The sequence below is a fragment of the Scyliorhinus torazame genome, unplaced genomic scaffold (genome assembly GCF_047496885.1).
Source record: "Scyliorhinus torazame isolate Kashiwa2021f unplaced genomic scaffold, sScyTor2.1 scaffold_39, whole genome shotgun sequence".
Taxonomy (NCBI): Eukaryota; Metazoa; Chordata; class Chondrichthyes; order Carcharhiniformes; family Scyliorhinidae; genus Scyliorhinus; species Scyliorhinus torazame.
Window position 1 is genome coordinate 1,371,727 of NW_027307766.1, and position 72,089 is coordinate 1,443,815.

Genomic DNA, 72,089 nt, shown 5'->3' on the forward strand with positions numbered 1-72,089 from the left:
CACTGTAGGTCACTGTTTCATTGCACCGTATTTAATGTCGGGCTCTGTTTAATTTTACCTTGTTCAGTGTAGGGCACTGTTTCATTGTGCTGTATTTAATGTTGGACTCTGTTTAATTTTACCTTGTTCACTGTCGGGCACTCTTTCGTTGTCCCGTATTTCATGTCGGGCTCTGTTTAATGTTACATTGTTCAGTGTAGGGCACTGTTTCATTGTCCTGTATTTAATGTCGGGCTCTGTTTAATTTTGCCTTGTTTACTGTAGGTCACTGTTTCATTGTACTGTATTTAATGTCGGGCTCTGTTTAATTTTACCTTATTCAGTGTAGGGCACTGTTTCATTGTACCATGTTTAATGTCGGGCTCTGTTTAATTTTACCTTGTTCAGTGTAGGGCACTGTTTCATTTTACCGTATTTAATGTCGGGCTGTGTTTAACTTTACCTTGTTCACTGTCGGGCACTTTTTCATTGTCCCGTATTTAATGTCGGGCTCTGTTTAATTTTACATTATTCAGTGTGGGGCACTGTTTCATTGTACTGCCTTTAATGTCGGGCTCTGTTTAATTTTGCCTTGTTTACTGTAGGTCACTGTTTCATTGTACTGTATTTAATGCCGGGCTGTGTTTAATTTTACATTGTTCAGTGTAGGGCACTGATTCATTGTACCGTATTTAATGTCGGGCTATGTTTAATTTTACATTGTTCACTGTAGGTCACTGTTTCAATGTACTGTATTTAATGTCGGGCTCTGTTTAATTTTACCTTGTTGCTTGTAGGGCACTGTTTCATTGTACCGTATTTAATGTCGGGCTCTGTTTAATTTTACATTGTTCAGTGTAGGGCACTGTTACATTGTACTGTATTTAATGTCGGGCTCTGTTTAATTTTACCTTGTTGCTTGTAGGGCACTGTTTCATTGTACTGTATTTAATGCCGGGCTCTGTATAATTTTACCTTGTTGCTTGTAGGGCACTGTTTCATTGTACCGTATTTAATGTCGGGCTGTGTTTAATTTTACATTGTTCAGTGTAGGGCACTGTTTCATTGTACTGTATTTAATGTCGGGCTCTGTTTAATTTTACATTGTTCAGTGTAGGGCACTGTTTCATTTTACTGTATTTAATGTCGGGCTGGGTGTAATTTTACATTGTTCAGTGTAGGGCACTGATTCATTGTACCGTATTTAATGTCGGGCTCTGATTAATTTTACATTGTTCACTGTAGGGCACTGTTACATTGTACTGTATTTAATGTCGGGCTCTGTTTAATTTTACGTTGTTCACTGTAGGGCACGGATTCATTGTACCGTATTTAATGTCGGGCTCTGTTTAATTTTACCTTGTTCAGTGTAGGGCACTGTTTCATTGTACCGTTTTTAATGTCGGGCTCTGTTTAATTTTACCTTGTTCAGTGTAGGGCACTGTTTCATTGTACCGTACTTACTGTCGGGCTGTGTTTAATTGTACATTGTTCACTGTAGGGCACTGTTTCATTGTACCGTATTTAATGTCGGGCTGTGTTTCATTGTACATTGTTCACTGTGGGGCACTGTTTCATTGTACCGTATTTAATGTCGGGCTGTGTTTAATTGTACATTGTTCACTGTAGGGCACTGTTTCATTGTACTGTATTTAATGTCGGGCTCTGTTTAATTTTACCTTGTTCAGTGTAGGGCACTGTTTCATTGTACCGTATTTAATGTCGGGCTCTGTTTAATTTTACCTTGTTCAGTGTAGGGCACTGTTTCATTGTACTGTATTTAATGTCGGGCTGTGTTTAATTTTACATTGTTCACTGTAGGGCATTGTTTCATTGTGCTGTATTTAATGTCGGGCTCTGTTTAATTTTACCTTGTTCAGTGTAGGGCACTGTTTCATTGTACCGTATTTAATGTCGGGCTCTGTTTAATTTTACCTTGTTCAGTGTAGGGCACTGTTTCATTGTACCGTACTTACTGTCGGGCTGTGTTTAATTGTACATTGTTCACTGTAGGGCACTGTTTCATTGTACTGTATTTAATGTAGGGCTCTGTTTAATTTTACTTTGTTCAGTGTAGGGCACTGTTTCATTGTACCGTATTTAATGTCGGGCTCTGTTTAATTTTACCTTGTTCAGTGTAGGGCACTATTTCACTGTACCGTATTTACTGTCGGGTTGTGTTTAAATGTACATTGTTCACTGTAGGGCACTGTTTCATTGTAACGTATTTAATGTCGGGCTGTGTTTAATTGTACATTGTTCACTGTAGGGCACTGTTTCATTGTACTGTATTTAATGTCGGGCTCTGTTTAATTTTACCTTGTTCAGTGTAGGGCACTGTTTCATTGTACCGTATTTAATGTCGGGGGTGTTTAATTTTACATTGTTCAGTGTAGGGCACTGTTTCATTTTACCGTATTTAATGTCGGGCTGTGTTTAACTTTACATTGTTCACTGCAGGGCATTGTTTCATTGTGCTGTATTTAATGTTGGGCTCTGTTTAATTTTACCTTGCTCACTGTTGGGCACTGTTTCATTGTCCCGTATTTAATGTCGGGCTCTGTTTAATTTTACATTATTCAGTGTAGGGCACTGTTTCATTGTACTGTCTTTAATATCGGGCTCTGTTTAATTTTGCCTTGTTTACTGTAGGTCACTGTTTCATTGTCCTGTATTTAATGCCGGGCTGTGTTTAATTTTACATTGTTCAGTGTAGGGCACTGATTCATTGTACCGTATTTAATGTCGGGCTCTGTTTAATTTTGCCTTGTTTACTGTAGGTCACTGTTTCATTGTACTGTATTTAATGTCGGACTCTGTTTAATTTTGCCTTGTTCACTGTTGGGCACTGTTTCATTGTCCCGTATTTAATGTCGGGCTCTGTTTAATTTTACATTATTCAGTGTAGGGCACTGTTTCATTGTACTGTCTTTAATATCGGGCTCTGTTTAATTTTGCCTTGTTTACTGTAGGTCACTGTTTCATTGTCCTGTATTTAATGCCGGGCTGTGTTTAAGTTTACATTGTTCAGTGTAGGGTACTGTTTCATTGTACTGTATTTAATGTCGGGCTCTGTTTAATTTTGCCTTGTTTACTGTAGGTCACTGTTTCATTGTACTGTATTTAATGTCGGACTCTGTTTAATTTTATCTTGTTCAGTGTAGGGCACTGTTTCATTGTACCGTATTTAATGTCGGGCTCTGTTTAATTTTACCTTGTTCAGTGTAGGGCACTGTTTCATTTTACCGTATTTAATGTCGGGCTGTGTTTAAGTTTACATTATTCACTGTAGGTCACTGTTTCATTGCACCGTATTTAATGTCGGGCTCTGTTTAATTTTACCTTGTTGCTTGTAGGGCACTGTTTCATTGTACCGTATTTAGTGTCGGGCTCTGTTTAATTTTACCTTGTTCACTGTAGGTCACTGTTTCATTGCACCGTATTTAATGTCGGGCTGTGTTTAATTTTACATTGTTCAGTGTAGTGCACTGTTTCATTGTACCGTATTTAATGTCGGGCTGTGTTTAATTTTACATTGTTCACTGTAGGGCACTGTTTCATTGTACCGTATTTAATGTCGGGCTCTGTTTAATTTTACCTTGTTCAGTGTAGGGCACTGTTTCATTGTACCGCATTTAATGTCGGCCTGTGTTTAATTTTACCTTTTTCAGTGTAGGGCACTGTTTCATATTACCATATTTAATGTCGGGCTCTGTTTAATTTTACATTGTTGCTGGTAGGGCACTGATTCATTTTACCGTATTTAATGTCGGGCTGTGTTTAATTTTAGCTTGTTCAATGTAGGGCATTGTTTCACTGTACCGTATTTAATGTTGGGCTGTGTTTAATTGTACATTGTTCACTGTAGGGCACTGTTTCATTGTACTGTATTTAATGTCGGGCTCTGTTTAATTTTAGCTTGTTCAGTGTAGGGCACTGTTTCATTGTACCGTATTTAATGTCGGGCTGTGTTTAATTTTACATTGTTCAGTGTAGGGCACTGTTTCATTGTAACGTATTTAATGTCGGGCTGTGTTTAATTTTACCTTGTTCAGTGTAGGGCACTGTTTCACTGTACCGTATTTAATGTTGGGCTGTGTTTAATTGTACATTGTTCACTGTAGGGCACTGTTTCATTGTACCGTATTTAATGTTGGGCTGTGTTTAATTGTACATTGTTCTCTGTAGGGCACTGTTTCATTGTACCGTATTTAATGTCGGGCTGTGTTTAATTTTACCTTGCTCAGTGGAGGGCACTGTTACATTGTACTGTATTTAATGTCGTGCTCTGTTTAATTTTACATTGTTCACTGTAGGGCACTGTTTCATTGTACCGTATTTAATGTCGGGCTATGTTTAATTTTACATTGTTCACTGTAGGTCACTGTTTCATTGTACTGTATTTAATGTCGGGCTGTGTTTAATTTTACCTTGCTCAGTGTAGGGCACTGTTTCATTGTACGGTATTTAATGTCGGGCTCTGTTTTATTTTACATTGTTCACATTAGCGCCCTGTTTCATTGTACTGTATTTAATGTCGGGCTCTGTTTAATTTTACGTTGTTCATTGTAGGGCACTGTTTCATTGTACCGTATTTAATGTCGGGCTCTGTTTAATTTTACATTGTTGCTGGTAGGGCACTGATTCATTGTACCGTATTTAATGTCGGTCTGTGTTTAATTTTACACTGTTCACTGTAGGGCACTGTTTCATTGTACCGTATTTAATGTCGGGCTCTGTTTTATTTTACATTGTTCACATTAGGGCACTGTTTCATTGTACCGTATTTAATGTCGGGCTCTGTTTAATTTTACCTTGTTCAGTGTAGGGCACTGTTTCATTGTACCGTATTTACTGTCGGGCTGTGTTTAATTGTACATTGTTCACTGTAGGGCACTGTTTCATTGTACCGTATTTAATGTGGGCTGTGTTTAATTGTACATTGTTCACTGTAGGGCACTGTTTCATTGTACTGTATTTAATGTCGGGCTCTGTTTAATTTTACCTTGTTCAGTGTAGGACACTGTTTTATATTACCGTATTTAATGTTGGGCTGTGTTTAATTGTACATTGTTCACTGTAGGGCACTGTTTCATTGTACCGTATTTAATGTTGGGCTGTGTGTAATTGTACATTGTTCACTGTAGGGCACTGTTTCATTGTACCGTATTTAATGTTGTGCTGTGTTTAAGTTTACATTGTTCAGTGTAGGGCACTGATTCATTGTACTGTATTTAATGTCGGGCTGTGTTTAATTTTACATTGTTCAGTGTAGGGCACTGTTTCACTGCACGGTATTTAATGTCGGGCTATGTTTAATTTTACATTGTTCACTGTAGGTCACTGTTTCATTGTACTGTATTTAATGTCGGGCGCTGTTTAATTTTACCTTGTTGCTTGTAGGGCACTGTTTCATTGTACCGTATTTAATGTCGGGCTCTGTTTAATTTTACATTGTTCACTGTAGGGCACTGTTTTATTGTGCTGTATTTAATGTCGGGCTCTGTTTAATTTTACCTCGTTGCTTGTAGGGCACTGTTTCATTGTACTGTGTTTAATGTCGGGCTCTGTTTAATTTTACCTTGTTCACTGTAGGGCACTGTTTCATTGTACTGTATTTAATGTCCGGCTCTGTTTAATTTTACCTTGTTCACTGTAGGGCACTGTTTCATTTTACTGTATTTAATTTCGGGCTGTGTTTAATTTTACATTGTTCAGTGTAGGGCACTGATTTATTGTACCGTATTTAATGTCGGGCTCTGTTTAATTTTACATTGTTCACTGTAGGGCACTGTTTCATTGTACTGTGTTTAATGTCGGGCTCTGTTTAATTTTACCTTGTTCACTGTAGGGCACTGTTTCATTGTACCGTATTTAATGTCGGGCTCTGTTTAATTTTACATTGTTGCTGGTAGGGCACTGATTCATTGTACCGTATTTACTGTCGGGCTGTGTTTAATTGTACATTGTTCACTGTAGGGCACTGTTTCATTGTACCGTATTTAATGTCGTGCTGTGTTTAATTGTACATTGTTCACTGTAGGGCACTGTTTCATTGTACTGTATTTAATGTCGGGCTCTGTTTAATTTTACCTTGTTCAGTGTAGGACACTGTTTTATATTACCGTATATAATTTTGGGCGTGTTTAATTGTACATTGTTCACTGTAGGGCACTGTTTCATTTTACCGTATTTAATGTCGGGCTGTGTTTAAGTTTACATTGTTCAGTGTAGGGCACTGATTCATTGTACTGTATTTAATGTCGGGCTGTGTTTAATTTTACATTGTTCAGTTTAGGGCACTGTTTCACTGCACGGTATTTAATGTCGGGCTATGTTTAACTTTACATTGTTCACTGTAGGGCACTGTTTCATTGTATCGTATTTAATGTCGGGCTCTGTTGAATTTTACCTTGTTCACTGTAGGTCACTGTCTCATTGCACCGTATTTAATGTCGGGCTGTGTTTAATTTTACATTGTTCAGTGTAGTGCACTGTTTCATTCTACTGTATTTAATGTCGGGCTCTGTTTAATTTTACCTTGTTCACTGTAGGTCACTGTTTCATTGTACTGTATTTAATGTCGGGCTGTGTTTAATTTTACATTGTTCACTGTAGGGCACTGTTTCATTGCACTGTATTTAATGTCGGGCTCTGTTTAATTTTACCTTGTTGCTTGTAGGGCACTGTTTCATTGTACCGTATTTAATGTCGGGCTCTGTTTAATTTTACATTGTTCACTGTAGGGCACTGTTCAATGTGCTGTATTTAATGTCGGGCTCTGTTTAATTTTACCCCATTGCTTGTAGGGCACTGTTTCATTGTACTGTATTTAATGTCGGGCTCTGTTTAATTTTACCTTGTTCACTGTAGGGCACTGTTTCATTGTACTGTATTTAATGTCCGGCTCTGTTTAATTTTACCTTGTTCACTGTAGGGCACTGTTTCATTTTACTGTATTTAATGTCGGGCTGTGTTTAATTTTACATTGTTCAGTGTAGGGCACTGATTCATTGTACCGTATTTAATGTCGGGCTCTATTTAATTTTACGTTGTTTACTGTAGGGCACTGTTTCATTGTACCGTATTTAATGTCGTGCTCTGTTTAATTTTACATTGTTGCTGGTAGGGCACTGATTCATTGTACCGTATTTAATGTCGGGCTGTGTATAATTTTACATTGTTCACTGTAGGGCACTGTTTCATTGTACCGTATTTAATGTCGGGCTCTGTTTTATTTTACATTGTTCACATTAGGGCCCTGTTTCATTGCACTGTATTAAATGCCGGGCTCTGTTTAATTTTACGTTGTTCACTGTAGGGCACTGTTTCATTGTACCGTATTTAATGTCGGGCTCTGTTTAATTTTACATTGTTGCTGGTTGGGCACTGATTCATTGTATCGTATTTCATGTCGGGCTGTGTTTAATTTTACATTGTTCACTGTAGGGCACTGTTTCGTTGTACCGTATTTAATGTCGGGCTCTGTTTAATTTTACCTTGTTCAGTGTAGGGCACTGTTTCATTGTGCTGTATTTAATGTTGGACTCTGTTTAATTTTACCTTGTTCACTGTCGGGCACTCTTTCGTTGTCCCGTATTTCATGTCGGGCTCTGTTTAATGTTACATTGTTCGGTGTAGGGCACTGTTTCATTGTACTGTATTTAATGTCGGGCTCTGTTTAATTTTGCCTTGTTTACTGTAGGTCACTGTTTCATTGTACTGTATTTAATGTCGGGCTCTGTTTAATTTTACCTTATTCAGTGTAGGGCACTGTTTCATTGTACCATATTTAATGTCGGGCTCTGTTTAATTTTACCTTGTTCAGTGTAGGGCACTGTTTCATTTTACCGTATTTAATGTCGGGCTGTGTTTAACTTTACCTTGTTCACTGTCGGGCACTTTTTCATTGTCCCGTATTTAATGTCGGGCTCTGTTTAATTTTACATTATTCAGTGTGGGGCACTGTTTCATTGTACTGTCTTTAATGTCGGGCTCTGTTTAATTTTGCCTTGTTTACTGTAGGTCACTGTTTCATTGTACTGTATTTAATGCCGGGCTGTGTTTAATTTTACATTGTTCAGTGTAGGGCACTGATTCATTGTACCGTATTTAATGTCGGGCTATGTTTAATTTTACATTGTTCACTGTAGGTCACTGTTTCATTGTACTGTATTTAATGTCGGGCTCTGTATAATTTTACCTTGTTGCTTGTAGGGCACTGTTTCATTGTACCGTATTTAATGTCGGGCTCTGTTTAATTTTACCTTGTTCACTGTAGGTCACTGTTTCATTGCACCGTATTTAATGTCGGGCTGTGTTTAATTTTACATTGTTCAGTGTAGGGCACTGTTACATTGTACTGTATTTAATGTCGGGCTCTGTTTAATTTTACCTTGTTGCTTGTAGGGCACTGTTTCATTGTACTGTATTTAATGTCGGGCTGTGTTTAATTTTACATTGTTCAGTGTAGGGCACTGTTACATTGTACTGTATTTAATGTCGGGCTCTGTTTAATTTTACCTTGTTGCTTGTAGGGCACTGTTTCATTGTACTGTATTTAATGTCGGGCTCTGTATAATTTTACCTTGTTGCTTGTAGGGCACTGTTTCATTGTACCGTATTTAATGTCGGGCTGTGTTTAATTTTACCTTGTTCACTGTAGGTCACTGTTTCATTGCACCGTATTTAATGTCGGGCTCTGTTTAATTTTACCTTGTTCAGTGTAGGGCACTGTTTCATTGTGCTGTATTTAATGTTGGACTCTGTTTAATTTTACCTTGTTCACTGTCGGGCACTCTTTCGTTGTCCCGTATTTCATGTCGGGCTCTGTTTAATGTTACATTGTTCAGTGTAGGGCACTGTTTCATTGTCCTGTATTTAATGTCGGGCTCTGTTTAATTTTGCCTTGTTTACTGTAGGTCACTGTTTCATTGTACTGTATTTAATGTCGGGCTCTGTTTAATTTTACCTTATTCAGTGTAGGGCACTGTTTCATTGTACCATGTTTAATGTCGGGCTCTGTTTAATTTTACCTTGTTCAGTGTAGGGCACTGTTTCATTTTACCGTATTTAATGTCGGGCTGTGTTTAACTTTACCTTGTTCACTGTCGGGCACTTTTTCATTGTCCCGTATTTAATGTCGGGCTCTGTTTAATTTTACATTATTCAGTGTGGGGCACTGTTTCATTGTACTGCCTTTAATGTCGGGCTCTGTTTAATTTTGCCTTGTTTACTGTAGGTCACTGTTTCATTGTACTGTATTTAATGCCGGGCTGTGTTTAATTTTACATTGTTCAGTGTAGGGCACTGATTCATTGTACCGTATTTAATGTCGGGCTATGTTTAATTTTACATTGTTCACTGTAGGTCACTGTTTCAATGTACTGTATTTAATGTCGGGCTCTGTTTAATTTTACCTTGTTGCTTGTAGGGCACTGTTTCATTGTACCGTATTTAATGTCGGGCTCTGTTTAATTTTACATTGTTCAGTGTAGGGCACTGTTACATTGTACTGTATTTAATGTCGGGCTCTGTTTAATTTTACCTTGTTGCTTGTAGGGCACTGTTTCATTGTACTGTATTTAATGCCGGGCTCTGTATAATTTTACCTTGTTGCTTGTAGGGCACTGTTTCATTGTACCGTATTTAATGTCGGGCTGTGTTTAATTTTACATTGTTCAGTGTAGGGCACTGTTTCATTGTACTGTATTTAATGTCGGGCTCTGTTTAATTTTACATTGTTCAGTGTAGGGCACTGTTTCATTTTACTGTATTTAATGTCGGGCTGGGTGTAATTTTACATTGTTCAGTGTAGGGCACTGATTCATTGTACCGTATTTAATGTCGGGCTCTGATTAATTTTACATTGTTCACTGTAGGGCACTGTTACATTGTACTGTATTTAATGTCGGGCTCTGTTTAATTTTACGTTGTTCACTGTAGGGCACGGATTCATTGTACCGTATTTAATGTCGGGCTCTGTTTAATTTTACCTTGTTCAGTGTAGGGCACTGTTTCATTGTACCGTTTTTAATGTCGGGCTCTGTTTAATTTTACCTTGTTCAGTGTAGGGCACTGTTTCATTGTACCGTACTTACTGTCGGGCTGTGTTTAATTGTACATTGTTCACTGTAGGGCACTGTTTCATTGTACCGTATTTAATGTCGGGCTGTGTTTCATTGTACATTGTTCACTGTGGGGCACTGTTTCATTGTACCGTATTTAATGTCGGGCTGTGTTTAATTGTACATTGTTCACTGTAGGGCACTGTTTCATTGTACTGTATTTAATGTCGGGCTCTGTTTAATTTTACCTTGTTCAGTGTAGGGCACTGTTTCATTGTACCGTATTTAATGTCGGGCTCTGTTTAATTTTACCTTGTTCAGTGTAGGGCACTGTTTCATTGTACTGTATTTAATGTCGGGCTGTGTTTAATTTTACATTGTTCACTGTAGGGCATTGTTTCATTGTGCTGTATTTAATGTCGGGCTCTGTTTAATTTTACCTTGTTCAGTGTAGGGCACTGTTTCATTGTACCGTATTTAATGTCGGGCTCTGTTTAATTTTACCTTGTTCAGTGTAGGGCACTGTTTCATTGTACCGTACTTACTGTCGGGCTGTGTTTAATTGTACATTGTTCACTGTAGGGCACTGTTTCATTGTACTGTATTTAATGTAGGGCTCTGTTTAATTTTACTTTGTTCAGTGTAGGGCACTGTTTCATTGTACCGTATTTAATGTCGGGCTCTGTTTAATTTTACCTTGTTCAGTGTAGGGCACTATTTCACTGTACCGTATTTACTGTCGGGTTGTGTTTAAATGTACATTGTTCACTGTAGGGCACTGTTTCATTGTAACGTATTTAATGTCGGGCTGTGTTTAATTGTACATTGTTCACTGTAGGGCACTGTTTCATTGTACTGTATTTAATGTCGGGCTCTGTTTAATTTTACCTTGTTCAGTGTAGGGCACTGTTTCATTGTACCGTATTTAATGTCGGGGGTGTTTAATTTTACATTGTTCAGTGTAGGGCACTGTTTCATTTTACCGTATTTAATGTCGGGCTGTGTTTAACTTTACATTGTTCACTGCAGGGCATTGTTTCATTGTGCTGTATTTAATGTTGGGCTCTGTTTAATTTTACCTTGCTCACTGTTGGGCACTGTTTCATTGTCCCGTATTTAATGTCGGGCTCTGTTTAATTTTACATTATTCAGTGTAGGGCACTGTTTCATTGTACTGTCTTTAATATCGGGCTCTGTTTAATTTTGCCTTGTTTACTGTAGGTCACTGTTTCATTGTCCTGTATTTAATGCCGGGCTGTGTTTAATTTTACATTGTTCAGTGTAGGGCACTGATTCATTGTACCGTATTTAATGTCGGGCTCTGTTTAATTTTGCCTTGTTTACTGTAGGTCACTGTTTCATTGTACTGTATTTAATGTCGGACTCTGTTTAATTTTGCCTTGTTCACTGTTGGGCACTGTTTCATTGTCCCGTATTTAATGTCGGGCTCTGTTTAATTTTACATTATTCAGTGTAGGGTACTGTTTCATTGTACTGTATTTAATGTCGGGCTCTGTTTAATTTTGCCTTGTTTACTGTAGGTCACTGTTTCATTGTACTGTATTTAATGTCGGACTCTGTTTAATTTTATCTTGTTCAGTGTAGGGCACTGTTTCATTGTACCGTATTTAATGTCGGGCTCTGTTTAATTTTACCTTGTTCAGTGTAGGGCACTGTTTCATTTTACCGTATTTAATGTCGGGCTGTGTTTAAGTTTACATTATTCACTGTAGGTCACTGTTTCATTGCACCGTATTTAATGTCGGGCTCTGTTTAATTTTACCTTGTTGCTTGTAGGGCACTGTTTCATTGTACCGTATTTAGTGTCGGGCTCTGTTTAATTTTAACTTGTTCACTGTAGGTCACTGTTTCATTGCACCGTATTTAATGTCGGGCTGTGTTTAATTTTACATTGTTCAGTGTAGTGCACTGTTTCATTGTACCGTATTTAATGTCGGGCTGTGTTTAATTTTACATTGTTCACTGTAGGGCACTGTTTCATTGTACCGTATTTAATGTCGGGCTCTGTTTAATTTTACCTTGTTCAGTGTAGGGCACTGTTTCATTGTACCGCATTTAATGTCGGCCTGTGTTTAATTTTACCTTTTTCAGTGTAGGGCACTGTTTCATATTACCATATTTAATGTCGGGCTCTGTTTAATTTTACATTGTTGCTGGTAGGGCACTGATTCATTTTACCGTATTTAATGTCGGGCTGTGTTTAACTTTACATTGTTCACTGCAGGGCATTGTTTCATTGTGCTGTATTTAATGTCGGGCTCTGTTTAATTTTACCTTGTTCACTGTTGGGCACTGTTTCATTGTCCCGTATTTAATGTCGGGCTCTGTTTAATTTTACCTTGTTCAGTGTAGGGCACTGTTTCATTGTACCGTATTTAATGTCGGGCTCTGTTTAATTTTACCTTGTTCAGTGTAGGGCACTGTTTCATTTTACCGTATTTAATGTCGGGCTGTGTTTAAGTTTACATTATTCACTGTAGGTCACTGTTTCATTGCACCGTATTTAATGTCGGGCTCTGTTTAATTTTACCTTGTTGCTTGTAGGGCACTGTTTCATTGTACCGTATTTAGTGTCGGGCTCTGTTTAATTTTACCTTGTTCACTGTAGGTCGCTGTTTCATTGCACCGTATTTAATGTCGGGCTGTGTTTAATTTTACATTGTTCAGTGTAGTGCACTGTTTCATTGTACCGTATTTAATGTCGGGCTGTGTTTAATTTTACATTGTTCACTGTAGGGCACTGTTTCATTGTACCGTATTTAATGTCGGGCTCTGTTTAATTTTACCTTGTTCAGTGTAGGGCACTGTTTCATTGTACCGCATTTAATGTCGGCCTGTGTTTAATTTTACCTTGTTCAGTGTAGGGCACTGTTTCATATTACCATATTTAATGTCGGGCTCTGTTTAATTTTACATTGTTGCTGGTAGGGCACTGATTCATTTTACCGTATTTAATGTCGGGCTGTGTTTAACTTTACATTGTTCACTGCAGGGCATTGTTTCATTGTGCTGTATTTAATGTCGGGCTCTGTTTAATTTTACCTTGTTCACTGTTGGGCACTGTTTCATTGTCCCGTATTTAATGTCGGGCTCTGTTTAATTTTACATTATTCAGTGTAGGGCACTGTTTCATTGTACTGTCTTTAATGTCGGGCTCTGTTTAATTTTGCCTTGTTTACTGTAGGTCACTGTTTCATTGTCCTGTATTTAATGCCGGGCTGTGTTTAATTTTACATTGTTCAGTGTAGGGCACTGATTCATTGTACCGTATTTAATGTCGGGCTGCGTTTAAGTTTACATAGTTCAGTGTAGGGCACTGTTTCATTGTACTGTATTTAATGTCGGGCTCTGTTTAATTTTGCCTTGTTTACTGTAGGTCACTGTTTCATTGTACTGTATTTAATGTCGGGCTCTGTTTAATTTTACCTTGTTCAGTGGAGGGCACTGTTTCATTGTACGCTATTTAATGTCGGGATCTGTTTAATTTTACCTTGTTCAGTGTAGGGCACTGTTTCATTTTACCGTATTTAATGTCGGGCTGTGTTTAAGTTTACATTATTCACTGTTGGTCACTGTTTCATTGCACCGTATTTAATGTCGGGCTCTGTTTAATTTTACATTATTCAGTGTAGGGCACTGTTTCATTGTACTGTCTTTCATGTCGGGCACTGTTTAATTTTACCTTGTTGCTTGTAGGGCACTGTTTCATTGTACCGTATTTAGTGTCGGGCTCTGTTTAATTTTACCTTGTTCACTGTAGGTCACTGTTTCATTGCACCGTATTTAATGTCGGGCTGTGTTTAATTTTACATTGTTCAGTGTAGTGCACTGTTTCATTGTACCGTATTTAATGTCGTGCTGTGTTTAATTGTACATTGTTCACTGTAGGGCACTGTTTCATTGTACTGTATTTAATGTCGGGCTCTGTTTAATTTTACCTTGTTCAGTGTAGGGCACTGTTTCATTGTACCGTATTTAATGTCGGGCTCTGTTTAATTTTACCTTGTTCAGTGTAGGGCACTGTTTCATTGTACCGTATTTAATGTCGGGCTGTGTTTAATTTTACATTGTTCAGTGTAGGGCACTGTTTCATTGTAACGTATTTAATGTCGGGCTGTGTTTAATTGTACATTGTTCACTGTGGGGCACTGTTTCATTGTACCGTATTTAATGTCGGGCTGTGTTTAATTGTACATTGTTCACTGTAGGGCACTGTTTCATTGTACTGTATTTAATGTCGGGCTCTGTTTAATTTTACCTTGTTCAGTGTAGGGCACTGTTTCATTGTACCGTATTTAATGTCGGGCTCTGTTTAATTTTACCTTGTTCAGTGTAGGGCACTGTTTCATTGTACCGTATTTAATGTCGGGCTGTGTTTAATTTTACATTGTTCCGTGTAGGGCACTGTTTCATTGTAACGTATTTAATGTCGGGCTGTGTTTAATTTTACCTTGTTCACTGTAGGGCACTGTTTCATTGTACTGTATTTAATGTCGGGCTGTGTTTAATTTTACATTGTTCAGTGTAGGGCACTGTTTCATTGTAACGTATTTAATGTCGGGCTGTGTTTAATTTTACCTTGTTCAGTGTAGGGCACTGTTTCACTGTACCGTATTTAATGTTGGGCTGTGTTTAATTGTACATTGTTCACTGTAGGGCACTGTTTCATTGTACCGTATTTAATGTTGGGCTGTGTTTAATTGTACATTGTTCACTGTAGAGCACTGTTTCATTGTACCGTATTTAATGTCGGGCTGTGTTTAATTTTACCTTGCTCAGTGGAGGGCACTGTTACATTGTACTGTATTTAATGTCGTGCTCTGTTTAATTTTACATTGTTCACTGTAGGGCACTGTTTCATTGTACCGTATTTAATGTCGGGCTATGTTTAATTTTACATTGTTCACTGTAGGTCACTGTTTCATTGTACTGTATTTAATGTCGGGCTGTGTTTAATTTTACCTTGCTCAGTGTAGGGCACTGTTACAGTGTACTGTATTTAATGTCGTTCTCTGTTTAATTTTACATTGTTCACTGTAGGGCACTGCTTCATTGTACCGTATTTAATGTCGGGCTATGTTTAATTTTACATTGTTCAGTGTAGGGCACTGTTTCATTGTACAGTCTTTAATGTCGGGCTCTGTTTAATTTAAGGTTGTTCAGTGTAGGGCACTGTTTCATATTACCGTATTTAATGTCGGGCTCTGTTTAATTTTACCTTGTTCAGTGTAGGGCACTGTTTCATTTTACCGTATTTAATGTCGGGCTGTGTTTAAGTTTACCTTGTTTACTGTAGGGCACTGTTTCACTGTACCGTATTTAATGTCGGGCTGTGTTTAATTTTACATTATTCACTTTAGGTCACTGTTTCATTGCACCGTATTTAATGTCGGGCTCTGTTTAATTTTACCTTGTTGCTTGTAGGGCACTGTTTCATTGTACCGTATTTAGTGTTGGGCTCTGTTTAATTCTACCTTGTTCACTGTAGGTCACTGTTTCATTGCACCGTATTTAATGTCGGGCTGTGTTTAATTTTACATTGTTCAGTGTAGTGCACTGTTTCATTGTACCGTATTTAATGTCGGGCTGTGTTTAATTTTACATTGTTCACTGTAGGGCACTGTTTCATTGTACCGTATTTAATGTCGGGCTCTGTTTAATTTTACCTTGTTCAGTGTAGGGCACTGTTTCATTGTACCGCATTTAATGTCGGCCTGTGTTTAATTTTACCTTGTTCAGTGTAGGGCACTGTTTCATATTACCGTATTTAATGTCGGGCTCTGTTTAATTTTACATTGTTGCTGGTAGGGCACTGATTCATTGTACCGTATTTAATGTCGGGCTGTGTTTAATTTTACATTGTTCACTGCAGGGCATTGTTTCATTGTGCTGTATTTAATGTCGGGCTCTGTTTAATTTTACCTTGTTCACTGTTGGGCACTGTTTCATTGTCCCGTATTTAATGTCGGGCTCTGTTTAATTTTACATTATTCAGTGTAGGGCACTGTTTCATTGTACTGTCTTTAATGTCGGGCTCTGTTTAATTTTGCCTTGTTTACTGTAGGTCACTGTTTCATTGTCCTGTATTTAATGCCGGGCTGTGTTTAATTTTACATTGTTCAGTGTAGGGCACTGATTCATTGTACCGTATTTAATGTCGGGCTGCGTTTAAGTTTACATAGTTCAGTGTAGGGCACTGTTTCATTGTACTGTATTTAATGTCGGGCTCTGTTTAATTTTGCCTTGTTTACTGTAGGTCACTGTTTCATTGTCCTGTATTTAATGCCGGGCTGTGTTTAATTTTACATTGTTCAGTGTAGGGCACTGATTCATTGTACCGTATTTAATGTCGGGCTGCGTTTAAGTTTACATAGTTCAGTGTAGGGCACTGTTTCATTGTACTGTATTTAATGTCGGGCTCTGTTTAATTTTGCCTTGTTTACTGTAGGTCACTGTTTCATTGTACTGTATTTAATGTCGGGCTCTGTTTAATTTTACCTTGTTCAGTGGAGGGCACTGTTTCATTGTACGGTATTTAATGTCGGGATCTGTTTAATTTTACCTTGTTCAGTGTAGGGCACTGTTTCATTTTACCGTATTTAATGTCGGGCTGTGTTTAAGTTTACATTATTCACTGTTGGTCACTGTTTCATTGCACCGTATTTAATGTCGGGCTCTGTTTAATTTTACATTATTCAGTGTAGGGCACTGTTTCATTGTACTGTCTTTCATGTCGGGCTCTGTTTAATTTTACCTTGTTGCTTGTAGGGCACTGTTTCATTGTACCGTATTTAGTGTCGGGCTCTGTTTAATTTTACCTTGTTCACTGTAGTGCACTGTTTCATTGTACCGTATTTAATGTCGGGCTGTGTTTAATTTTACATTGTTCACTGTAGGGCACTGTTTCATTGTACCGTATTTAATGTCGGGCTCTGTTTAATTTCACCTTGTTCAGTGTAGGGCACTGTTTCATTGTACCGTATTTAATGTCGTGCTCCGTTTAATGTTACCTTGTTCAGTGTAGGGCACTGTTTCATTGTACCGTATTTACTGTCGGGCTGTGTTTAATTGTACCTTGTTCAGTGTAGGGCACTGTTTCATTGTACCGTATTTACTGTCGGGCTGTGTTTAATTGTACATTGTTCACTGTGGGGCACTGTTTCATTGTACCGTATTTAATGTCGGGCTGTGTTTAATTGTACATTGTTCACTGTAGGGCACTGTTTCATTGTACTGTATTTAATGTCGGGCTCTGTTTAATTTTACCTTGTTCCGTGTAGGGCACTGTTTCATTGTACCGTATTTAATGTCGGGCTCTGTTTAATTTTACCTTGTTCAGTGTAGGGCACTGTTTCATTGTACCGTATTTAATGTCGGGCTGTGTTTAATTTTACATTGTTCAGTGTAGGGCACTGTTTCATTGTAACGTATTTAATGTCGGGCTGTGTTTAATTGTACATTGTTCACTGTGGGGCACTGTTTCATTGTACCGTATTTAATGTCGGGCTGTGTTTAATTGTACATTGTTCACTGTAGGGCACTGTTTCATTGTACTGTATTTAATGTCGGGCTCTGTTTAATTTTACCTTGTTCAGTGTAGGGCACTGTTTCATTGTACCGTATTTAATGTCGGGCTGTGTTTAATTTTACATTGTTCAGGGTAGGGCACTGTTTCATTGTAACGTATTTAATGTCGAGCTGTGTTTAATTTTACCTTGTTCAGTGTAGGGCACTGTTTCACTGTACCGTATTTAATGTTGGGCTGTGTTTAATTGTACATTGTTCACTGTAGGGCACTGTTTCATTGTACCGTATTTAATGTTGGGCTGTGTTTAATTGTACATTGTTCACTGTAGGGCACTGTTTCATTGTACTGTATTTAATGTCGGGCTGTGTTTAATTTTACCTTGCTCAGTGTAGGGCACTGTTACATTGTACTGTATTTAATGTCGTTCTCTGTTTAATTTTACATTGTTCACTGTAGGGCACTGTTTCATTGTACCGTATTTAATGTCGGGCTATGTTTAATTTTACATTGTTCAGTGTAGGGCACTGTTTCATTGTACCGTATTTAATGTCGGGCTCTGTTTAATTTTACCTTGTTCAGTGTAGGGCACTGTTTCATATTACCGTATTTAATGTCGGGCTCTGTTTAATTTTACATTGTTGCTGGTAGGGCACTGATTCATTGTACCGTATTTAATGTCGGGCTGTGTTTAATTTTACATTGTTCACTGCAGGGCATTGTTTCATTGTGCTGTATTTAATGTCGGGCTCTGTTTAATTTTACCTTGTTCACTGTTGGGCACTGTTTCATTGTCCCGTATTTAATGTCGGGCTCTGTTTAATTTTACATTATTCAGTGTAGGGCACTGTTTCATTGTACTGTCTTTAATGTCGGGCTCTGTTTAATTTTGCCTTGTTTACTGTAGGTCACTGTTTCATTGTCCTGTATTTAATGCCGGGCTGTGTTTAATTTTACATTGTTCAGTGTAGGGCACTGATTCATTGTACCGTATTTAATGTCGGGCTGCGTTTAAGTTTCCATGTTCAGTGTAGGGCACTGTTTCATTGTACTGTATTTAATGTCGGGCTCTGTTTAATTTTGCCTTGTTTACTGTAGGTCACTGTTTCATTGTACTGTATTTAATGTCGGGCTCTGTTTAATTTTACCTTGTTCAGTGGAGGGCACTGTTTCATTGTACGCTATTTAATGTCGGGATCTGTTTAATTTTACCTTGTTCAGTGTAGGGCACTGTTTCATTTTACCGTATTTAATGTCGGGCTGTGTTTAAGTTTACATTATTCACTGTTGGTCACTGTTTCATTGCACCGTATTTAATGTCGGGCTCTGTTTAATTTTACATTATTCAGTGTAGGGCACTGTTTCATTGTACTGTCTTTCATGTCGGGCACTGTTTAATTTTACCTTGTTGCTTGTAGGGCACTGTTTCATTGTACCGTATTTAGTGTCGGGCTCTGTTTAATTTTACCTTGTTCACTGTAGGTCACTGTTTCATTGCACCGTATTTAATGTCGGGCTGTGTTTAAGTTTACATAGTTCAGTGTAGGGCACTGTTTCATTGTACTGTATTTAATGTCGGGCTCTGTTTAATTTTGCCTTGTTTACTGTAGGTCACTGTTTCATTGTCCTGTATTTAATGCCGGGCTGTGTTTAATTTTACATTGTTCAGTGTAGGGCACTGATTCATTGTACCGTATTTAATGTCGGGCTGCGTTTAAGTTTACATAGTTCAGTGTAGGGCACTGTTTCATTGTACTGTATTTAATGTCGGGCTCTGTTTAATTTTGCCTTGTTTACTGTAGGTCACTGTTTCATTGTACTGTATTTAATGTCGGGCTCTGTTTAATTTTACCTTGTTCAGTGGAGGGCACTGTTTCATTGTACGGTATTTAATGTCGGGATCTGTTTAATTTTACCTTGTTCAGTGTAGGGCACTGTTTCATTTTACCGTATTTAATGTCGGGCTGTGTTTAAGTTTACATTATTCACTGTTGGTCACTGTTTCATTGCACCGTATTTAATGTCGGGCTCTGTTTAATTTTACATTATTCAGTGTAGGGCACTGTTTCATTGTACTGTCTTTCATGTCGGGCTCTGTTTAATTTTACCTTGTTGCTTGTAGGGCACTGTTTCATTGTACCGTATTTAGTGTCGGGCTCTGTTTAATTTTACCTTGTTCACTGTAGTGCACTGTTTCATTGTACCGTATTTAATGTCGGGCTGTGTTTAATTTTACATTGTTCACTGTAGGGCACTGTTTCATTGTACCGTATTTAATGTCGGGCTCTGTTTAATTTCACCTTGTTCAGTGTAGGGCACTGTTTCATTGTACCGTATTTAATGTCGTGCTCCGTTTAATGTTACCTTGTTCAGTGTAGGGCACTGTTTCATTGTACCGTATTTACTGTCGGGCTGTGTTTAATTGTACCTTGTTCAGTGTAGGGCACTGTTTCATTGTACCGTATTTACTGTCGGGCTGTGTTTAATTGTACATTGTTCACTGTGGGGCACTGTTTCATTGTACCGTATTTAATGTCGGGCTGTGTTTAATTGTACATTGTTCACTGTAGGGCACTGTTTCATTGTACTGTATTTAATGTCGGGCTCTGTTTAATTTTACCTTGTTCCGTGTAGGGCACTGTTTCATTGTACCGTATTTAATGTCGGGCTCTGTTTAATTTTACCTTGTTCAGTGTAGGGCACTGTTTCATTGTACCGTATTTAATGTCGGGCTGTGTTTAATTTTACATTGTTCAGTGTAGGGCACTGTTTCATTGTAACGTATTTAATGTCGGGCTGTGTTTAATTGTACATTGTTCACTGTGGGGCACTGTTTCATTGTACCGTATTTAATGTCGGGCTGTGTTTAATTGTACATTGTTCACTGTAGGGCACTGTTTCATTGTACTGTATTTAATGTCGGGCTCTGTTTAATTTTACCTTGTTCAGTGTAGGGCACTGTTTCATTGTACCGTATTTAATGTCGGGCTGTGTTTAATTTTACATTGTTCAGGGTAGGGCACTGTTTCATTGTAACGTATTTAATGTCGAGCTGTGTTTAATTTTACCTTGTTCAGTGTAGGGCACTGTTTCACTGTACCGTATTTAATGTTGGGCTGTGTTTAATTGTACATTGTTCACTGTAGGGCACTGTTTCATTGTACCGTATTTAATGTTGGGCTGTGTTTAATTGTACATTGTTCACTGTAGGGCACTGTTTCATTGTACTGTATTTAATGTCGGGCTGTGTTTAATTTTACCTTGCTCAGTGTAGGGCACTGTTACATTGTACTGTATTTAATGTCGTTCTCTGTTTAATTTTACATTGTTCACTGTAGGGCACTGTTTCATTGTACCGTATTTAATGTCGGGCTATGTTTAATTTTACATTGTTCAGTGTAGGGCACTGTTTCATTGTACCGTATTTAATGTCGGGCTCTGTTTAATTTTACCTTGTTCAGTGTAGGGCACTGTTTCATATTACCGTATTTAATGTCGGGCTCTGTTTAATTTTACATTGTTGCTGGTAGGGCACTGATTCATTGTACCGTATTTAATGTCGGGCTGTGTTTAATTTTACATTGTTCACTGCAGGGCATTGTTTCATTGTGCTGTATTTAATGTCGGGCTCTGTTTAATTTTACCTTGTTCACTGTTGGGCACTGTTTCATTGTCCCGTATTTAATGTCGGGCTCTGTTTAATTTTACATTATTCAGTGTAGGGCACTGTTTCATTGTACTGTCTTTAATGTCGGGCTCTGTTTAATTTTGCCTTGTTTACTGTAGGTCACTGTTTCATTGTCCTGTATTTAATGCCGGGCTGTGTTTAATTTTACATTGTTCAGTGTAGGGCACTGATTCATTGTACCGTATTTAATGTCGGGCTGCGTTTAAGTTTCCATGTTCAGTGTAGGGCACTGTTTCATTGTACTGTATTTAATGTCGGGCTCTGTTTAATTTTGCCTTGTTTACTGTAGGTCACTGTTTCATTGTACTGTATTTAATGTCGGGCTCTGTTTAATTTTACCTTGTTCAGTGGAGGGCACTGTTTCATTGTACGCTATTTAATGTCGGGATCTGTTTAATTTTACCTTGTTCAGTGTAGGGCACTGTTTCATTTTACCGTATTTAATGTCGGGCTGTGTTTAAGTTTACATTATTCACTGTTGGTCACTGTTTCATTGCACCGTATTTAATGTCGGGCTCTGTTTAATTTTACATTATTCAGTGTAGGGCACTGTTTCATTGTACTGTCTTTCATGTCGGGCACTGTTTAATTTTACCTTGTTGCTTGTAGGGCACTGTTTCATTGTACCGTATTTAGTGTCGGGCTCTGTTTAATTTTACCTTGTTCACTGTAGGTCACTGTTTCATTGCACCGTATTTAATGTCGGGCTGTGTTTAATTTTACATTGTTCAGTGTAGTGCACTGTTTCATTGTACCGTATTTAATGTCGGGCTGTGTTTAATTTTACATTGTTCACTGTAGGGCACTGTTTCATTGTACCGTATTTAATGTCGGGCTCTGTTTAATTTCACCTTGTTCAGTGTAGGGCACTGTTTCATTGTACCGTATTTAATGTCGTGCTCCGTTTAATGTTACCTTGTTCAGTGTAGGGCACTGTTTCATTGTACCGTATTTACTGTCGGGCTGTGTTTAATTGTACCTTGTTCAGTGTAGGGCACTGTTTCATTGTACCGTATTTACTGTCGGGCTGTGTTTAATTGTACATTGTTCACTGTGGGGCACTGTTTCATTGTAACGTATTTAATGTCGGGCTGTGTTTAATTGTACATTGTTCACTGTAGGGCACTGTTTCATTGTACTGTATTTAATGTCGGGCTCTGTTTAATTTTACCTTGTTCAGTGTAGGGCACTGTTTCATTGTACCGTATTTAATGTCGGGCTCTGTTTAATTTTACCTTGTTCAGTCTAGGGCACTGTTTCATTGTACCGTATTTAATGTCGGGCTGTGTTTAATTTTACATTGTTCAGTGTAGGGCACTGTTTCATTGTAACGTATTTAATGTCGGGCTGTGTTTAATTGTACATTGTTCACTGTGGGGCACTGTTTCATTGTACCGTATTTAATGTCGGGCTGTGTTTAATTGTACATTGTTCACTGTAGGGCACTGTTTCATTGTACTGTATTTAATGTCGGGCTCTGTTTAATTTTACCTTGTTCAGTGTAGGGCACTGTTTCATTGTACCGTATTTAATGTCGGGCACTGTTTAATTTTACCTTGTTCAGTGTAGGGCACTGTTTCATTGTACCGTATTTAATGTCGGGCTGTGTTTAATTTTACATTGTTCCGTGTAGGGCACTGTTTCATTGTAACGTATTTAATGTCGGGCTGTGTTTAATTTTACCTTGTTCACTGTAGGGCACTGTTTCATTGTACTGTATTTAATGTCGGGCTGTGTTTAATTTTACATTGTTCAGTGTAGGGCACTGTTTCATTGTAACGTATTTAATGTCGGGCTGTGTTTAATTTTACCTTGTTCAGTGTAGGGCACTGTTTCACTGTACCGTATTTAATGTTGGGCTGTGTTTAATTGTACATTGTTCACTGTAGGGCACTGTTTCATTGTACCGTATTTAATGTTGGGCTGTGTTTAATTGTACATTGTTCACTGTAGAGCACTGTTTCATTGTACCGTATTTAATGTCGGGCTGTGTTTAATTTTACCTTGCTCAGTGGAGGGCACTGTTACATTGTACTGTATTTAATGTCGTGCTCTGTTTAATTTTACATTGTTCACTGTAGGGCACTGTTTCATTGTACCGTATTTAATGTCGGGCTATGTTTAATTTTACATTGTTCAGTGTAGGGCACTGTTACAGTGTACTGTATTTAATGTCGTTCTCTGTTTAATTTTACATTGTTCACTGTAGGGCACTGCTTCATTGTACCGTATTTAATGTCGGGCTATGTTTAATTTTACATTGTTCAGTGTAGGGCACTGTTTCATTGTACCGTATTTAATGTCGGGCTGTGTTTAAGTTTACCTTGTTTACTGTAGGGCACTGTTTCACTGTACCGTATTTAATGTCGGGCTCTGTTTAATTTTACCTTGTTGCTTGTAGGGCACTGTTTCATTGTACCGTATTTAGTGTTGGGCTCTGTTTAATTTTACCTTGTTCACTGTAGGTCACTGTTTCATTGCACCGTATTTAATGTCGGGCTGTGTTTAATTTTACATTGTTCAGTGTAGTGCACTGTTTCATTGTACCGTATTTAATGTCGGGCTGTGTTTAATTTTACATTGTTCACTGTAGGGCACTGTTTCATTGTACCGTATTTAATGTCGGGCTCTGTTTAATTTTACCTTGTTCAGTGTAGGGCACTGTTTCATTGTACCGCATTTAATGTCGGCCTGTGTTTAATTTTACCTTGTTCAGTGTAGGGCACTGTTTCATATTACCGTATTTAATGTCGGGCTCTGTTTAATTTTACATTGTTGCTGGTAGGGCACTGATTCATTGTACCGTATTTAATGTCGGGCTGTGTTTAATTTTACATTGTTCACTGCAGGGCATTGTTTCATTGTGCTGTATTTAATGTCGGGCTCTGTTTAATTTTACCTTGTTGCTTGTAGGGCACTGTTTCATTGTACCGTATTTAGTGTTGGGCTCTGTTTAATTTTACCTTGTTCACTGTAGGTCACTGTTTCATTGCACCGTATTTAATGTCGGGCTGTGTTTAATTTTACATTGTTCAGTGTAGTGCACTGTTACATTGTACCGTATTTAATGTCGGGCTGTGTTTAATTTTACATTGTTCACTGTAGGGCACTGTTTCATTGTACCGTATTTAATGTCGGGCTCTGTTTAATTTTACCTTGTTCACTGTTGGGCACTGTTTCATTGTCCCGTATTTAATGTCGGGCTCTGTTTAATTTTACATTATTCAGTGTAGGGCACTGTTTCATTGTACTGTCTTTAATGTCGGGCTCTGTTTAATTTTGCCTTGTTTACTGTAGGTCACTGTTTCATTGTCCTGTATTTAATGCCGGGCTGTGTTTAATTTTACATTGTTCAGTGTAGGGCACTGATTCATTGTACCGTATTTAATGTCGGGCTGCGTTTAAGTTTACATAGTTCAGTGTAGGGCACTGTTTCATTGTACTGTATTTAATGTCGGGCTCTGTTTAATTTTGCCTTGTTTACTGTAGGTCACTGTTTCATTGTACTGTATTTAATGTCGGGCTCTGTTTAATTTTACCTTGTTCAGTGGAGGGCACTGTTTCATTGTACGGTATTTAATGTCGGGATCTGTTTAATTTTACCTTGTTCAGTGTAGGGCACTGTTTCATTTTACCGTATTTAATGTCGGGCTGTGTTTAAGTTTACATTATTCACTGTTGGTCACTGTTTCATTGCACCGTATTTAATGTCGGGCTCTGTTTAATTTTACATTATTCAGTGTAGGGCACTGTTTCATTGTACTGTCTTTCATGTCGGGCTCTGTTTAATTTTACCTTGTTGCTTGTAGGGCACTGTTTCATTGTACCGTATTTAGTGTCGGGCTCTGTTTAATTTTACCTTGTTCACTGTAGTGCACTGTTTCATTGTACCGTATTTAATGTCGGGCTGTGTTTAATTTTACATTGTTCACTGTAGGGCACTGTTTCATTGTACCGTATTTAATGTCGGGCTCTGTTTAATTTCACCTTGTTCAGTGTAGGGCACTGTTTCATTGTACCGTATTTAATGTCGTGCTCCGTTTAATGTTACCTTGTTCAGTGTAGGGCAGTGTTTCATTGTACCGTATTTACTGTCGGGCTGTGTTTAATTGTACCTTGTTCAGTGTAGGGCACTGTTTCATTGTACCGTATTTACTGTCGGGCTGTGTTTAATTGTACATTGTTCACTGTGGGGCACTGTTTCATTGTACCGTATTTAATGTCGGGCTGTGTTTAATTGTACATTGTTCACTGTCGGGCACTGTTTCATTGTACTGTATTTAATGTCGGGCTCTGTTTAATTTTACCTTGTTCCGTGTAGGGCACTGTTTCATTGTACCGTATTTAATGTCGGGCACTGTTTAATTTTACCATGTTCAGTGTAGGGCACTGTTTCATTGTACCGTATTTAATGTCGGGCTGTGTTTAATTTTACATTGTTCAGTGTAGGGCACTGTTTCATTGTAACGTATTTAATGTCGGGCTGTGTTTAATTGTACATTGTTCACTGTGGGGCACTGTTTCATTGTACCGTATTTAATGTCGGGCTGTGTTTAATTGTACATTGTTCACTGTAGGGCACTGTTTCATTGTACTGTATTTAATGTCGGGCTCTGTTTAATTTTACCTTGTTCAGTGTAGGGCACTGTTTCATTGTACCGTATTTAATGTCGGGCTGTGTTTAATTTTACATTGTTCAGTGTAGGGCACTGTTTCATTGTAACGTATTTAATGTCGAGCTGTGTTTAATTTTACCTTGTTCAGTGTAGGGCACTGTTTCACTGTACCGTATTTAATGTTGGGCTGTGTTTAATTGTACATTGTTCACTGTAGGGCACTGTTTCATTGTACCGTATTTAATGTTGGGCTGTGTTTAATTGTACATTGTTCACTGTAGGGCACTGTTTCATTGTACTGTATTTAATGTCGGGCTGTGTTTAATTTTACCTTGCTCAGTGTAGGGCACTGTTACATTGTACTGTATTTAATGTCGTTCTCTGTTTAATTTTACATTGTTCACTGTAGGGCACTGTTTCATTGTACCGTATTTAATGTCGGGCTATGTTTAATTTTACATTGTTCAGTGTAGGGCACTGTTTCATTGTACCGTATTTAATGTCGGGCTCTGTTTAATTTTACCTTGTTCAGTCTAGGGCACTGTTTCATTGTACTGTATTTAATGTCGGGCTGTGTTTAATTTTACCTTGTTCAGTGTAGGGCACTGTTTCATTTTACCGTATTTAATGTCGGGCTGTGTTTAACTTTACATTGTTCACTGTAGGGCATTGTTTCATTGTGCTGTATTTAATGTTGGGCTCTGTTTAATTTTACCTTGTTCACTGTCGGGCAATGTTTCATTGTCCCGTATTTAATGTCGGGCTCTGTTTAATTTTACATTATTCAGTGTAGGGCCCTGTTTCATTGTACAGTCTTTAATGTCGGGCTCTTTTTAATTTTGCCTTGTTTACTGTAGGTCACTGTTTCATTGTACTGTATTTAATGCCGGGCTGTGTTTAATTTTACATTGTTCAGTGTAGGGCACTGATTCATTGTACCGTATTTAATGTCGGGCTCTGTTTAAGTTTACATTGTTCAGTGTAGGGCACTGATTCATTGTACTGTATTTAATGTCGGGCTGTGTTTAATTTTACCTTGTTCAATGTTGGGCACTGATTCATTGTACCGTGTTTAATGTCGGGCTGTGTTTAAATTTACATTTTTCAGTGGAGGGCACTGTTTCATTGTACTGTATTTAATGTCGGGCTCTGTTTAATTTTGCCTTGTTTACTGTAGGTCACTGTTTCATTGTACTGTATTTAATGTCGGGCTGTGTTTAATTTTACCTTGTTCAGTGTAGGGCACTGTTTCATTGTACCGTATTTAATGTCGGGCTCTGTTTAATTTTACATTGTTCAGTGTAGGGCACTGTTTCATTGTACCGTATTTAATGTCGGGCTCTGTTTAATTTTACATTCTTCACTGTAGGGCACTGTTTCATTGTACTGTATTTAATGTCGGGCTCTGTTTAATTTTACCTTGTTCAGTGTAGGGCACTGTTTCATTGTACCGTATTTAATGTCGGGCTCTGTTTAATTTTACCTTGTTCAGTGTAGGGCACTGTTTCATTGTACTTTATTTAATGTCGGGCTCTGTTTAATTTTACATTGTTCAGTGTAGGGCACTGTTTCATTTTACCGTATTTAATGTCGGGCTGTGTTTATGTTTACATTGTTCACTGTAGGTCACTGTTTCATTGCACCGTATTTAATGTCGGGCTGTGTTTAATTTTACATTGTTCAGTGTAGTGCACTGTTTCATTCTACCGTATTTAATGTCGGGCTCTGTTTAATTTTACCTTGTTGCTTGTAGGGCACTGTTTCATTTTACTGTATTTAATGTCGGGCTGTGTTTAATTTTACATTGTTCAGTGTAGGGCACTGATTCATTGTACCGTATTTAATGTCGGGCTCTGTTTAATTTTACATTGTTCACTGTAGGGCACTGTTTCATTGTACCGTATTTAATGTCGGGCTCTGTTTTATTTTACATTGTTCACATTAGGGCCCTGTTTCATTGTACTGTATTTAATGTCGGGCTCTGCTTAATTTTACGTTGTTCACTGTAGGGCACTGTTTCATTGTACCGTATTTAATGTCTAGCTCTGTTTAATTTTACATTGTTGCTGGTAGGGCACTGATTCATTGTACCGTATTTAATGTCGGGCTGTGTTTAATTTTACATTGTTCACTGTAGGGCACTGTTTCATTGTACCGTATTTAATGTCGGGCTGTGTTTAATTGTACATTATTCACTGTAGGGCACTGTTTCATTGTACCGTATTTAATGTTGGGCTGTGTTTAATTGTACATTGTTCACTGTCGGGCACTGTTTCATTGTACCGTATTTAATGTCGGGCTGTGTTTAATTTTACCTTGCTCAGTGGAGGACACTGTTACATTGTACTGTATTTAATGTCGGGCTATGTTTAATTTTACATTGTTCACTGTAGGTCACTGTTTCATTGTACTGTATTTAATGTCGTGCATGTGTTTAATTTTACCTTGCTCAGTGTAGGGCACTGTTACATTGTACTGTATTTAATGTCGTTCTCTGTTTAATTTTACATTGTTCACTGTAGGGCACTGTTCCATTGTACCGTATTTAATGTCGGACTATGTTTAATTTTACATTGCTCAGTGTAGGGCACTGTTTCTGTGTACCGTATTTAATGTCCTGCTCTGTTTAATTTTACCTTGCTCAGTGGAGGGCACTGTTACATTGTACTGTATTTAATGTCGTGCTCTGTTTAATTTTACCTTGTTCACTGTAGGGCACTCTTTCATTGTCCCGTATTTAATGTCGGGCTCTGTTTAATTTTACATTATTCAGTGTAGGGCACTGTTTCATTGTACAGTCTTTAATGTCGGGCTCTGTTTAATTTTACATTGTTCAGTGTAGGGCACTGATTAATTGTACCGTATTTTATGTCGGGCTGTGTTTAATTTTACCTTGTTCAGTGTAGGGCACTGTTTCATTGTACCGTATTTAATGTCGGGCTGTGTTTAATTGTACATTGTTCACTGTAGGGCACTGTTTCATTGTACTGTATTTAATGTCGTGCTCTGTTTAATTTTACATTGTTCACTGTAGGGCACTGTTTCATTGTACCGTATTTAATGTTGGGCTCTGTCTAATTTTACCTTGTTCACTGTCGGGCACTGTTTCGTTGTCCCGTATTTAATGTCGGGCTCTGTTTAATTTTACCTTGTTTAGTGTAGGGCAGTGTTTCATTTTACCGTATTTAATGTCGGGCTGTGTTTAACTTTACATTGTTCACTGTAGGGCATTGTTTCATTGTGCTGTATTTAATGTTGGGCTCTGTTTAATTTTACATTGTTCACTGTTGGGCACTGTTTCATTGTCCCGTATTTAATGTCGGGCTCTGTATAATTTTACATTATTCAGTGTAGGGCACTGTTTCATTGTACTGTCTTTAATGTCGGGCTCTGTTTAATTTTGCCTTGTTTACTGTAGGTCACTGTTTCATTGGACTGTATTTAATGCCGGGCTGTGTTTAATTTTGCATTGTTCAGTGTAGGGCACTGATTCATTGTACCGTATTTAATGTCGGGCTGTGTTTAAGTTTACATTGTTCAGTGTAGGGCACTATTTTATTGGACTGTATTTAATGTCGGGCTGTGTTTAATTGTACATTGTTCACTGTAGGGCACTGTTTCATTGTACTGTATTTAATGTCGGGCTCTGTTTAATTTTACCTTGTTCAGTGTAGGGCACTGTTTCACTGTACCGTATTTAATGTCGGGCTCTGTTTAATTTTACCTTGTTCAGTGTAGGGCACTGTTTCATTGTACCGTATTTAATGTCGGGCTGTGTTTAATTTTACATTGTTCCGTGTAGGGCACTGTTTCATTGTAACGTATTTAATGTCGGGCTGTGTTTAATTTTACCTTGTTCAGTGTAGGGCACTGTTTCACTGTACCGTATTTAATGTTGGGCTGTGTTTAATTGTACATTGTTCACTGTAGGGCAATGTTTCATTGTACAGTATTTAATGTCGGGCTCTGTTTAATTTTACCTTGTTCAGTGTAGGGCACTGTTTCATTGTACCGTATTTAATGTCGGGCTGTGTTTAATTTTACATTGTTCAGTGTAGGGCACTGTTTCATTGTAACGTATTTAATGTCGGGCTGTGTTTAATTTTACCTTGTTCAGTGTAGGGCACTGTTTCACTGTACCGTATTTAATGTTGGGCTGTGTTTAATTTTACCTTGTTCAGTGTAGGGCACTGTTTCATTGTACCGTATTTAATGTCGGGCTGTGTTTAATTGTACATTGTTCACTGTAGGGCACTGTTTCATTGTACCGCATTTAATGTTGGGCTGTGTTTAATTGTACATTGATCACTGTAGGGCACTGTTTCATTGTACCGTATTTAATGTCGGGCTGTGTTTAATTTTACCTTGCTCAGTGGAGGGCACTGTTACATTGTACTGTATTTAATGTCGTGCTCTGTTTAATTTTACATTGTTCACTGTAGGGCACTGTTTCATTGTACCGTATTTAATGTCGGGCTCTGTTTAATTTTACCTTGTTCAGTCTAGGGCACTGTTTCATTGTACTGTATTTAATGTCGGGCTGTGTTTAATTTTACCTTGTTCAGTGTAGGGCACTGTTTCATTTTACCGTATTTAATGTCGGGCTGTGTTTAACTTTACATTGTTCACTGTAGGGCATTGGTTCATTGTGCTGTATTTAATGTTGGGCTGTGTTTAATTTTACCTTGTTCACTGTCGGGCAATGTTTCATTGTCCCGTATTTAATGTCGGGCTCTGTTTAATTTTACATTATTCAGTGTAGGGCCCTGTTTCATTGTACAGTCTTTAATGTCGGGCTCTGTTTAATTTTGCCTTGTTTACTGTAGGTCACTGTTTCATTGTACTGTATTTAATGCCGGGCTGTGTTTAATTTTACATTGTTCAGTGTAGGGCACTGATTCATTGTACCGTATTTAATGTCGGGCTGTGTTTAATTTTACCTTGTTCAGTGTTGGGCACTGTTTCATTGTCCCGTATTTAATGTCGGGCTCTGTTTAATTTTACATTATTCAGTGTAGGGCACTGTTTCATTGTACTGTCTTTAATGTCGGGCTCTGTATAATTTTGCCTTGTTTACTGTAGGTCACTGGTTCATTGTACTGTATTTAATGCCGGGCTGTGTTTAATTTTACATTGTTCAGTGGAGGGCACTGTTTCATTGTACTGTATTTAATGTCGGGCTCTGTTTAATTTTGCCTTGTTTACTGTAGGTCACTGTTTCATTGTACTGTATTTAAAGCCGGGCTGTGTTTAATTTTACATTGTTCAGTGGAGGGCACTGTTTCATTGTACTGTATTTAATGTCGGGCTCTGTATAATTTTGCCTTGTTTACTGTAGGTCACTGTTTCATTGTACTGTATTTAATGCCGGGCTGTGTTTAATTTTACATTGTTCAGTGGAGGGCACTGTTTCATTGTACTGTATTTAATGTCGGGCTCTGTTTAATTTTACCTTGCTCAGTGTAGGGCACTGTTTCATTGTACCGTATTTAATGTCGGGCTGTGTTTATGTTTACATTGTTCACTGTAGGTCACTGTTTCATTGCACCTTATTTAATGTCGGGCTGTGTTTAATTTTACATTGTTCAGTGTAGTGCACTGTTTCATTCTACCGTATTTAATGTCGGGCTCTGTTTAATTTTACCTTGTTGCTTGTAGGGCACTGTTTCATTTTACTGTATTTAATGTCGGGCTCTGTTTAATTTTACATTGTTCAGTGTAGGGCACTGTTTCATTGTACCGTATTTAATGTCGGGCTCTGTTTAATTTTACCTTGTTCAGTATAGGGCACTGTTGCATTGTACCGTATTTAATGTCGGGCTGTGTTTAATTTTACATTGTTCCGTGTAGGGCACTGTTGCATTGTACCGTATTTAATGTCGGGCTGTGTTTAATTTTACATTGTTCCGTGTAGCGCACTGTTTCATTGTACTGTATTTAATGTCGGGCTGTGTTTAATTTTACCTTGCTCAGTGTAGGGCACTGTTACATTGTACTGTATTTAATGTCGTTCTCTGTTTAATTTTACATTGTTCAGTAGGGCACTGTTTCATTGTACCGTATTTAATGTCGGGCTCTGTTTAATTTTACCTTGTTCAGTCTAGGGCACTGTTTCATTGTACTGTATTTAATGTCGGGCTGTGTTTAATTTTACCTTGTTCAGTGTAGGGCACTGTTTCATTTTACCGTATTTAATGTCGGGCTGTGTTTAACTTTACATTGTTCACTGTAGGGCATTGTTTCATTGTGCTGTATTTAATGTTGGGCTGTGTTTAATTTTACCTTGTTCACTGTCGGGCAATGTTTCATTGTCCCGTATTTAATGTCGGGCTCTGTTTAATTTTACATTATTCAGTGTAGGGCCCTGTTTCATTGTACAGTCTTTAATGTCGGGCTCTGTTTAATTTTGCCTTGTTTACTGTAGGTCACTGTTTCATTGTACCGTATTTAATGTCGGGCTGTGTTTAATTTTACATTGTTCCGTGTAGGGCACTGTTTCATTGTACCGTATTTAATGTCGGGCTGTGTTTAATTTTACCTTGTTCAGTGTTGGGCACTGTTTCATTGTCCCGTATTTAATGTCGGGCTCTGTTTAATTTTACATTCTTCACTGTAGGGCACTGTTTCATTGTACTGTCTTTAATGTCGGGCTCTGTATAATTTTGCCTTGTTTACTGTAGGTCACTATTTCATTGTACCGTATTTAATGCCGGGCTGTGTTTAATTTTACATTGTTCAGTGTAGGGCACTGATTCATTGTACCGTATTTAATGTCGGGCTGTGTTTAAATTTACTTTGTTCAGTGGAGGGCACTGTTTCATTGTACTGTATTTAATGTCGGGCTCTGTTTAATTTTACCTTGCTCAGTGTAGGGCACTGTTTCATTGTACCGTATTTAATGTCGGGCTCTGTTTAATTTTACCTTGTTCAGTGTAGGGCACTGTTTCATTTTACCGTATTTAATGTCGGGCTGTGTTTATGTTTACATTGTTCACTGTAGGTCACTGTTTCATTGCACCTTATTTAATGTCGGGCTGTGTTTAATTTTACATTGTTCAGTGTAGTGCACTGTTTCATTCTACCGTATTTAATGTCGGGCTCTGTTTAATTTTACCTAGTTGCTTGTAGGGCACTGTTTCATTTTACTGTATTTAATGTCGGGCTCTGTTTAATTTTACATTGTTCAGTGTAGGGCACTGTTTCATTGTACCGTATTTAATGTCGGGCTCTGTTTAATTTTACCTTGTTCAGTGTAGGGCACTGTTGCATTGTACCGTATTTAATGTCGGGCTGTGTTTAATTTTACCTTGTTCAGTGTAGGGCACTGTTTCACTGTACCGTATTTAATGTTGGGCTGTGTTTAATTGTACATTGTTCACTGTAGGGCACTGTTTCATTGTACTGTATTTAATGTCGGGCTCTGTTTAATTTTACCTTGTTCAGTGTAGGGCACTGTTTCATTGTACCGTATTTAATGTCGGGCTGTGTTTAATTTTACATTGTTCAGTGTAGGGCAATGTTTCATTGTAACGTATTTAATGTCGGGCTGTGTTTAATTTTACATTGTTCAGTGTAGGGCACTGTTTCATTGTAACGTATTTAATGTCGGGCTGTGTTTAATTTTACCTTGTTCAGTGTCGGGCACTGTTTCACTGCACCGTATTTAATGTTGGGCTGTGTTTAATTGTACATAGTTCACTGTAGGGCACTGTTTCATTGTACCGTATTTAATGTTGGGCTGTGTTTAATTGTACATTGTTCACTGTAGGGCACTGTTTCATTGTACCGTATTTAATGTCGGGCTGTGTTTAATTTTACCTTGCTCAGTGGAGGGCACTGTTACATTGTACTGTATTTAATGTCGTGCTCTGTTTAATTTTACATTGTTCACTGTCGGGCACTGTTTCATTGTACCGTATTTAATGTCGGGCTATGTTTAATTTTACATTGTTCACTGTAGGTCACTGTTTCATTGTACTGTATTTAATGTCGGGCTGTGTTTAATTTTACCTTGCTCAGTGGAGGGCACTGTTTCATTGTACTGTATTTAATGTCGGGCTCTGTTTAATTTTACCTTGCTCAGTGTAGGGCACTGTTTCATTGTAACGTATTTAATGTCGGGCTCTGTTTAATTTTACCTTGTTCAGTGTAGGGCACTGTTTCATTTTACCGTATTTAATGTCGGGCTGTGTTTATGTTTACATTGTTCACTGTAGGTCACTGTTTCATTGCACCTTATTTAATGTCGGGCTGTGTTTAATTTTACATTGTTCAGTGTAGTGCACTGTTTCATTCTACCGTATTTAATGTCGGGCTCTGTTTAATTTTACCTTGTTGCTTGTAGGGCACTGTTTCATTGTACTGTATTTAATGTCGGGCTGTGTTTAATTTTACCTTGCTCAGTGTAGGGCACTGTTACATTGTACTGTATTTAATGTCGTTCTCTGTTTAATTTTACATTGTTCAGTAGGGCACTGTTTCATTGTACCGTATTTAATGTCGGGCTCTGTTTAATTTTACCTTGTTCAGTCTAGGGCACTGTTTCATTGTACTGTATTTAATGTCGGGCTGTGTTTAATTTTACCTTGTTCAGTGTAGGGCACTGTTTCATTTTACCGTATTTAATGTCGGGCTGTGTTTAACTTTACATTGTTCACTGTAGGGCATTGTTTCATTGTGCTGTATTTAATGTTGGGCTGTGTTTAATTTTACCTTGTTCACTGTCGGGCAATGTTTCATTGTCCCGTATTTAATGTCGGGCTCTGTTTAATTTTACATTATTCAGTGTAGGGCCCTGTTTCATTGTACAGTCTTTAATGTCGGGCTCTGTTTAATTTTGCCTTGTTTACTGTAGGTCACTGTTTCATTGTACCGTATTTAATGTCGGGCTGTGTTTAATTTTACATTGTTCCGTGTAGGGCACTGTTTCATTGTACCGTATTTAATGTCGGGCTGTGTTTAATTTTACCTTGTTCAGTGTTGGGCACTGTTTCATTGTCCCGTATTTAATGTCGGGCTCTGTTTAATTTTACATTCTTCACTGTAGGGCACTGTTTCATTGTACTGTCTTTAATGTCGGGCTCTGTATAATTTTGCCTTGTTTACTGTAGGTCACTATTTCATTGTACCGTATTTAATGCCGGGCTGTGTTTAATTTTACATTGTTCAGTGTAGGGCACTGATTCATTGTACCGTATTTAATGTCGGGCTGTGTTTAAATTTACTTTGTTCAGTGGAGGGCACTGTTTCATTGTACTGTATTTAATGTCGGGCTCTGTTTAATTTTACCTTGCTCAGTGTAGGGCACTGTTTCATTGTACCGTATTTAATGTCGGGCTCTGTTTAATTTTACCTTGTTCAGTGTAGGGCACTGTTTCATTTTACCGTATTTAATGTCGGGCTGTGTTTATGTTTACATTGTTCACTGTAGGTCACTGTTTCATTGCACCTTATTTAATGTCGGGCTGTGTTTAATTTTACATTGTTCAGTGTAGTGCACTGTTTCATTCTACCGTATTTAATGTCGGGCTCTGTTTAATTTTACCTTGTTGCTTGTAGGGCACTGTTTCATTTTACTGTATTTAATGTCGGGCTCTGTTTAATTTTACATTGTTCAGTGTAGGGCACTGTTTCATTGTACCGTATTTAATGTCGGGCTCTGTTTAATTTTACCTTGTTCAGTGTAGGGCACTGTTGCATTGTACCGTATTTAATGTCGGGCTGTGTTTAATTTTACCTTGTTCAGTGTAGGGCACTGTTTCACTGTACCGTATTTAATGTTGGGCTGTGTTTAATTGTACATTGTTCACTGTAGGGCACTGTTTCATTGTACTGTATTTAATGTCGGGCTCTGTTTAATTTTACCTTGTTCAGTGTAGGGCACTGTTTCATTGTACCGTATTTAATGTCGGGCTGTGTTTAATTTTACATTGTTCAGTGTAGGGCACTGTTTCATTGTAACGTATTTAATGTCGGGCTGTGTTTAATTTTACATTGTTCAGTGTAGGGCACTGTTTCATTGTAACGTATTTAATGTCGGGCTGTGTTTAATTTTACCTTGTTCAGTGTCGGGCACTGTTTCACTGTACCGTATTTAATGTTGGGCTGTGTTTAATTGTACATAGTTCACTGTAGGGCACTGTTTCATTGTACCGTATTTAATGTTGGGCTGTGTTTAATTGTACATTGTTCACTGTAGGGCACTGTTTCATTGTACCGTATTTAATGTCGGGCTGTGTTTAATTTTACCTTGCTCAGTGGAGGGCACTGTTACATTGTACTGTATTTAATGTCGTGCTCTGTTTAATTTTACATTGTTCACTGTCGGGCACTGTTTCATTGTACCGTATTTAATGTCGGGCTCTGTTTAATTTTACCTTGTTGCTTGTAGGGCACTGTTTCATTTTACTGTATTTAATGTCGGGCTGTGTTTAATTTTACATTGTTCAGTGTAGGGCACTGATTCATTGTACTGTATTTAATGTCGGGCTCTGTTTAATTTTACATTGTTCAGTGTAGGGCACTGTTTCATTGTACCGTATTTAATGTCGGGCTCTGTTTAATTTTACCTTGTTGCTTGTAGGGCACTGTTTCATTTTACTGTATTTAATGTCGGGCTGTGTTTAATTTTACATTGTTCAGTGTAGGGCACTGATTCATTGTACTGTATTTAATGTCGGGCTCTGTTTAATTTTACATTGTTCAGTGTAGGGCACTGTTTCATTGTACCGTATTTAATGTCGGGCTCTGTTTAATTTTACCTTGTTCAGTGTAGGGCACTGTTGCATTGTACCGTATTTAATGTCGGGCTGTGTTTAATTTTACATTGTTCCGTGTAGGGCACTGTTTCATTGTAACGTATTTAATGTCGGGCTGCGATTAATTTTACCTTGTTCAGTGTAGGGCACTGTTTCACTGTACCGTATTTAATGTTGGGCTGTGTTTAATTGTACATTGTTCACTGTAGGGCACTGTTTCATTGTACTGTATTTAATGTCGGGCTCTGTTTAATTTTACCTTGTTCAGTGTAGGGCACTGTTTCATTGTACCGTATTTAATGTCGGGCTGTGTTTAATTTTACATTGTTCAGTGTAGGGCACTGTTTCATTGTAACGTATTTAATGTCGGGCTGTGTTTAATTTTACCTTGTTCAGTGTTGGGCACTGTTCCACTGTACCGTATTTAATGTTGGGCTGTGTTTAATTGTACATTGTTCACTGTAGGGCACTGTTTCATTGTACCGTATTTAATGTTGGGCTGTGTTTAATTGTACATTGTTCACTGTAGGGCACTGTTTCATTGTACCGTATTTAATGTCGGGCTGTGTTTAATTTTACCTTGCTCAGTGGAGGGCACTGTTACATTGTACTGTATTTAATGTCGTGCTCTGTTTAATTTTACATTGTTCACTGTAGGGCACTGTTTCATTGTACCGTATTTAATGTTGGGCTGTGTTTAATTGTACATTGTTCACTGTAGGGCACTGTTTCATTGTAACGTATTTAATGTTGGGCTGTGTTTAATTGTACATTGTTCACTGTAGGGCACTGTATCATTGTACCGTATTTAATGTCGGGCTGTGTTTAATTTTACCTTGCTCAGTGGAGGGCACTGTTACATTGTACTGTATTTAATGTCGTGCTCTGTTTAATTTTACATTGTTCACTGTAGGGCACTGTTTCATTGTACCGTATTTAATGTCGGGCTATGTTTAATTTTACATTGTTCACTGTAGGTCACTGTTTCATTGTACTGTATTTAATGTCGGGCTGTGTTTAATTTTACCTTGCTCAGTGTAGGGCACTGTTACATTGTACTGTATTTAATGTCGTTCTCTGTTTAATTTTACATTGTTCACTGTAGGGCACTGTTTCATTGTACCGTATTTAATGTCGGGCTATGTTTAATTTTACATTGTTCAGTGTAGGGCACTGTTTCATTGTACCGTATTTAATGTCGGGCTCTGTTTAATTTTACCTTGTTCAGTCTAGGGCACTGTTTCATTGTACTGTATTTAATGTCGGGCTGTGTTTAATTTTACCTTGTTCAGTGTAGGGCACTGTTTCATTTTACCGTATTTAATGTCGGGCTATGTTTAATTTTACATTGTTCACTGTAGGTCACTGTTTCATTGTACTGTATTTAATGTCGGGCTGTGTTTAATTTTACCTTGCTCAGTGTAGGGCACTGTTACATTGTACTGTATTTAATGTCGTTCTCTGTTTAATTTTACATTGTTCACTGTAGGGCACTGTTTCATTGTACCGTATTTAATGTCGGGCTATGTTTAATTTTACATTGTTCAGTGTAGGGCACTGTTTCATTGTACCGTATTTAATGTCGGGCTCTGTTTAATTTTACCTTGTTTACTGTAGGTCACTGTTTCAGTGTACTGTATTTAATGTCGGGCTGTGTTTAATTTTACCTTGTTCAGTGGAGGGCACTGTTTCATTGTACCGTATTTAATGTCGGGCTCTGTTTAATTTTACCTTGTTCAGTGTAGGGCACTGTTTCATTTTACCGTATTTAATGTCGGGCTGTGTTTATGTTTACATTGTTCACTGTAGGTCACTGTTTCATTGCACCGTATTTAATGTCGGGCTGTGTTTAATTTTACATTGTTCAGTGTAGTGCACTGTTTCATTCTACCGTATTTAATGTCGGGCTCTGTTTAATTTTACCTTGTTGCTTGTAGGGCACTGTTTCATTTTACTGTATTTAATGTCGGGCTGTGTTTAATTTTACATTGTTCAGTGTAGGGCACGGATTCATTGTACCGTATTTAATGTCGGGCTCTGTTTAATTTTACATTGTTCACTGTAGGGCACTGTTTCATTGTACCGTATTTAATGTCGGGCTCTGTTTTATTTTACATTGTTCACATTAGGGCCCTGTTTCATTGTACTGTATTTAATGTCGGGCTCTGTTTAATTTTACGTTGTTCACTGTAGGGCACTGTTTCATTGTACCGTATTTAATGTCTAGCTCTGTTTAATTTTACATTGTTGCTGGTAGGGCACTGATTCATTGTACCGTATTTAATGTCGGGCTGTGTTTAATTTTACATTGTTCACTGTAGGGCACTGTTTCATTGTACCGTATTTAATGTCGGGCTCTGTTTAATTTTACCTTGTTCAGTGTAGGGCACTGTTTCATTGTACCGTATTTAATGTCGGGCTCTGTTTAATTTTACCTTGTTCAGTGTAGGGCACTGTTTCATTGTACCGTATTTACTGTCGGGCTGTGTTTAATTGTACACTGTTCACTGTAGGGCACTGTTTCATTGTACCGTATTTAATGTCGGGCTGTGTTTAATTGTACATTATTCACTGTAGGGCACTGTTTCATTGTACCGTATTTAATGTTGGGCTGTGTTTAATTGTACATTGTTCACTGTCGGGCACTGTTTCATTGTACCGTATTTAATGTTGGGCTGTGTTTAATTGTACATGGTTCACTGTAGGGCACTGTTTCATTGTACCGTATTTAATGTCGGGCTATGTTTAATTTTACATTGTTCACTGTAGGTCACTGTTTCATTGTACTGTATTTAATGTCGTGCTGTGTTTAATTTTACCTTGCTCAGTGTAGGGCACTGTTTCAGTGTACCGTATTTAATGTCGTGCTCTGTTTAATTTTACCTTGCTCAGTGGAGGGCACTGTTACATTGTACTGTATTTAATGTCGTGCTCTGTTTAATTTTACCTTGTTCACTGTAGGTCACTGTTTCATTGTACCGTATTTAATGTCGGGCTCTGTTTAATTTTACATTATTCAGTGTAGGGCACTGTTTCATTGTACAATCTTTAATGTCGGGCTCTGTTTAATTTTACGTTGTTCACTGTAGGGCACTGTTTCATTGTACCGTATTTAATGTCTAGCTCTGTTTAATTTTACATTGTTGCTGGTAGGGCACTGATTCATTGTACCGTATTTAATGTCGGGCTGTGTTTAATTTTACATTGTTCACTGTAGGGCACTGTTTCATTGTACCGTATTTAATGTCGGGCTCTGTTTAATTTTACCTTGTTCAGTGTAGGGCACTGTTTCATTGTACCGTATTTAATGTCGGGCTCTGTTTAATTTTACCTTGTTCAGTGTAGGGCACTGTTTCATTGTACCGTATTTACTGTCGGGCTGTGTTTAATTGTACACTGTTCACTGTAGGGCACTGTTTCATTGTACCGTATTTAATGTCGGGCTGTGTTTAATTGTACATTATTCACTGTAGGGCACTGTTTCATTGTACCGTATTTAATGTTGGGCTGTGTTTAATTGTACATTGTTCACTGTCGGGCACTGTTTCATTGTACCGTATTTAATGTTGGGCTGTGTTTAATTGTACATGGTTCACTGTAGGGCACTGTTTCATTGTACCGTATTTAATGTCGGGCTATGTTTAATTTTACATTGTTCACTGTAGGTCACTGTTTCATTGTACTGTATTTAATGTCGTGCTGTGTTTAATTTTACCTTGCTCAGTGTAGGGCACTGTTTCAGTGTACCGTATTTAATGTCGTGCTCTGTTTAATTTTACCTTGCTCAGTGGAGGGCACTGTTACATTGTACTGTATTTAATGTCGTGCTCTGTTTAATTTTACCTTGTTCACTGTAGGTCACTGTTTCATTGTACCGTATTTAATGTCGGGCTCTGTTTAATTTTACATTATTCAGTGTAGGGCACTGTTTCATTGTACAATCTTTAATGTCGGGCTCTGTTTAATTTTACATTGTTCAGTGTAGGGCACTGATTCATTGTACAGTCTTTAATGTCGGGCTCTGTTTAATTTTACATTGTTCAGTGTAGGGCACTGATTCATTGTACCGTATTTAATGTCGGGCTGTGTTTAATTTTACCTTGTTCAGTGTAGGGCACTGTTTCATTGTACCGTATTTAATGTCGGGCTGTGTTTAATTGTACATTGTTTACTGTAGGGCACTGTTTCATTGTACTGTATTTAATGTCGTGCTCTGTTTAATTTTACATTGTTCACTGTAGGGCACTGTTTCATTGTACCGTATTTAATGTTGGGCTCTGTCTAATTTTACCTTGTTCACTGTCGGGCACTGTTTCGTTGTCCCGTATTTAATGTCGGGCTCTGTTTAATTTTACCTTGTTTAGTGTAGGGCAGTGTTTCATTTTACCGTATTTAATGTCGGGCTGTGTTTAACTTTACATTGTTCACTGTAGGGCATTGTTTCATTGTGCTGTATTTAATGTTGGGCTCTGTTTAATTTTACATTGTTCACTGTTGGGCACTGTTTCATTGTCCCGTATTTAATGTCGGGCTCTGTTTAATTTTACATTATTCAGTGTAGGGCACTGTTTCATTGTACTGTCTTTAATGTCGGGCTCTGTTTAATTTTGCCTTGTTTACTGTAGGTCACTGTTTCATTGGACTGTATTTAATGCCGGGCTGTGTTTAATTTTGCATTGTTCAGTGTAGGGCACTGATTCATTGTACCGTATTTAATGTCGGGCTGTGTTTAAGTTTACATTGTTCAGTGTAGGGCACTGTTTTATTGTACTGTATTTAATGTCGGGCTGTGTTTAATTGTACATTGTTCACTGTAGGGCACTGTTTCATTGTACTGTATTTAATGTCGGGCTCTGTTTAATTTTACCTTGTTCAGTGTAGGGCACTGTTTCATTGTACCGTATTTAATGTCGGGCTGTGTTTAATTTTACATTGTTCCGTGTAGGGCACTGTTTCATTGTAACGTATTTAATGTCGGGCTGTGTTTAATTTTACCTTGTTCAGTGTAGGGCACTGTTTCACTGTACCGTATTTAATGTTGGGCTGTGTTTAATTGTACATTGTTCACTGTAGGGCAATGTTTCATTGTACCGTATTTAATGTTGGGCTGTGTTTAATGTTACATTGTTCAGTGTAGGGCACTGTTTCATTGTACTGTATTTAATGTCGGGCTCTGTTTAATTTTACCTTGTTCAGTGTAGGGCACTGTTTCATTGTACCGTATTTAATGTCGGGCTGTTTAATTTTACATTGTTCAGTGTAGGGCACTGTTTCATTGTAACGTATTTAATGTCGGGCTGTGTTTAATTTTACCTTGTTCAGTGTAGGGCACTGTTTCACTGTACCGTATTTAATGTTGGGCTGTGTTTAATTGTACATTGTTCACTGTAGGGCACTGTTTCATTGTACCGTATTTAATGTCGCGCTGTGTTTAATTTTACATTGTTCACTGTAGGTCACTGTTTCATTGTACTGTATTTAATGTCGGGCTGTGTTTAATTTTACCTTGCTCAGTGTAGGGCACTGTTTCATTGTACCGTATTTAATGTCGGGCTGTGTTTAATTTTACCTTGTTCAGTCTAGGGCACTGTTTCATTGTACTGTATTTAATGTCGGGCTGTGTTTAATTTTACCTTGTTCAGTGTAGGGCACTGTTTCATTTTACCGTATTTAATGTCGGGCTGTGTTTAACTTTACATTGTTCACTGTAGGGCATTGTTTCATTGTGCTGTATTTAATGTTGGGCTGTGTTTAATTTTACCTTGTTCACTGTCGGGCAATGTTTCATTGTCCCGTATTTAACATCGGGCTCTGTTTAATTTTACATTATTCAGTGTAGGGCCCTGTTTCATTGTACAGTCTTTAATGTCGGGCTCTGTTTAATTTTGCCTTGTTTACTGTAGGTCACTGTTTCATTGTACTGTATTTAATGCCGAGCTGTGTTTAATTTTACATTGTTCAGTGTAGGGCACTGATTCATTGTACCGTATTTAATGTCGGGCTGTGTTTAATTTTACCTTGTTCAGTGTAGGGCACTGTTTCATTTTACCGTATTTAATGTCGGGCTGTGTTTATGTTTACATTGTTCACTGTAGGTCACTGTTTCATTGCACCTTTAATAATGTCGGGCTGTGTTTAATTTTACATTGTTCAGTGTAGTGCACTGTTTCATTCTACCGTATTTAATGTCGGGCTCTGTTTAATTTTACATTGTTCAGTGTAGTGCACTGTTTCATTCTACCGTATTTAATGTCGGGCTCTGTTTAATTTTACCTTGTTGCTTGTAGGGCACTGTTTCATTTTACTGTATTTAATGTCGGGCTGTGTTTAATTTTACATTGTTCAGTGTAGGGCACTGATTCATTGTACCGTATTTAATGTCGGGCTCTGTTTAATTTTATATTGTTCACTGTAGGGCAATGTTTCATTGTACCGTATTTAATGTCGGGCTCTGTTTTATTTTACATTGTTCACATTAGGGCCCTGTTTCATTGTACTGTATTTAATGTCGGGCTCTGTTTAATTTTACGTTGTTCACTGTAGGGCACTGTTTCATTGTACCGTATTTAATGTCTAGCTCTGTTTAATTTTACATTGTTGCTGGTAGGGCACTGATTCATTGTACCGTATTTAATGTCGGGCTGTGTTTAATTTTACATTGTTCACTGTAGGGCACTGTTTCATTGTACCGTATTTAATGTCGGGCTCTGTTTAATTTTACCTTGTTCAGTGTAGGGCACTGTTTCATTGTACCGTATTTAATGTCGGGCTCTGTTTAATTTTACCTTGTTCAGTGTAGGGCACTGTTTCATTGTACCGTATTTACTGTCGGGCTGTGTTTAATTGTACACTGTTCACTGTAGGGCACTGTTTCATTGTACCGTATTTAATGTCGTGCTCTGTTTAATTTTACCTTGTTCAGTGTAGGGCACTGTTTCATTGTACCGTATTTAATGTCGGGCTGTGTTTAATTTTACATTGTTCAGTGTAGGGCACTGTTGCATTGTAACGTATTTAATGTCGGGCTGTGTTTAATTTTACCTTGTTCAGTGTAGGGCACTGTTTCACTGTACCGTAATTAATGTTGAGCTGTGTTTAATTGTACATTGTTCACTGTAGGGCACTGTTTCATTGTACTGTATTTAATGTCCGGCTCTGTTTAATTTTACCTTGTTCAGTGTAGGGCACTGTTTCATTGTACCGTATTTAATGTCGGGCTGTGTTTAATTTTACATTGTTCAGTGTAGGGCACTGTTTCATTGTAACGTATTTAATGTCGGGCTGTGTTTAATTTTACCTTGTTCAGTGTCGGGCACTGTTTCACTGTTTAGTATTTAATGTTGGGCTGTGTTTAATTGTACATTATTCACTGTAGGGCACTGTTTCATTGTACCGTATTTAATGTTGGGCTGTGTTTAATTGTACATTGTTCACTGTAGGGCATTGTTTCATTGTACCGTATTTAATGTCGGGCTGTGTTTAATTTTACCTTGCTCAGTGGAGGACACTGTTACATTGTACTGTATTTAATGTCGTGCTCTGTTTAATTTTACATTGTTCACTGTAGGGCACTGTTTCATTGTACCGTATTTAATGTCGGGCTATGTTTAATTTTACATTGTTCACTGTAGGTCACTGTTTCATTGTACCGTATTTAATGTCGGGCTCTGTTTAATTTTACATTGTTCAGTGTAGGGCACTGATTCATTGTACCGTATTTAATGTCGGGCTGTGTTTAATTTTACCTTGTTCAGTGTAGGGCACTGTTTCATTGTACCGTATTTAATGTCGGGCTGTGTGTAATTGTACATTGTTCACTGTAGGGCACTGTTTCATTGTACAGTATTTAATGTCGTGCTCTGTTTAATTTTACATTGTTCACTGTAGGGCACTGTTTCATTGTACCGTATTTAATGTTGGGCTCTGTCTAATTTTACCTTGTTCAGTGTAGGGCACTGTTTCGTTGTCCCGTATTTAATGTCGGGCTCTGTTTAATTTTACCTTGTTTAGTGTAGGGCAGTGTTTCATTTTACCGTATTTAATGTCGGGCTGTGTTTAACTTTACATTGTTCACTGTAGGGCATTGTTTCATTGTGCTGTATTTAATGTTGGGCTCTGTTTAATTTTACATTGTTCACTGTTGGGCACTGTTTCATTGTCCCGTATTTAATGTCGGGCTCTGTTTAATTTTACATTGTTCAGTGTAGGTCACTGTTTCATTGGACTGTATTTAATGCCGGGCTGTGTTTAATTTTGCATTGTTCAGTGTAGGGCACTGATTCATTGTACCGTATTTAATGTCGGGCTGTGTTTAAGTTTACATTGTTCAGTGTAGGGCACTGTTTTATTGTACTCTATTTAATGTCGGGCTCTGTTTAATTTTGCCTTGTTTACTGTAGCGCACTGTTTCATTGTACTGTATTTAATGTCGGGCTCTGTTTAATTTTACCTTGTTCAGTGTAGGGCACTGTTACATTGTACCGTATTTAAAGTCGGGCTCTGTTTAATTTTACCTTGTTCAGTGTCGGGCACTGATTCATTGTACCGTATTTAATGTCGGGCTGTGTTTAATTTTACATTGTTCAGTGTAGGGCACTGTTTCATTGTACCGTATTTAATGTCGGGCTGTGTTTAAGTTTACATTGTTCAGTGTAGGGCACTGTTTCATTGTACTGTATTTAATGTCGGGCTGTGTTTAATTTTACATAGTTCTGTGCAGGGCACTGTTTCACTGTACCGTATTTAATGTCGGGCTCTGTTTAATTGTACATTGTTCAGTGTACGGCACTGTTTCATTTTACCGTATTTAATGTCGGGCTGTGTTTAATTTTACCTTGATCAGTGTAGGGCACTGTTTCATTGTACCGTATTTAATGTCGGGCTGTGTTTAATTGTACATTGTTCACTGTAGGGCACTGTTTCATTGTACCGTATTTAATGTCGGGCTGTCTTTAATTTTACCTTGTTCACTGTAGGGCACTGTTTCATTGTACCGTATTTAATGTCGGGCTGTGTTTAATTTTACAATGTTCACTGCAGGGCACTGTTTCATTGTACCGTATTTAATGTCGGGCTCTGTTTAATTTTACCTTGTTCACTGTCGGGCACTGTTTCATTGACCCGTATTTAATGTCGGGCTCTGATTAATTTTACATTGTTTACTGTAGGGCACTGTTTCATTGTACTGTATTTAATGTCGGGCTCTGTTTAATTTTACCTTGTTTACTGTAGGGCACTGTTTCATTGTACTGTATTTAATGTCGGGCTGTGTTTAATTTTACCTTGTTCAGTGTAGGGCACTGTTTCAGTGTACTGTATTTAATGTCGGGCTCTGTTTAATGTTACATTGTTCAGTGTAGGGCACTGTTTCATTGCACCTTATTTAATGTCGGGCTGTGTTTAATTTTACATTGTTCAGTGTAGCGCACTGTTTCATTCTACCGTATTTAATGTCGGGCTCTGTTTAATTTTACCTTGTTGCTTGTAGGGCACTGTTTCATTTTACTGTATTTAATGTCGGGCTGTGTTTAATTTTACATTGTTCACTGTAGGGCAATGTTTCATTGTACCGTATTTAATGTCGGGCTCTGTTTTATTTTACATTGTTCACATTAGGGCCCTGTTTCATTGTACTGTATTTAATGTCGGGCTCTGTTTAATTTTACGTTGTTCACTGTAGGGCACTGTTTCATTGTACCGTATTTAATGTCTAGCTCTGTTTAATTTTACATTGTTGCTGGTAGGGCACTGATTCATTGTAACGCATTTAATGTCGGGCTGTGTTTAATTTTACATTGTTCACTGTAGGGCACTGTTTCATTGTACCGTATTTAATGTCGGGCTCTGTTTAATTTTACCTTGTTCAGTGTAGGGCACTGTTTCATTGTACCGTATTTAATGTCGGGCTCTGTTTAATTTTAGCTTGTTCAGTGTAGGGCACTGTTTCATTGTACCGTATTTAATGTCGGGCTCTGTTTAATTTTACCTTGTTCAGTGTAGGGCACTGTTTCATTGTACCGTATTTAATGTCGGGCTGTGTTTAATTTTACATTGTTCAGTGTAGGGCACTGTTTCATTGTAACGTAATTAATGTCGGGCTGTGTTTAATTTTACCTTGTTCAGTGTAGGGCACTGTTTCACTGTACCGTATTTAATGTTGAGCTGTGTTTAATTGTACATTGTTCACTGTAGGGCACTGTTTCATTGTACTGTATTTAATGTCGGGCTCTGTTTAATTTTACCTTGTTCAGTGTAGGGCACTGTTTCATTGTACCGTATTTAATGTCGGGCTGTGTTTAATTTTACATTGTTCAGTGTAGGGCACTGTTTCACTGTTTAGTATTTAATGTTGGGCTGTGTTTAATTGTACATTATTCACTGTAGGGCACTGTTTCATTGTACCGTATTTAATGTTGGGCTGTGTTTAATTGTACATTGTTCACTGTCGGGCATTGTTTCATTGTACCGTATTTAATGTCGGGCTGTGTTTAATTTTATCTTGCTCAGTGGAGGACACTGTTACATTGTACTGTATTTAATGTTGGGCTGTGTTTAATTGTACATTATTCACTGTAGGGCACTGTTTCATTGTACCGTATTTAATGTTGGGCTGTGTTTAATTGTACATTGTTCACTGTCGGGCATTGTTTCATTGTACCGTATTTAATGTCGGGCTGTGTTTAATTTTACCTTGCTCAGTGGAGGACACTGTTACATTGTACTGTATTTAATGTCGTGCTCTGTTTAATTTTACATTGTTCACTGTAGGGCACTGTTTCATTGTACCGTATTTAATGTCGGGCTATGTTTAATTTTACATTGTTCACTGTAGGTCACTGTTTCATTGTACTGTATTTAATGTCGTGCTGTGTTTAATTTTACCTTGCTCAGTGTAGGGCACTGTTACATTGTACTGTATTTAATGTCGTTCTCTGTTTAATTTTACATTGTTCACTGTAGGGCACTGTTTCATTGTACCGTATTTAATGTCGGGCTATGTTTAATTTTACATTGCTCAGTGTAGGGCACTGTTTCGGTGTACCGTATTTAATGTCGGGCTCTGTTTTATTTTACATTGTTCACATTAGGGCCCTGTTTCATTGTACTGTATTTAATGTCGGGCTCTGTTTAATTTTACGTTGTTCACTGTAGGGCACTGTTTCATTGTACCGTATTTAATGTCTAGCTCTGTTTAATTTTACATTGTTGCTGGTAGGGCACTGATTCATTGTAACGTATTTAATGTCGGGCTGTGTTTAATTTTACATTGTTCACTGTAGGGCACTGTTTCATTGTACCGTATTTAATGTCGGGCTCTGTTTAATTTTACCTTGTTCAGTGTAGGGCACTGTTTCATTGTACCGTATTTAATGTCGGGCTCTGTTTAATTTTACCTTGTTCAGTGTAGGGCACTGTTTCATTGTACCGTATTTACTGTCGGGCTGTGTTTAATTGTACACTGTTCACTGTAGGGCACTGTTTCATTGTACCGTATTTAATGTCGGGCTCTGTTTAATTTTACCTTGTTCAGTGTAGGGCACTGTTTCATTGTACCGTATTTAATGTCGGGCTGTGTTTAATTTTACATTGTTCAGTGTAGGGCACTGTTTCACTGTTTAGTATTTAATGTTGGGCTGTGTTTAATTGTACATTATTCACTGTAGGGCACTGTTTCATTGTACCGTATTTAATGTTGGGCTGTGTTTAATTGTACATTGTTCACTGTCGGGCATTGTTTCATTGTACCGTATTTAATGTCGGGCTGTGTTTAATTTTATCTTGCTCAGTGGAGGACACTGTTACATTGTACTGTATTTAATGTTGGGCTGTGTTTAATTGTACATTATTCACTGTAGGGCACTGTTTCATTGTACCGTATTTAATGTTGGGCTGTGTTTAATTGTACATTGTTCACTGTCGGGCATTGTTTCATTGTACCGTATTTAATGTCGGGCTGTGTTTAATTTTACCTTGCTCAGTGGAGGACACTGTTACATTGTACTGTATTTAATGTTGGGCTGTGTTTAATTGTACATTATTCACTGTAGGGCACTGTTTCATTGTACCGTATTTAATGTTGGGCTGTGTTTAATTGTACATTGTTCACTGTCGGGCATTGTTTCATTGTACCGTATTTAATGTCGGGCTGTGTTTAATTTTACCTTGCTCAGTGGAGGACACTGTTACATTGTACTGTATTTAATGTCGTGCTCTGTTTAATTTTACATTGTTCACTGTAGGGCACTGTTTCATTGTACCGTATTTAATGTCGGGCTATGTTTAATTTTACATTGTTCACTGTAGGTCACTGTTTCATTGTACTGTATTTAATGTCGTGCTGTGTTTAATTTTACCTTGCTCAGTGTAGGGCACTGTTACATTGTACTGTATTTAATGTCGTTCTCTGTTTAATTTTACATTGTTCACTGTAGGGCACTGTTTCATTGTACCGTATTTAATGTCGGGCTATGTTTAATTTTACATTGCTCAGTGTAGGGCACTGTTTCAGTGTACCGTATTTAATGTCGTGCTCTGTTTAATTTTACCTTGCTCATTGGAGGGCACTGTTACATTGTACTATATTTAATGTCGTGCTCTGTTTAATTTTACATTGTTCACTGTCGGGCACTGTTTCATTGTACTGTCTTTAATGTCGGGCTGTGTTTAATTTTACATTGTTCAGTGTAGGGCACTGATTCATTGTACCGTATTTAATGTCGGGCTCTGTTTAATTTTACCTTGTTCAGTGTAGGGCACTGTTTCACTGTACCGTATTTAATGTCGGGCTGTGTGTAATTGTACATTGTTCACTGTAGGGCACTGTTTCATTGTACTGTATTTAATGTCGTGCTCTGTTTAATTTTAAATTGTTCACTGTAGGGCACTGTTTCATTGTACCGTATTTAATGTTGGGCTCTGTCTAATTTTACCTTGTTCAGTGTAGGGCACTGTTTCGTTGTCCCGTATTTAATGTCGGGCTCTGTTTAATTTTACCTTGTTTAGTGTAGGGCAGTGTTTCATTTTACCGTATTTAATGTCGGGCTGTGTTTAATTTTGCATTGTTCAGTGTAGGGCACTGATTCATTGTACCGTATTTAATGTCGGGCTGTGTTTAAGTTTACATTGTTCAGTGTAGGGCACTGTTTTATTGTACTGTATTTAATGTCGGGCTCTGTTTAATTTTGCCTTGTTTACAGTAGCGCACTGTTTCATTGTACTGTATTTAATGTCGGGCTCTGTTTAATTTTACCTTGTTCAGTGTAGGGCACTGTTTCATTGTGCCGTATTTAAAGTCGGGCTCTGTTTAATTTTACCTTGTTCAGTGTAGGGCACTGTTTCATTTTACCGTATTTAATGTCGGGCTGTGTTTAATTTTACATTGTTCAGTGTAGGGCACTGATTCATTGTACCGTATTTAATGTCGGGCTGTGTTTAAGATTACATTGTTCACTGTAGGGCACTGTTTCATTGTTTAGTATTTAATGTTGGGCTGTGTTTAATTGTACATTATTCACTGTAGGGCACTGTTTCATTGTACCGTATTTAATGTTGGGCTGTGTTTAATTGTACATTGTTCACTGTCGGGCATTGTTTCATTGTACCGTATTTAATGTCGGGCTGTGTTTAATTTTACCTTGCTCAGTGGAGGACACTGTTACATTGTACTGTATTTAATGTTGGGCTGTGTTTAATTGTACATTATTCACTGTAGGGCACTGTTTCATTGTACCGTATTTAATGTTGGGCTGTGTTTAATTGTACATTGTTCACTGTCGGGCATTGTTTCATTGTACCGTATTTAATGTCGGGCTGTGTTTAATTTTACCTTGCTCAGTGGAGGACACTGTTACATTGTACTGTATTTAATGTCGTGCTCTGTTTAATTTTACATTGTTCACTGTAGGGCACTGTTTCATTGTACCGTATTTAATGTCGGGCTATGTTTAATTTTACATTGTTCACTGTAGGTCACTGTTTCATTGTACTGTATTTAATGTCGTGCTGTGTTTAATTTTACCTTGCTCAGTGTAGGGCACTGTTACATTGTACTGTATTTAATGTCGTTCTCTGTTTAATTTTACATTGTTCACTGTAGGGCACTGTTTCATTGTACCGTATTTAATGTCGGGCTATGTTTAATTTTACATTGCTCAGTGTAGGGCACTGTTTCAGTGTACCGTATTTAATGTCGTGCTCTGTTTAATTTTACCTTGCTCATTGGAGGGCACTGTTACATTGTACTATATTTAATGTCGTGCTCTGTTTAATTTTACATTGTTCACTGTCGGGCACTGTTTCATTGTACTGTCTTTAATGTCGGGCTGTGTTTAATTTTACATTGTTCAGTGTAGGGCACTGATTCATTGTACCGTATTTAATGTCGGGCTCTGTTTAATTTTACCTTGTTCAGTGTAGGGCACTGTTTCACTGTACCGTATTTAATGTCGGGCTGTGTGTAATTGTACATTGTTCACTGTAGGGCACTGTTTCATTGTACTGTATTTAATGTCGTGCTCTGTTTAATTTTAAATTGTTCACTGTAGGGCACTGTTTCATTGTACCGTATTTAATGTTGGGCTCTGTCTAATTTTACCTTGTTCAGTGTAGGGCACTGTTTCGTTGTCCCGTATTTAATGTCGGGCTCTGTTTAATTTTACCTTGTTTAGTGTAGGGCAGTGTTTCATTTTACCGTATTTAATGTCGGGCTGTGTTTAATTTTGCATTGTTCAGTGTAGGGCACTGATTCATTGTACCGTATTTAATGTCGGGCTGTGTTTAAGTTTACATTGTTCAGTGTAGGGCACTGTTTTATTGTACTGTATTTAATGTCGGGCTCTGTTTAATTTTGCCTTGTTTACAGTAGCGCACTGTTTCATTGTACTGTATTTAATGTCGGGCTCTGTTTAATTTTACCTTGTTCAGTGTAGGGCACTGTTTCATTGTGCCGTATTTAAAGTCGGGCTCTGTTTAATTTTACCTTGTTCAGTGTAGGGCACTGTTTCATTTTACCGTATTTAATGTCGGGCTGTGTTTAATTTTACATTGTTCAGTGTAGGGCACTGATTCATTGTACCGTATTTAATGTCGGGCTGTGTTTAAGATTACATTGTTCAGTGTAGGTCACTGTTTCATTGTACTGTATTTAATGTCGGGCTCTGTTTAATTTTACCTTGTTCCGTGTACGGCACTGTTTCATTTTACCGTATTTAATGTCGGGCTGTGTTTAATTTTACCTTGATCAGTGTAGGGCACTGTTTCATTGTACTGTATTTAATGTCGGGCTGTGTTAAATTTTACATTGTTCAGTGTAGGGCACTGTTTCATTGTACTGTATTTAATGTCGGGCTGTGTTAAATTTTACATTGTTCAGTGTAGGGCACTGTTTCATTGTACCGTATTTAATGTCGTGCTCTGTTTAATTTTACATTGTTCAGTGCAGGGCACTGTTTCACTGTACCGTATTTAATGCCGGGCTCTGTTTAATTTTACCTTGTTCCGTGTACGGCACTGTTTCATTTTACCGTATTTAATGTCGGGCTGTGTTTAATTTTACCTTGATCAGTGTAGGGCACTGTTTCATTGTACTGTATTTAATGTCGGGCTCTGTTTAATTTTACATTGTTCACTGTAGGGCACTGTTTCATTGTAACGTATTTAATGTCGGGCTGTGTTTAATTTTACCTTGATCAGTGTAGGGCACTGTTTCATTGTACTGTATTTAATGTCGGGCTCTGTTTAATTTTACATTCTTCACTGTAGGGCACTGTTTCATTGTACCGTATTTACTGTCGGGCTGTGTTTAATTTTACATTGTTCAGTGTAGGGCACTGATTCATTGTACCGTATTTAATGTCGGGCTGTGTTGAAGATTACATTGTTCAGTGTAGGTCACTGTTTCATTGTACTGTATTTAATGTCGGGCTCTGTTTAATTTTACCTTGTTCCGTGTACGGCACTGTTTCATTTTACCGTATTTAATGTCGGGCTGTGTTTAATTTTACCTTGATCAGTGTAGGGCACTGTTTCATTGTACTGTATTTAATGTCGGGCTGTGTTAAATTTTACATTGTTCAGTGTAGGGCACTGTTTCATTGTACTGTATTTAATGTCGGGCTGTGTTAAATTTTACATTGTTCAGTGTAGGGCACTGTTTCATTGTACCGTATTTAATGTCGTGCTCTGTTTAATTTTACATTGTTCAGTGCAGGGCACTGTTTCACTGTACCGTATTTAATGCCGGGCTCTGTTTAATTTTACCTTGTTCCGTGTACGGCACTGTTTCATTTTACCGTATTTAATGTCGGGCTGTGTTTAATTTTACCTTGATCAGTGTAGGGCACTGTTTCATTGTACTGTATTTAATGTCGGGCTCTGTTTAATTTTACATTGTTCACTGTAGGGCACTGTTTCATTGTAACGTATTTAATGTCGGGCTGTGTTTAATTTTACCTTGATCAGTGTAGGGCACTGTTTCATTGTACTGTATTTAATGTCGGGCTCTGTTTAATTTTACATTCTTCACTGTAGGGCACTGTTTCATTGTACCGTATTTACTGTCGGGCTGTGTTTAAGTTTACATTGTTCAGTGTACGGCACTGTTTCATTGTACCGTATTTAATGTCGGGCTGTGTTTAATTGTACATTGTTCACTGTAGGGCACTGTTTCATTGTGCTGTATTTAATGTCGGGCTCTGTTTAATGTTACATTGTTCTCTGTAGGGCACTGTTTCATTGTACCGTATTTAATGTCGGGCTCTGTTTAATGTTACATTGTTCTCTGTAGGGCACTGTTTCGTTGTCCCGTATTTAATGTCGGGCTCTGTTTAATGTTACATTGTTCAGTGTAGGGCACTGTTTCATTGTACTGTATTTAATGTCGGGCTCTGTTTAATTTTACCTTGTTCAGTGTAGGGCACTGTTTCGTTGTCCCGTATTTAATGTCGGGCTCTGTTTAATGTTACATTGTTCAGTGTAGGGCACTGTTTCATTGTACTGTATTTAATGTCGGGCTCTGTTTAATGTTACATTGTTCAGTGTAGGGCACTGTTTCATTGTACGGTATTTAATGTCGGGCTCTGTTTAAATTTACCCTGTTCAGTGTAGGGCACTGTTTCATTTTACCGTATTTAATGTCGGGCTGTGTTTAACTTTACATTGTTCACTGTAGGGCATTGTTTCATTGTGCTGTATTTAATGTTGGGCTCTGTTTAATTTTACCTTGTTCACTGTTGTGCACTGTTTCATTGTCCCGTATTTAATGTCGGGTTCTGTTTAATTTTACATTGTTCACTGTAGGGCACTGTTTCATTGTACCGTATTTAATGTCGGGCTGTGTTTAATTGTACATTGTTCACTGTAGGGCACTGTTTCATTGTACTGTATTTAATGTCGGGCTCTGTTTAATTTTACCTTGTTCAGTGTAGGGCACTGTTTCATTGTATCGTATTTAATATCGGGCTGTGTTTAATTTTACCTTGTTCAGTGTAGGGCACTGTTTCATATTACCGTATTTAATGTCGGGCTGTGTTTGATTGTACACTGTTCACTGTAGGACACTGTTTCATTGTACCGTATTTAATGTTGGGCTGTGTTTAAATTTACCTTGCTCAGTGGAGGGCACTGTTACATTGTACTGTATTTAATGTCGGGCTCTGTTTAATTTTACCTCGTTGCTTGTAGGGCACTGTTTCATTGTACTGTATTTAATGTCGGGCTCTGTTTAATTTTACCTTGTTCACTGTAGGGCACTGTTTCATTGTACTGTATTTAATGTCGGGCTCTGTTTAATTTTACCTTGTTCACTGTAGGGCACTGTTTCATTGTACTGTATTTAATGTCGGGCTCTGTTTAATTTTACATTATTCAGTGTAGGGCACTGTTTCATTGTACAGTCTTTAATGTCGGGCTCTGTTTAATTTTGCCTTGTTTACTGTAGGTCACTGTTTCATTGTACTGTATTTAATGCCGGGCTGTGTTTAATTTAACATTGTTCAGTGTAGGGCACTGTTTCATTTTACCGTATTTAATGTCGGGCTGTGTTTAATTTTACCTTGTTCAGTGTAGGGCACTGTTTCATTGTACCGTATTTAATGTCGGGCTGTGTTTAATTGTACATTGTTCACTGTAGGGCACTGTTTCATTGTACCGTATTTAATGTCGGGCTGTGTTTAATTTTACCTTGCTCAGTGGAGGACACTGTTACATTGTACTGTATTTAATGTCGTGCTCTGTTTAATTTTACATTGTTCACTGTAGGGCACTGTTTCATTGTACCGTATTTAATGTCGGGCTATGTTTAATTTTACATTGTTCACTGTAGGTCACTGTTTCATTGTACTGTATTTAATGTCGTGCTGTGTTTAATTTTACCTTGCTCAGTGTAGGGCACTGTTACATTGTACTGTATTTAATGTCGTTCTCTGTTTAATTTTACATTGTTCACTGTAGGGCACTGTTTCATTGTACCGTATTTAATGTCGGGCTATGTTTAATTTTACATTGCTCAGTGTAGGGCACTGTTTCAGTGTACCGTATTTAATGTCGTGCTCTGTTTAATTTTACCTTGCTCATTGGAGGGCACTGTTACATTGTACTGTATTTAATGTCGTGCTCTGTTTAATTTTACATTGTTCACTGTCGGGCACTGTTTCATTGTACTGTCTTTAATGTCGGGCTCTGTTTAATTTTACATTGTTCAGTGTAGGGCACTGATTCATTGTACCGTATTTAATGTCGGGCTGTGTTTAATTTTACATTATTCAGTGTAGGGCACTGTTTCATTGTACAGTCTTTAATGTCGGGCTCTGTTTAATTTTACATTGTTCACTGTCGGGCACTGTTTCATTGTACTGTCTTTAATGTCGGGCTCTGTTTAATTTTAACTTGTTCAGTGTAGGGCACTGTTTCATTGTCCCGTATTTAATGTCGGGCTCTGTTTAATTTTACATTATTCAGTGTAGGGCACTGTTTCATTGTACAGTCTTTAATGTCGGGCTCTGTTTAATTTTACATTGTTCAGTGTAGGGCACTGATTCATTGTACCGTATTTAATGTCGGGCTGTGTTTAATTTTACATTGTTCAGTGTAGGGCACTGATTCATTGTACCGTATTTAATGTCGGGCTGTGTTTAATTTTACATTGTTCAGTGTAGGGCACTGATTCATTGTACCGTATTTAATGTCGGGCTCTGTTTAATTTTACCTTGTTCAGTGTAGGGCACTGTTTCACTGTACCGTATTTAATGTCGGGCTGTGTGTAATTGTACATTGTTCACTGTAGGGCACTGTTTCATTGTACTGTATTTAATGTCGTGCTCTGTTTAATTTTACATTGTTCACTGTAGGGCACTGTTTCATTGTACCGTATTTAATGTTGGGCTCTGTCTAATTTTACCTTGTTCAGTGTAGGGCACTGTTTCGTTGTCCCGTATTTAATGTCGGGCTCTGTTTAATTTTACCTTGTTTAGTGTAGGGCAGTGTTTCATTTTACCGTATTTAATGTCGGGCTGTGTTTAATTTTGCATTGTTCAGTGTAGGGCACTGATTCATTGTACCGTATTTAATGTCGGGCTGTGTTCAAGTTTACATTGTTCAGTGTAGGGCACTGTTTTATTGTACTGTATTTAATGTCGGGCTCTGTTTAATTTTGCCTTGTTTACTGTAGCGCACTGTTTCATTGTACTGTATTTAATGTCGGGCTCTGTTTAATTTTACCTTGTTCAGTGTAGGGCACTGTTTCATTGTGCCGTATTTAAAGTCGGGCTCTGTTTAATTTTACCTTGTTCAGTGTAGGGCACTGTTTCATTTTACCGTATTTAATGTCGGGCTGTGTTTAATTTTACATTGTTCAGTGTAGGGCACTGATTCATTGTACCGTATTTAATGTCGGGCTGTGTTTAAGATTACATTGTTCAGTGTAGGGCACTGATTCATTGTACCGTATTTAATGTCGGGCTCTGTTTAATTTTACCTTGTTCAGTGTAGGGCACTGTTTCATTGTACTGTATTTAATGTCGGGCTGTGTTAAATTTTACATTGTTCAGTGTAGGGCACTGTTTCATTGTACCGTATTTAATGTCGTGCTCTGTTTAATTTTACATTGTTCAGTGCAGGGCACTGTTTCACTGTACCGTATTTAATGTCGGGCTCTGTTTAATTTTACATTCTTCAGTGTACGGCACTGTTTCATTTTACCGTATTTAATGTCGGGCTGTGTTTAATTTTACCTTGATCAGTGTAGGGCACTGTTTCATTGTACTGTATTTAATGTCGGGCTCTGTTTAATTTTACATTGTTCACTGTAGGGCACTGTTTCATTGTAACGTATTTAATGTCGGGCTGTGTTTAATTTTACCTTGTTCAGTGTAGGGCACTGTTTCATTGTACCGTATTTAATGTCGGGCTCTGTTTAATTTTACATTCTTCACTGTAGGGCACTGTTTCATTGTACCGTATTTACTGTCGGGCTGTGTTTAAGTTTACATTGTTCAGTGTACGGCACTGTTTCATTGTACCGTATTTAATGTCTGGCTGTGTTTAATTGTACATTGTTCACTGTAGGGCACTGTTTCATTGTGCTGTATTTAATGTCGGGCTCTGTTTAATGTTACATTGTTCTCTGTAGGGCACTGTTTCATTGTACCGTATTTAATGTCGGGCTCTGTTTAATGTTACATTGTTCTCTGTAGGGCACTGTTTCGTTGTCCCGTATTTAATGTCGGGCTCTGTTTAATGTTACATTGTTCAGTGTAGGGCACTGTTTCATTGTACTGTATTTAATGTCGGGCTCTGTTTAATTTTACATTGTTCAGTGTAGGGCACTGTTTCATTGTACTGTATTTAATGTCGGGCTCTGTTTAATGTTACATTGTTCAGTGTAGGGCACTGTTTCATTGTACTGTATTTAATGTCGGGCTCTGTTTAAATTTACCCTGTTCAGTGTAGGGCACTGTTTCATTTTACCGTATTTAATGTCGGGCTGTGTTTAACTTTACATTGTTCACTGTAGGGCATTGTTTCATTGTGCTGTATTTAATGTTGGGCTCTGTTTAATTTTACCTTGTTCACTGTTGTGCACTGTTTCATTGTCCCGTATTTAATGTCGGGCTCTGTTTAATTTTACTTTATTCAGTGTAGGTCACTGTTTCATTGTACTGTATTTAATACCGGGCTGTGTTTAATTTTACATTGTTCAGTGTAGGGCACTGATTCATTGTACCGTATTTAATGTCGGGCTGTGTTTAATTTTACGTTGTTCACTGTAGGGCACTGTTTCATTGTACTGTATTTAATGTCGGGCTCTGTTTAATTTTGCGTTGTTCACTGTAGGGCACTGTTTCATTGTACCGTATTTAATGTCGGGTTCTGTTTAATTTTACATTGTTGCTGGTAGGGCACTGATTCATTGTACCGTATTTAATGTCGGGCTGTGTTTAATTTTACATTGTTCACTGTAGGGCACTGTTTCATTGTAACTTTTTTAATGTCGGGCTCTGTTTAATTTTACCTTGTTCAGTGTAGGGCACTGTTTCATTGTACCGTATTTACTGTCGGGCTGTGTTTAATTGTACATTGTTCACTGTAGGGCACTGTTTCATTGTACCGTATTTAATGTCGGGCTGTGTTTAATTGTACATTGTTCACTGTAGGGCACTGTTTCATTGTACTGTATTTAATGTCGGGCTCTGTTTAATTTTACCTTGTTCAGTGTAGGGCACTGTTTCATTGTATCGTATTTAATATCGGGCTGTGTTTAATTTTACCTTGTTCAGTGTAGGGCACTGTTTCATATTACCGTATTTAATGTCGGGCTGTGTTTGATTGTACACTGTTCACTGTAGGACACTGTTTCATTGTACCGTATTTAATGTTGGGCTGTGTTTAAATTTACCTTGCTCAGTGGAGGGCACTGTTACATTGTACTGTATTTAATGTCGGGCTCTGTTTAATCTAAAATTGTTCACTGTAGGGCACTGTTTCATTGTCCCGTATTTAATGTTGGACTCTGTTTAATTTTACCTTGTTCACTGTCGGGCACTGTTTCGTTGTCCCGTATTTAATGTCGCGCTCTGTTTAATGTTACATTGTTCAGTGTAGGGCACTTTTTCATTGTACTGAATTTAATGTCGGGCTCTGTTTAATTTTGCCTTGTTTACTGTAGGTCACTGTTTCATTGTACTGTATTTAATGTCGGGCTCTGTTTAATTTTACCTTGTTCAGTGTAGGGCACTGTTTCCTTGTACCGTATTTAATGTCGGGCTCTGTTTAAATATACCTTGTTCAGTGTAGGGCACTGTTTCATTTTACCGTATTTAATGTCGGGCTGTGTTTAACTTTACATTGTTCACTGTGGGGCATTGTTTCATTGTGCTGTATTTAATGTTGGGCTCTGTTTAATTTTACCTTGTTCACTGTTGGGCACTGTTTCATTTCCCGTACTTAATGTCGGGCTCTGTTTAATTTTACATTATTCAGTGTAGGGCACTGTTTCATTGTACTGTCTTTAATGTCGGGCTGTGTTTAATTTTACATTGTTCAGTGTAGGGCACTGATTCATTGTACTGTATTTAATGTCGGGCTCTGTTTAATTTTACATTGTTCAGTGTAGGGCCCTGTTTCATTGTACTGTATTTAATGTCGTGCTCTGTTTAATTTTACATTGTTCACTGTAGGGCACTGTTTCATTGTACTGTATTTAATGTCGGGCTATGTTTAATTTTACATTGTTCACTGTAGGTCACTGTTTCATTGTACTGTATTTAATGTAGGTCTGTGTTTAATTTTACATTCTTCACTGTAGGGCATTGTTTCATTGTGCTGTATTTAATGTTGGGCTCTGTTTAATTTTACCTTGTTCACTGTCGGGCACAGTTTCATTGTCCCTTATTTAATGTCGGGCTCTGTTTAATGTTACATTGTTCAGTGTAGGGCACTGTTTCATTGTACTGTCTTTAATGTCGGGCTGTGTTTAATTTTACATTGTTCACTGTGGGGCAGTGTTTCATTTTACTGTATTTAATGTCGGGCTCTGTTTAATTTTACCTTGTTCAGTGTCGGGCACTGTTTCATTGTACCGTATTTAATGTCGAGCTTTGTTTAATTTTACATTGTTCATTGTAGGGAACTGTTTCATTGTACCGTATTTAATGTCGGGCTCTGTTTAATTGTGCCTTGTTCAGTGTAGGACACTGTTTCATTTTGCCGTATTTAATGTCGGGCTGTGTTTAATTTTACAATGTTCACTGTAGGGCACTGTTTCATTGTGCCGTATTTAATGTTGGGCTCTGTTTAATTTTACATTGTTCAGTGTAGGGCACTGTTTCATTGTACCGTATTTAATGTCGGGCTGTGTTTAATTTTACCTTGCTCAGTGGACGGCACTGTTACAGTGTACTGTATTTAATGTCGTGCTCTGTTTAATTTTACATTGTTCACTGTCGGGCACTGTTTCATTGTCCCGTATTTAATGTCGGGCTCTGTTTAATGTTACATTGTTCAGTGTAGGGCACTGTTTCATTGTACTGTATTTAATGTCGGGCTCTGTTTAATTTTGCCTTGTTTACTGTAGGTCACTGTTTCATTGTACTGTATTTAATGTCGGGCTGTGTTTAATTTTACATTGTTCAGTGTAGGGCACTGTTTCATTGTACTGTATTTAATGTTGGGCTCTGTTTAATTTTACCTTGTTCAGTGTAGGGCACTGTTTCATTGTACTGTATTTAATGTCGGGCTCTGTTTAATTTTACCTTGTTCAGTGTAGGGCACTGTTTCATTGTACCGTATTTAATGTCGGGCTCTGTTTAATTTTACCTTGTTCAGTGTAGGGCACTGTTTCATTTTACCGTATTTAATGTCGGGCTGTGTTTAATTTTACATTGTTCACTGTAGGGCATTGTTTCATTGTGCTGTATTTAATGTTGGGCTCTGTTTAATTTTACCTTGTTCACTGTCGGGCACTGTTTCATTGTCCCGTATTTAATGTCGGGCTCTGTTTAATTTTACATTGTTCAGTGTAGGGCACTGTTTCATCTTACCGTATTAAATGTCGGGCTGTGTTTAATTTTACATTGTTCACTGTAGGGCACTGTTTCATTGTACTGTATTTAATGTCGGGCTCTGTTTAATTTTGCCTTTTTTACTGTAGGTCACTGTTTCATTGTACTGTATTTAATGTCGGGCTCTGTTTAATTTTACATTGTTCAGTGTAGGGCACTGTTTCATCTTACCGTATTAAATGTCGGGCTGTGTTTAATTTTACATTGTTCACTGTAGGGCATTGTTTCATTGTGCTGTATTTAATGTCGGGCTCTGTTTAATTTTACCTTGTTCAGTGTAGGGCACTGTTTCATTGTACCGTATTTAATGTCGGGCTCTGTTTAATTTTACCTTGTTCAGTGTAGGGCACTGTTTCATTGTACTGTATTTAATGTCGGGCTCTGTTTAATTTTACATTGTTCAGTGTAGGGCACTTTTTCATTGTACTGTATTTAATGTCGGGCTCTGTTTAATTTTACATTGTTCACTGTAGGGCACTGTTTCATTGTACCGTATTTAATGTCGGGCTGTGTTTTATTTTACATTGTTCAGTGTAGGGCACTGTTTCATTTTACCGTATTTAATGTCGAGCTCTGTTTAATTTTGCCTTGTTTACTGTAGGGCACTGTTTCATTGTACTGTATTTAATGTCGGGCTCTGTTTAATTTTACCTTGTTCAGTGTAGGGCACTGTTTCATTTTACCGTATTTAATGTCGGGCTGTGTTTAATTTTACATTGTTCACTGTAGGGCATTTTTTCATTGTGCTGTATTTAATGTTGGGCTCTGTTTAATTTTACCTTGTTCACTGTCGGGCACTGTTTCATTGTCCCGTATTTAATGTCGGGCTCTGTTTAATTTTACATTGTTCAGTGTAGGGCACTGTTTCATTTTACCGTATATAAAGTCGGGCTGTGTTTAATTTTACATTGTTTACTGTAGGTCACTGTTTCATTGTACTGTATTTAATGTCGGGCTCTGTTTAATTTTACCTTGTTCAGTGTAGGGCACTGTTTCATTTTACCGTATTTAATGTCGGGCTGTGTTTAATTTTACATTGTTCACTGTAGGGCATTGTTTCATTGTACCGTATTTAATGTCGGGCTGTGTTTTATTTTACCTTGTTCACTGTCGGGCACTGTTTCATTGTCCCGTATTTAATGTCGGGCTCTGTTTAATTTTACATTGTTCAGTGTAGGGCACTGTTTCATTGTACCGTATTTAATGTCGGGCTCTGTTTAATTTTACATTGTTCACTGTAGGGCACTGTTTCATTGTACCGTATTTAATGTCGGGCTCTGTTTAATTTTACCTTGTTCAGTGTAGGGCACTGTTTCATTTTTCAGTATTTAATGTCGGCCTGTTTTTAATTTTACATTGTTCACTGTAGGGCACTGTTTCATTGTACCGTATTTAATGTCGGGCTCTGTTTAATTTTACCTTGTTCAGTGTAGGGCACTGTTTCATTTTACAGTATTTAATGTCGGGCTGTTTTTAATTTTACATTGTTCACTGTAGGGCATTGTTTCATTGTACTGTATTTAATGTCGTGCTCTGTTTAATTTTACATTGTTCACTGTAGGGCACTGTTTCATTGTGCTGTATTAAATGTCGGGCTCTGTTTAATTTTGCCTTTTTTACTGTAGGTCACTGTTTCATTGTACTGTATTTAATGTAGGGCTCTGTTTATTTTTACATTGTTCACTGTAGGGCACTGTTTCACTGTACCGTATTTAATGTCGGGCTCTGTTTAATTTTACATTGTTCACTGTGGGGCACTATTTCATTGTACCGTATTTAATGTCGGGCTCTGTTTAATTTTACTTTGTACACTGTAGGGCACTGTTTCATTGTACCGTATTTAATGTCGGGCTCTGTTTAATTTTACATTGTTGATTGTAGGGCACTGTTTCATTGTACCGTATTTAATGTCGGGCTCCGTTTAATTTTACATTGTTCAGTGTAGGGCACTGTTTCATTGCACCGTATTTAATGTCTGGCTCTGTTTAATTTGACCTTGTTCACTGTAGGGCACTGTTTCATTGTACTATATTTAATGTCGGGCTCTGTTTAACTTTACTTTGTACACTGTAGGGCACTGTTTCATTGTTCTGTATTTAATAGAACATAGAACATAGAAAATACAGCACAGAACAGGCCCTTCGGCCCACGATGTTGTGCCGAACCTTTGTCCTAGATTAATCATAGATTATCATTGAATTTACAGTGCAGAAGGATGCCATTCGGACCTTTGAGTCTGCACCAGCTCTTGGAAAGTGCACCCTACCCAAACTCAACACCTCCACCCAACACCAAGGGCAATTTGGACATTAAGGGCAATTTGTCATTGGCCAATTCACCTTACCCGCACATCTTTGGACTGTGGGTGGAAACCGGAGCACCCGGAGGAAACCCACGCAGACACGGGGAGGACGTGCAGACTCCGCACAGACAATGACCCACGCTGGAATCGAACCTGGGACCATGGATCTGTGAAGCAATTGTGCTATCCACAATGCTACCGTGCTGCCCTTAAGAACAAATACATCTACACTATATCATTTTCCCGTAATCCATGTACCTATCCAACAGCTGCTTGAAGGTCCCTAATGTTTCCGACTCAACTACTTCCACAGGCAGTGCATTCCATGCCCCCACTACTCTCTGGGTAAAGAACCTACCTCTGATATCCCTCCTATATCTTCCACCTTTCACCTTAAATTTATGTCCCCTTGTAATGGTGTGTTCCACCTGGGGAAAAAGTCTCTGACTGTCTACTCTATCTATTCCCCTGATCATCTTATAAACCTCTATCAAGTCGCCCCTCATCCTTCTCCGCTCTAATGAGAAAAGGCCTAGCACCCTCAACCTTTCCTCGTAAGACCTACTCTGCATTCCAGGCAACACCCTGGTAAATCTTCTTTGCACCTTTTCCAGAACTTCCACATCCTTCCTAAAATGAGGCGACCAGAACTGTACACACTACTCCAAATGTGGCCTTACCAACGTTTTGTACAGCTGCATCATTACCTCATGGCTCTTAAATTCAATCCCTCTGTTAATGAACGCGAGCACACCATAGGCCTTCTTCACAGCTCTATCCACTTGAGTGGCAACTTTCAAAGATGTATGAACATAGACCCCAAGGTCTCTCTGCTCCTCCACAATGCCAAGAACTCTACCGTTAACCCTGTATTCCGCATTCATATTTGTCCTTCCAAAATGGACAACCTCACACTTTTCAGGGTTAAACTCCATCTGCCACTTCTCAGCCCAGCTCTGCATGCTATCTATGTCTCTTTGCAGCCGACAACAGCCCTCCTTACTATCCACAACTCCACCAATCTTCGTATCGTCTGCAAATTTACTGACCAACCCTTCAACTCCCTCATCCAAGTCATTAATGAAAATCACAAACAGCAGAGGACCCAGAACTGATCCCTGCGGTACACCACTGGTAACTGGGATCCAGGCTGAATATTTGCCATCCACCACCACTCTCTGACTTCTATCGGTTAGCCAGTTCGTTATCCAACTGGCCAAATTTCCCACTATCCCATGCCTCCTTATTTTGTGCAGAAGCCTACCATGGGGAACTTTATCAAATGCCTTACTAAAATCCATGTACACTACATCCACTGCTTTACCTTCATCCACATGCTTGGTCACCTCCTCAAAGAATTCAATAAGATTTGTAAGGCAAGACCTACCCCTCACAAATCCGTGCTGACTCTCCCTAATCAAGCAGTGTCTTTCCAGATGCTCAGAAATCCTATCCTTCAGTACCCTTTCCATTACTTTGCCTACCACCGAAGTAAGACTAACTGGCCTGTAATTCCCAGGGTTATCCCTAGTTCCTTTTTTGAACAGGGGCACGACATTCGCCACTCTCCAATCCCCTGGTACCACCCCTGTTGACAATGAGGACGAAAAGATAATTGCCAACGGCTCTGCAATTTCATCTCTTGCTTCCCATAGAATCCTTGGATATACCAGTCAGGCCCGGGGGACTTGTCTATCCTTAAGTTTTTCAAAATGCCCAACACATCTTCCTTCCTAACAAGTATTTCCTCGAGCTTACCAATCTGTTTCACACTGTCCTCTCCAACAATATCGCCCCTCTCATTTGTAAATACAGAAGGAAAGTACTCATTCAAGACCTCTCCTATCTCTTCAGACTCAATACACAATCTCCCGCTACTGTCCCTGATCGGACCTACCCTAGCTCTAGTCATTCTCATATTTCTCACATATGTATAAAAGGCCTTGGGGTTTTCCTTGATCCTACCCGCCAAAGATTGTTCATGCCCTCTCTTAGCTCTCCTAATCCCTTTCTTTAGTTCCCTCCTGGCTATCTTGTATCCCTCCAATGCCCTGTCTGAACCTTGTTTCCTCAGCCTTACATAAGTCACCTTTTTCCTCTTAAGAAGTCATTCAACCTCTCTTGTCAACCATGGTTCCCTCACTCGACCATCTCTTCCCTGCCTGACAGGGACATACATATCAAGGACACGTAGCACCTGTTCCTTGAACAAGTTCCACATTTCACTTGTGTCCTTCCCTGCCAGCCTATGTTCCCAACTTATGCACTTCAATTCTTGTCTGACAACATCGTATTTACCCTTCCCCCAATTGTGAACCTTGCCCTGTTGCACGTACCTATCCCTCTCCATTACTAAAGTGAAAGTCACAGAATTGTGGTCACTATCTCCAAAATGCTCCCCCACTAACAAATCTATCACTTGCCCTGGTTCATTACCCAGTACTAAATCCAATATTGCCCCTCCTCTGGTTGGACAATCTACATACTGTGTTAGAAAAGCTTCCTGGACACACTGCACAAACACCACCCCATCCAAACTATTTGATCTAAAGAGTTTCCATTCAATATTTGGGAAGTTAAAGTCGCCCATGACTACTACCCTATGACTTCTGCACCTTTCCAAAATCTGTTTCCCAATCTGTTCCTCCACATCTCTTCTACTATTGGGGGGCCTATAGAAAACTCCTAACAAGGTGACTGCTCCTTTCCTATTTCTGACTTCAACCCATACTACCTCAATAGGGTGATACTCCTCGAACTGCCTTTCTGCAGCTGTTATACTATCTCTAATTAATAATGCCACCCCCCACCTCTTTTACCACCCTCCCTAATCTTATTGAAACATCTATAACCAGGGACCTCCAACAACCATTTCTGCCCCTCTTCTATCCAAGTTTCCGTGATGGCCACCACATCGTAGTCCCAAGTACCGATCCATGCCTTAAGTTCACCCACCTTATTCCTGATGCTTCTTGCGTTGAAGTATACACACTTCAACCCATCTCCGTGCCTGCAAATACTCTCCTTTGTCAGTGTTCCCTTCCCCACTGCCTCATTACAAGCTTTGGCGTCCTGAATATCGGCTACCTTAGTTGCTGGACTACAAATCCGGTTCCCATTCCCCTGCCAAATTAGTTTAAACCCTCCCGAAGAGTACTAGCAAACCTCCCTCCCAGGATATTGGTGCCCCTCTGGTTCAGATGCAACCCGTCCTGCTTGTACAGGTCCCACCTCCCCCAGAATGCGCTCCAATTATCCAAATACCTGAAGCCCTCCCTCCTACACCATTCCTGCAGCCACGTGTTCAACTGCACTCTCTCCCTATTCCTAGCCTCGCTATCACGTGGCACCGGCAACAAACCAGAGATGACAACTCTGTCTGTCCTGGCTTTCAACTTCCAGCCGAACTCCCTAAACTTGTTTATTACCTCCACACCCCTTTTCCTACCTATGTCGTTGGTACCAATGTGCACCACGACTTCTGGCTGCTTCCCCTCCCCCTTAAGGATCCTGAAGACACGATCCGAGACATCCCTGGCCCTGGCACCCGGGAGGCAACATACCTTCCGGGAGTCTCGCTCGCGACCACAGAATCTCTTATCTATTCCCCTAACCATTGAATCTCCTACAACTATTGCTTTTCTATTCTCCCCCTTCCCTTCTGAGCCCCAGAGCCAGACTCAGTGCCAGAGACCTGGCCGCTAGGGCCTTCCCCCGGTAGGTCATCCCCCCCAACAGCATCCAAAACGGTATACTTGTTTTGAAGGGGAACGGCCACGAGGGATCCCTGCACTGTCTGCCTGTTTGTTTTTTTCCCCCTGTCTGTAACCCAGCTATTCTTGTCCTGTACCTTGGGTGTGGTTACCTCCCTGTAACTCTTCTCAATCACCCCCTCTGCCTCCCGGATGATCCGAAGTTCATCCAGCTTCAGCTCCAGTTCCCTAACACGGTCTTTGAGGAGCTGAAGTTGGGTGCACTTCCCGCAGGTATAGTCAGTGGGGACACCGGTGGTATCCCTCACCGCCCACATCCTACAGGAGGAGCATGTAACTGGCCTAGCCTCCATCCCCTCTTACCTTACAGAATATAGCTGCTGTGTGGACTAAGTAGATCTCCGCCCTCCGACCCTGCTCCCAGTCAGCTACACTTCCTGTAAACTCCTGGCTCTCTTCGCACTCTTTGCGGAAATGTCGGAAACAAAATGAAAGGAGCACCTTACTCCCTCCTCACCTAACTCCCTCGGTCACCAAACTCTCACTATCGCACTCAAAAAACACCAAATTCAGCACTCAGTGCAAACAAAGTCTGCACTGTAGGGGATCACTTTTATTCTGTGAATCGAGCCTCTGGAAAACTGGCCGAATCCAATTAACAAATTAACAAGCTCCAGCTGCAAGTGCCTAGAAGTAGAAGCCTGTTTAATGTCGGGCTCTGTTTAATTTTACTTTGTTCACTGTAGGGCACTGTTTCATTGTACTGTATTTAATGTCCGGCTCTGTTTAATTTTACATTGTTTACTGTAGGGCACTGTTTCATTGTACTGTATTTAATGTCGGGCTCTGTTTAACTTTACTTTGTACACTGTAGGGCACTGTTTCATTGTACCGTATTTAATGTCGGTCTCTGTTTAATTATACATTGTTTACTGTAGGGCACTGTTTCATTGTACTGTATTTAATGTCGGGCTCTGTTTAACTTTACTTTGTACACTGTAGGGCACTGTTTCATTGTACCGTATTTAATGTCGGGCTCTGTTTAATTTTACCTTGCTCAGTGGAGGGCACTGTTACATTGTACTGTATTTAATGTCGTGCTCTGTTTAATTTTACATTGTTCACTGTAGCGCACTGTTTCATTGTACCGTATTTAATGTCGGGCTCTGTTATATTTTACATTGTAGCTTGTAGGGCACTGTTTCATTGTACTGTATTTAATGTCGGGCTCTGTTTAATTTTACCTTGTTCACTGTAGGTCACTGTTTCATTGTACCGTATTTAATGTCGGGCTCTGTTTAATTTTACATTGTTCACTGTAGGGCACTGTTTCATTGTACTGTATTTAATGTCGGGCTCTGTTTAATTTTGCATTGTTCACTGTAGGGCACTGTTTCATTGTGCTGTATTTAATGTCGGGCTCTGATTAATTTTACCTTGTTCAGTGTAGGGCACTGTTTCATTGTACCGCATTTAATGTCGGGCTGTGTTTAATTTTACCTCGTTGCTTGTAGGGCACTGTTTCATTGTACTGTATTTAATGTCGGGCTCTGTTTAATTTTACGTTGTTCAGTGTAGGGCACTGTTTCATTGTACCGTATTTAATGTCGGGCTGTGTTTAATTTTACATTGCTCAGTGTAGGGCACTGTTTCATTGTACTGTATTTAATGTCGGGCTGTGTTTAATTTTACCTCGTTGCTTGTAGGGCACTGTTTCATTGTACTGTATTTAATGTCGGGCTATGTTTAATTTTACATTGTTCAGTGTAGGGCACTGATTCATTGTATCGTATTTAATGTCGGGCTGTGTTTAATTTTACATTCTTCACTGTAGGGCACTGTTTCATTGTACTGTATTTAATGTCGGGCTCTGTTTAATTTTACCTTGTTCACTGTAGGGCACTGTTTCATTGTACCGTATTTAATGTCGGGCTGTGTTTAATTTTACCTTGTTCACTGTCGGCACTGTTTCATTGTACCGTATTTAATGTTGGGCTGTGTTTAATTGTACATTGTTCACTGTAGGGCACTGTTTCATTGTACCGTATTTAATGTCGGGCTCTGTTTAATTTTACCTTGTTCAGTGTAGGACACTGTTTCATTGTACCGTATTTAATGTCGGGCTGTGTTTAATTTTACCTCGTTGCTTGTAGGGCACTGTTTCATTGTACCGTATTTAATGTCGGGCTCTGTTTAATTTTACCTTGCTCAGTGGAGGGCACTGTTACATTGTACTGTATTTAATGTCGTGCTCTGTTTAATTTTACATTGTTCACTGTAGCGCACTGTTTCATTGTACCGTATTTAATGTCGGGCTCTGTTATATTTTACATTGTAGCTTGTAGGGCACTGTTTCATTGTACTGTATTTAATGTCGGGCTCTGTTTAATTTTACCTTGTTCACTGTAGGTCACTGTTTCATTGTACCGTATTTAATGTCGGGCTCTGTTTAATTTTACATTGTTCACTGTAGGGCACTGTTTCATTGTACTGTATTTAATGTCGGGCTCTGTTTAATTTTGCATTGTTCACTGTAGGGCACTGTTTCATTGTGCTGTATTTAATGTCGGGCTCTGATTAATTTTACCTTGTTCAGTGTAGGGCACTGTTTCATTGTACCGCATTTAATGTCGGGCTGTGTTTAATTTTACCTCGTTGCTTGTAGGGCACTGTTTCATTGTACTGTATTTAATGTCGGGCTCTGTTTAATTTTACGTTGTTCAGTGTAGGGCACTGTTTCATTGTACCGTATTTAATGTCGGGCTGTGTTTAATTTTACATTGCTCAGTGTAGGGCACTGTTTCATTGTACTGTATTTAATGTCGGGCTGTGTTTAATTTTACCTCGTTGCTTGTAGGGCACTGTTTCATTGTACTGTATTTAATGTCGGGCACTGTTTTATTTTACATAGTTCACATTAGGGCCCTGTTTCATTGTGCTGTATTTAATGTCGGGCTCTGTTTAATTTTACATTGTTCAGTGTAGGGCACTGATTCATTGTATCGTATTTAATGTCGGGCTGTGTTTAATTTTACATTCTTCACTGTAGGGCACTGTTTCATTGTACTGTATTTAATGTCGGGCTCTGTTTAATTTTACCTTGTTCACTGTAGGGCACTGTTTCATTGTACCGTATTTAATGTCGGGCTGTGTTTAATTTTACCTTGTTCACTGTCGGCACTGTTTCATTGTACCGTATTTAATGTTGGGCTGTGTTTAATTGTACATTGTTCACTGTAGGGCACTGTTTCATTGTACCGTATTTAATGTCGGGCTCTGTTTAATTTTACCTTGTTCAGTGTAGGACACTGTTTCATTGCACCGTATTTAATGTCGGGCTCAGTTTAAATTTACCTTGTTCAGTGTAGGGCACTGTTTCATTGTACCGTATTTAATGTCGGGCTGTGTTTAATTTTACATTGTTCCGTGTAGGGCACTGTTTCATTGTACCGTATTTAATGTCGGGCTGTGTTTAATTTTACCTTGTTCACTGTCGGCACTGTTTCATTGTACCGTATTTAATGTTGGGCTGTGTTTAATTGTACATTGTTCACTGTAGGGCACTCTTTCATTGTACCGTATTTAATGTCGGGCTGTGTTTAATTTTACCTTGCTCAGTGGAGGGCACTGTTACATTGTACTGTATTTAATGTCGTGCTCTGTTTAATTTTACATTGTTCACTGTAGGGCACTGTTTCATTGTACCGTATTTAATGTCGGGATATGTTTAATTTTACATTGTTCACTGTAGGTCACTGTTTCATTGTACTGTATTTAATGTCGGGCTCTGTTTAATTTTACATTGTTCACTGTAGGGCACTGTTTCATTGTACCGTATTTAATGTCGGGCTGTGTTTAATTTTACATTGTTCACTGTAGGTCACTGTTTCATTGTACTGTATTTAATGTCGGGCTGTGTTTAATTTTACCTTGCTCCGTGGAGGGCACGGTTACATTGTACTTTATTTAATGTCGTGCTCTGTTTAATTTTACATTGTTCACTGTAGGGCACTGTTTCATTGTACTGTATTTAATGTCGGGCTGTGTTTAATTTTACATTGTTCAGTGTAGGGCACTGTTTCATTGTACCGTATTTAATGTCGTGCTCTGTTTAATTTTACATTGTTCACTGTAGGGCACTGTTTCACTGTACCGTATTTAATGTCGGGCTATGTTTAATTTTACATTGTTCACTGTAGGTCACTGTTTCATTGTACTGTATTTAATGTCGGGCTGTGTTTAATTTTATATTCTTCACTGCAGGGCATTGTTTCATTGTGCTGTATTTAATGTTGGGCTCTGTTTAATTTTACCTTGTTCACTGTCGGGCACTGTTTCATTGTCCCGTATTTAATGTCGGGCTCTGTTTAATGTTACATTGTTCAGTGTAGGGCACTGTTTCATTGTACTGTATTTAATGTCGGGCTCTGTTTAATTTTACCTTGTTCACTGTCGGGCACTGTTTCGTTGTCCTTTATTTAATGTCGGGCTCTGTTTAATGTTACATTTTTCAGTGTAGGGCACTGTTTCATTGTACTGCATTTAATGTCGGGCTCTGTTTAATTTTGCCTTGTTTACTGTAGGTCACTGTTTCAGTGTACTGTATTGAATGTCGGGCTCTGTTTCATTGTACCGTATTTAATGTCGGGCTCTGTTTAATTTTACCTTGTTCAGTGTAGGGCACTGTTTCATATTACCGTATTTAATGTCGGGCTGTGTTTAATTGTACATTGTTCACTGTAGGACACTGTTTCATTGTACCGTATTTAATGTTGGGCTGTGTTTAATTGTACATTGTTCACTGTAGGGCACTGTTTCATTGTACCGTATTTAATGTTGGGCTGTGTTTAATTGTACATTGTTCACTGTAGGGCACTGTTTCATTGTACCGTATTTAATGTCGGGCTGTGTTTAAGTTTACATTGTTCAGTGTAGGGCACTGATTCATTGTACTGTATTTAAAGTCGGGCTGTGTTTAATTTTACATTGTTCAGTGTAGGGCACTGTTTCACTGTACCGTATTTAATGTCGGGCTATGTTTAATTTTACATTGTTCATTGTAGGTCACTGTTTCATTGTACTGTACTTAATGTCGGGCGCTGTTTAATTTTACCTTGTTGCTTGTAGGGCACTGTTTCATTGCACCGTATTTAATGTCGGGCTCTGTTTAATTTTACCTTGTTCACTGTGGGTCACTGTTTCATTGCACCGTATTTAATGTCGGGCTGTGTTTAATTTTACATTGTTCAGTGTAGTGCACTGTTTCATTCTACCGTATTTAATGTTGGGCTCTGTTTAATTTTACATTGTAGCTTGTAGGGCACTGTTTCATTGTACCGTATTTAATGTCGGGCTGTGTTTAATTTTA